The sequence below is a fragment of the Arachis hypogaea genome, chromosome 4, assembly GCF_003086295.3.
Source record: "Arachis hypogaea cultivar Tifrunner chromosome 4, arahy.Tifrunner.gnm2.J5K5, whole genome shotgun sequence".
Taxonomy (NCBI): Eukaryota; Viridiplantae; Streptophyta; class Magnoliopsida; order Fabales; family Fabaceae; genus Arachis; species Arachis hypogaea.
In genome coordinates, this window is record NC_092039.1 from 111,391,742 (window position 1) to 111,463,830 (window position 72,089).

The following is a 72,089-nucleotide window of genomic DNA, read 5'->3' on the forward strand; positions in this document are numbered from 1 at the left end:
ATAAACTGCATCATAAAGGAGTCATAAACTATTATACCGAGTAACTTTAATTTTGTAACAATAGTCATCTCAATAGAATGTTCTTGTATGCTCTTAGACCCATCAAATTTTATGGCTGTGAGCTGTGACATTAATATACTAGTGAGTGATTTATCAGCAAACGCAAGATATTATTGTACAAGAGTAGTCTTAATATTGCTTGCAGTATCAGGGGCGGAGCTTAGTTGAGACAAGGGGCCATGGCCCCTAAACTTTTGTTAAAAAAATTAGTAATATTTTTTAAAAAAATAAAAAATAGTTCAATTGGCTCAAATACTTTACTATGACTTAAAATACCAAAGTTCAATTTTCATCTCTTACTTTTATTGCACAATAGTTTTTAGTTTTAAACATTCAAACATGTTGGATTTGGATGGAACTGAATGTATTCGCATTTCGCAGCTCTTCTATTCAATAAGTAATATTCACTCTACTTTTAAGTTCAAATATAAAAAATTAGGTATTTTTTATTTATGTAATTTAATATTATTTTATATTTTACTGTTAGTTTAATTTAATTTTTTATATGATAAAAAATATTAGAATATTCAATAAGTATTGATATTATTGTATTTGTATAATTTGATAAAAAAATTCAATAAATATTATAAATTTTAATATTTGTCCTTCTAACTTTTTTTTTACATATTTTACAGGATATATATTCAAATTTTTATATAAAAAATTATGAAGAATCAAAGAAGTAATGTATTTTTTAAGATGAATGCTAATATTCAAAAAGGAGAACATATAACTTTTACAATATCAACACCTGTAGATAGTTCTTCTACTTTAATGAATCACAAAAAAAGTGAGATACAACCTTCAAAAGTTCAAAGAATTGCATCTGATGAGTTTTACCTTAATTTTTTGAAACGAAACCCTAGAAAATGGCTTCAAATTTGGTAATATCACCCAAATCAGAAATATGAGGTTAGACGAGCTTATTTTAAATGGGGGTTTATATGAAAAGCATCTTGACAATTATCTTCTATCTGACCCCCCCAAAATTTGTTTCAAGCTCCGCCACTGGCAGTAGTCATTCGCATAAATATAAGGCTTAATTTGTTCCATACTTCTCATCATTAGTGACTCTGGATTTCTTCTAAAAGTGACAAGTCAAGAACCAAACGACCTAAATAGAACTTCAATTGCTCACTCCATTCAGAGAAGTTTAAGCCATTAAACATAATAATAGATAAAGCTTGCGAATAAATTGAAATATCTATAATTTAATCATACAATGCTCATATTAATTTTAATTTTATCATCTACTCGGATTACAGAACAGACAATATATATATTTGACTCAAGAATAATAAATTTTTTTTTGTTAGTAATATAAAACATTTTTCTTTGGGTAAATCTAATTCTAAAATTAATTCAGACATTATTAATTATACTAGCATTTTACATTATAACTTGGTCACTTTGATGTACACAAGTAATAAATAATCAAAATAAACTTAATACTATAAGTAAAATATTTATAGATTTTCATAAAACTAGAGTACATTATCTACTCAAAATAAATTCATAGTTATCATCAATACTAAACATGAACTCAAGATTAAATTCATACATAAGTATAATTTATGGCCAAATAAAATTTTTTAAAAGAAAACATGTAGAACATATATGACCAGAAATATCTAATTTTGACGGCATGAAAATTTAAAATTCACTTAATTAAAATCCTACTATAAATAATTAATCAAAAAATACCATGGACATCATAATTAGATTAGAGAAAACTATATACTTTTAAAATACTTGACTCTGATAGTACGTGTAGACTTAGTTTAAGTGAAACATTAATTAGAATCTTAAAAGTTATAATTTTCATACCTAGATTGATTTTTTTTCTTTTTTCTTTTTTCGAACGTTCATTAGGATGATATTTTTATTTTGTATTTTTTAATACTTCCATCAAATATTAGCATTAACGATAAAATTAAATCATTAATAATTTATAAATAACTATAACTAGGCAACAATAGAAATTTAAATTACAATAAATTTCTAACAACTTGTTATCAAAAACTATTATTTATATACTCAAAATTACATGTTGATCTTATAAAAAATATTTATATTCGATTCAATTCGATTCACGTATATTACTAGAAATATTTATTACAAGATAAAACAAAATAAATTTTCTCTTTGTATAGTATTAATCACTCCATTATATTATTTTTCACGACAGCATTAACCTCTATATTAGATCTTACAAGATTTCTTTGTAATAAAAAGAACTTCAAAAAATAAAATTTCAAAAAAAATCCCAAAATATATATACGATACTTGCCAAAATAGTTAATAGATAATAAAATTTAAGAGTTGTTTATCAATTTTATTCATAATTAGATTATTCCACAAATATCTTACATCTTTTGAAAGAATTTTTGTCATTTTGTGGATAACTAACCCCTCGAGCTCAGAACAATGTCAGAAGTTTATTGATTTTCAAGGTTAAGTTAGACACCCCTTTTGATTATTTTTTTTTTCTTATGACCTACGTAATATAGTTTGGCCCAAATATTGCTTTTGAACACATCCAAGATATTCAACAAGCATACAATAATTTCTCGCGATTATATCTATAAAGTCCAAATAAACAAGAGATGGCAGATATATAGAGACCAACACATGCATTCAAATTTTGATAACATATATGTGTAACTCCATTATCTCTCAACCATCATAATGACCCATTGAAATTTTATTATACACCATCATATATATTATATATAAATTGGTTCCTATCTCGGAAGAAAGGTACTTTCAGATATCTCATTAACAGAGAAAGAACTTGAAGACTCGCCAGCAATTGTTTTTGTTGGATCCATTTTAGCATGCAAGAAAAATGCTGGTTCTCGTGGAGAAGGCAATTCAAGTGAGATATTACTAAGATATGACACAATTGTTGATATTGTAGGTCTTTCATCTGGATTTTCTTGAACACACAATAAACCAATCTGAATGCACCTTATAACTTCAGATTCAGAACAATTTTCTTTCATTTTTGGGTCCAATACGGATAACGGTGTTTGGTTGCAAAATTGTCTCCACACCTGTAACCAATTTATCAACTTAATAGGATTATTAAAGTAAAGAATATTTTTTGTGTTTTCTTTTTTAAAAATATTCTAATGTTTAATTTCATTCAATTTTGCCTCTAACGTTTTTGATTCATTTAATTTTGTTTCTAACATTTAGAATTTGTGTCAAGTTATTTTTGAATGTTTTTTATTTTGTCCCTAATATTTTAGATAGAATTAACTTCCAAAAGTAATTTTAGCATAAACAAAAAATATTGAGAACAAAATTGAATGATATTAAATATTAAATTTTTTTTTTAAAAAATTATAAAGGTTACAAACAAAAAACATATTTTTTATAGACTTGCATAAAGGGAACAAGGTTGTGTTACGTTGAAGAATTTATATATTAGATTATTTCACTTACTAAACTTAGAAGACCTTCTGCAATATTCATTGGAACCTACATTCTTTTTTCCTGTAATAATTTCGAGAATCATGACTCCAAAACTGAAAATATCTGACTTTTCAGAAAATTTTCCTTGCATTGCGTATTCAGGAGACATATAACCCCTATAAAATAAGAAAGAATGTATCATGCCCATGCCATGGTTAAACTTCCCATGTATAAGTTACATATAGGAAAGTACAGAAAGATGACTTACAGTGTTCCAACAACTCTAGATGCAGATCCTTGTTGTTGATCTATGATTCGAGCAAGACCAAAGTCTGAAATTTTAGAATTCATATTTTCATCTAGCAATATATTACTAGGTTTAAGATCACGATGAATAACTTTGAGACGAGAATATTCATGTAAGTAAAGAATTCCTTGAGCAATTCCATCTATAATATTGTAGCGTTCAGACCAACTTAACAACTTCTCAGAATGAGGATCTACAAAATTTTTAGTGAATATATATTAATACATATTAGACAACTAGATACTTCAAATATAGTTCAAAATATATAATGCAAATTAATCACAAAAATATGCGAAAGTTAAATAACTAAAGAGAAGTTTAAGAGGGGAAAAGCAACAAACCGAACAGAAAGTAATCCAAGCTCTTGTTTGGAACATATTCATAGATAAGTATCTTCTCTTGTCCTTCAAGACAGAATCCTAAAAATGCTACTAGATTTTTATGTTGAAGTTTGGCTATTAATAAAACCTCGTTTTTGAATTCAGTAGCACCTTGGGTAGAACTTTTTGAAAGTCTCTTTACAGCTATATGTCGTCCATCAGGAAGAACACCCTAAAATATATAAAAAAGAATATTAAAAGTAATTGAAAGAAATAGATTTTCTCTTTTTTATTTTCTCTCCTACCTTGTAAACTTGTCCAAATCCACCTTTGCCAATCTCATTCTCTTGTGAAAAGTGATTTGTTGCCGCTTCAATTATAGACAAATTGAATTGCAAGCCCCCTATAGTGTTACTTTCATGGCCAACTAGACAAAACAAATTATTAACATTTTAAATCCAATAACTTTGCAAATTTCTCTAAGCTTACAAATAAATTGTAAACTAACAATTATATTGAATTTTTCATTTTCCACAAGATACTTACAATTTTTTCTGAGGATGGTCTTATTGTAACTTTTTCTTGCTCTTTTCCGAAACAAATAGCAACAAAAAGAGAGGAGTAACACCAAAGCAACAACGGGGACAACAATAATCAAGATAACTGCTCGTGATCGACCAGTTTTCACTACAATACAAAAATTATTATTCATAAATATATAAATCATATTCATAAATGTTTTAAAGTTAATAAAAGAAAAAATAAATGAGGACATCAACATTTTTTTTGTCAATACACTATTTACACACATCCACTCACACATTTAGAGTTTTTAAATTACAGTCCAATCTTAATTGAGAATTGGACCCTAATAAAATATTCTAAGAGACAATTAAAGTGCGTTTGGTTTATATTTTTATTTTTTGTTTTTATTTTTAGTATTTTTTGTTTTTTTAATTTTGTGAAAGAAAAAATAAAAAAACAAAATTTTATTTTTTATTTTCATCTTTTATTTTTATTTTTTATTTTTTAAATTCAAAAAATAAAAAATATTAAAAATAAAAACAGAAAATAAAATTGTAAATCAAAAGCAACCTTAATTTGTCTTTTGAACTCTGCCTCGATTGTGAGGATATCAGCTTAAAGGCGAGTGCTCTTGTGTAGAAATAAAATATTTTCTATACGTATAGAAACACATGTCGTTATTAGAAGACCGTTGGATGCTATGCTGGAATATTAATAGAGACAAATTCTGCACTATTGGTCCTATAAAATTTGGGACTGGATCTACTCATTTTTTTTTTATAATTGACTGAGAGAATAAAATATGATTTTTTATTATTAATTTTGTAAGTAAAACTAAGAATATATATAAAAATAATAATAAAAAATTAAAAATCACACTTTATACTTTTAATTTTTTTTAAGGTAGATCCTATTTGAAAGATACTTTATGTTAAAAGTTGATGTCGTGGAGCCTCAATTCCCAATTGGACAAGGTCATCTATGATCCATCAAAGATTTACATAGTTTTCAAGGCCCAAGAAAGAAAAATCACTATTTACTACCGCATAGGACCCAGCTCACTTTAATAACTTCCTATTAAAAATTTAATTTAATATAATTTATTTAGTGTGTGTTTGAATTAAAGTTTATAAATAGGAGTTTATATAAAATTAATTTTATAAATTTGATTTGGATAAAAAATAAATTTATGTTAACGTAATTTATGTTTGGTAATTTTTATATTAAAATAAATTATAATAAAATAAATGTTATTTAGATTACATTACTCAAAATTATTTTTAGATAAAAATTATTAAAAAAGATATTAATTTAAATAATTTTTTTATATTATTTTATCATTTTAATTTAAATATTTGAATAAATTTTATTAATTAATTTTATAATAAAATTAATATTTATTTATTAAATTAAAAATAATATATAAAAATTGATAAAAATATATTTTATATTAAAAATAGAAAAATATATGAATAAACTAATAGTTTAATATGTTAATGTAAATAAATATTAAATTAAAAGATAAAACGTCAATAAAATACATAAAAAATATCTTATACATAGCCAAATAAAAATAAGTAAAAAATTAAATGAACAAAGTCAAATAAAAATAAAAAAGACTTCCTAAAAGATAAACATAAAGAATAGTATAATAAATGATAAAAAAAAGTCTATATGAACTAAGAATTAATAAAAACAATAATATACATAAGAAATGAGAACTCTAAAAAAATAATATAAAAAAATATAATAAAATAAAAAAATAAAAGGTTAAAAGAGAATAATACAAATTTTATAATATCAAATAAAAAAATATTTTATATATTTTTTAAATATTTTTAGTATTTTTTAATTTAATATTATTTTAGACTACAAATTTTTATTAATTACAATTTTATTGTTATTTATGGTTAATTTTTTATTTATTTTATCCTTTTTAATAGAATTATAATTCCTGTTATATAAAATCTCAATAATAAACATAGTATATAAAAATTATAAGTTAATATAGATGATTAATTGTATTTTTTTATAGAAAAAATAAAAGATAGAATTAATAAAAAAGAAATAAATTTTTTCGCTTAAATTTTCAAAGATAACAAACTAACATGAATGTGAACATAAAAATTATAATTTTAGTTTAACATAAATTAATTAATTTTTATTTTTCAATTTTTCAGTTAACTAATATCCAACCCAAATTAAATTGATCTTATTCTTAAAATCTCTCTTACTCACGCAACCTCTTAAAATTAATTATATGAATAGTAAATTAATATGTCATATTATTATTATTATTATTATTATTATTATTATTATTATTATTATTATTATTAATAATCATGTACTATTACAAGTAAAATATTAAAAAAATATAAAATTTAAAATTTAGAATTTTAAATTTTAAATTTAGAATTTGTTATTTATTTTTAATTATATTTTTTTAAATTTAAATGTACTGATTTTTAGAATTTAGGATTTTAATTTTATTATTTTTTATATTATGTTTTATTTTAAATTTAAATGTACTAATTTTGTGGAGACTAATTTTATACTTTAAACATAAAAAATAGAAATATAAGACTAATAAATTCATATTTTATAATAATTTTTGTATTGAAAAAAAAAGTGAAATTTATCAATTTAATTCGTACATATTCTTCATAAATGCATACTTTTGTGAATTTTTTTTAATTATGCTTAATTGTTAGAAACATGTTTTTTAGGTCTTTAAAGGATTGATATGTTTGTTTAAGTTGTTTAAGGTTTAGAAAGTAAAGATGGCTTGAAAAAATAGAAGAAAAGCATGTAAAAGTGAAGATTTCGAGAAAAAAAGAAGAAGGGAGCAATTATATATTATGCCCACATACTAGTGAAAAATTATGCACATGTGCGTGTGCACCTACATGTGTGCGCACACCCTGATCGCGTGCCTCATTTAAAATAGCACATGATTTGCAATTTGGGAACCATATTTGAAGCAATTTATGAAGGGACATAGAACATCATACACTCGTTTTTCTTTGTTTTTTTACGATTTTAGAATCTTGAATTTTCGAAAGAGAAGTTCTAACTTCTCTCTAAAATTCAAGGGTTTCTTGTACATTTCTCTCTTGCTTTTAGGTTTTAGTTTGTTTAATTGTAGTTCTTAATTTATGATTTCTTATTTTGCTGCTATAGTGTTTTAGAATTTCTTATTACTTCTTCTATTTTGTTATTTTATGTCCTTAAATCCTTGTTGAATTCTCATTTTCATTTAATAAATTTGATATTTTATGTTTTATTATTGAACTCCGCTAGGGAGACAATGAGAAATCTTGACAATGTGTACGGATTTTGAATTTGGCCCAATATAAGAAAAAAAAGAAATCCAACCAGTTATTTTAAAAAATTAACCATCCCAACTCTAATTTACCAGAGAAATTTATCCAAACACCCTCTTCCCCCTTCCCCTCCCCTCCCAAACCATCTGCTACCACACCCTCATCAATCATCCCATCTCTCCGGCGTTAGAAGCTTTCTCACCGGCCATCAAACAACCATCCACGTAAATATTAAAATAATCATCCGATTACCTAGTGAAATGACCATCCAACATTTGTTAATTATATATACTTAAACTGAATCAAACAAAATAATCATCCAATTAAGAATTAAAATAACCATCTACATACCCAGTGAATTGAACATCCAGCATCTAAATTCGTCCGTTAATGTATATACCTTGGCCAAAAACCTCCGCAACACCACGAAACAAAGCACTCGCCTTCTTGATATCTTCAATCCGATGCACCACATCCACCGGAGGCAATCCACCGAACCCCAAATCACCATACACGTGGCACCATCCCCACTCGCTGTATGTCACGGATGAAGACGCTAGGACGGTGAAACCCGTCGACTGTCGGGGGCTGCACGACCGCCGCGTTGGTGGCTGCGCAACGGATGCAATGTGCGCGAAGGGGGTGTCTTCATCGGATGTTCTCAGACAGCTGGACGGCATCGGGTTGCGTTTTGGGCGACGGACAGTGGTGATCTTCTCGGCGTCAATGCAAAAAGAGTGAAAGAGACTGCCGGAGCTGCTTAGGCGAATGACGCAAACTGCACGACGGTGCTGCTTAGGCGTTCGCAGTGCGCACGACAGCGTCAGCCGGAGCTATGGTTGACAGCGGCTGCTGTCGGTGGCGGCACGACATCGGTGAGACAGGAAGACACTGGGCGAGAAGGAAGTCACATCACATGGGGGAGAGGGAGACCGTTTTTGCAGTGTACGTAACTGTTGCAAATCCTTATTTACTTTAAATTTCAAATTGGAAATTATTAAAAATTAGTTAATTTAATTATCATTTGATGTTAATTTTAATTTTATCCCTATGGTACACGTTATACACTAAATTAATTGTCTTCCCATATTTTCTCTTTATTATTGCTTAATTGAGATGTTATTATTGTTTCTTGAATTGTGTAGTTGTAGATTTTACTAATTCTTACAATTTATGAAGTTTTATGTTTATGCACTCTAGGTATTTGATAAAACGCTTAACTTAGTTATAGAATAGATTTTATATTTTTGGCTTAAGTTGGAAACTTGGGTGAACTTGAGTCATTAATATTCAAGTTAAGTGATAATCCAGAGATATTAATTAATCTTATTTTCACTAAAGCTAATTTTTTACTAATTCAATTAATAAGTTAGTTAGGACTTGTGGATTAACATTAATTAAGTCTAATTGACTTTTCTTTGGGTTTGTTCTTTGTAATTAATTATTATGTTGTGGTTAGTGACAAAGATAGTAATCATATACCCTCAATTACTTTAATTATCCTTAGTCTTATCGCTTTGCTATTTAATCCTTGCTTGCTCTTTTAATTTCTTAATTATTATTTAAATTTTCATCAATTGCTATTAAATCTCCGATTTTTTTATAGCCAATAATAATACACTCGATTATAATTCCTAGGGAGAACGACCTAAAATTAAACTCCTAATTATTGATTTGAAATTGTAGCATCTTTTGCTAAATTTTGAAAAGTGTTAAATTTTAGTTTAGAACTACAACGAATCTTGAGTTTTAAACTTATGAATTTTCTAAACCATGGTTTAGTACTCGTCAAAGGCATTAAATCTAAAGATACGTTTATTGCGTAATTGCATTCATTTAATAGATCTTAGGTTGCGTTTGTTTCATAAGACTGAAACTAGAGAATTAGGATTGAGTATTGTGTTTAATGGTCAGAGACTAGAATTAAAATTTCAGTCCCGAGATACAAAATTTCAATCCATTCATTACTTTCAGAAAGTGAGACACAAGAAATTAAAATTTCTAGAGACAAAAATTAAAACTTTAATAATATTTTCTTTTTAAAAATATTTTCATTTAACTTTTCAAATTTTAAATATATCCTTCGATCTTTATATTTATCTTAAACTAAACATAATACTAAAATATAATCCAATCTTATACACTTTATATAAAATAGAATACAAAATTTCTGTCTTTTAATATTTGTCCCTCGATCTCAATCTCTCTTCTAAACATAACATGAATAATCATTAACTGAATAAAGACCAATCTCTAATAGTTACCTAGTCATATTATTTTGAAAACTACTCTATTTTTAATATTAAAAAATAATAGATGAATAAAGTATTTTTATAATAAAGTTTAATCATTTTTTGTTTTTTTAATTAATTTTTATCGTGTCAATAAATGATTAAACCAATTTAATTAAAATTAATTATTAAAATAATTTGATCATATAACATTATTGTTTAATATTTATTTATGAAGTACACAAATTTCGTTCTGTTATTATGTTCATATATATCTAATATGAAGGACTAACAATGGATAAAGTAGGATAAGATTTAGACTCTATTCTAACTTTATTTTATCTTACATGTGGATTGAGAATCTCTCAACTCTAATTCTACCCGCGTCTTAAAATTCTAAATCCTACCTTACTTCACCCTACCCTACCTTACTCGTAGAAATATCAAAATTTTCAAAGTAAATATAAAATTCAATCATTTTAAATTTTATACATATTAATAAAATAAAATATAAAAAATTAACACTCTAAATTACTAAATTAACTAACTAGATTAGTAATTGTTCATTTATTGTAAATTATTACATGAGAAATGTTGTGAATTCAACTCTCATCTTTTTCACTATATATTTAATTTTTATAAAAATATATATTAAAAACACGCTTAAATATCATTAAATAAAGATATATTTTTAATATTTTTAAACATGCTTAAATACCATTAAATACTAACTACGTGTCAAGTATTATTATTTACTTATATTTTTAAAATAAATTTAAAAATTTTATATAATATTATTAATTAACACAAAAAATATTTAACATATTTTGTCTACCTATACTTTTTTAATTAAAAAATATTTGTTTATTCTTTAACATTAATAAAATTAATATATTGTTATTTATAAAAAATTATATATATATACACACCAAATTTTCGTATCTAATAAAAATTTAAAATTAAAGTGGTTGTCTGTGTCATTTTGTATCATGTGATGTCAGTGCGTGCGAGTGCTTCCTGCGTGCAACTGTGAAGTAACAGAACTGTATTATAACATTATTGGGATGTAAAATACTCTATCCATACCTGTAGTTGTAGTTGACGGAGGCTGATCGTCCGTACCATTCCTATAGAATGGAAACAACTCAAACCTCAAAGTGCAGCTTGGATACAAAACTCTGCCACCTATGCTTCCCAAACAACACCACGGAATCGCCGTTTCAATCACATCGTGAATACAGTAATTACAATCCAAAGTAGCCAGATCTTTCGTGCACTGCCCCTGCACGAACAATCTTTGCACATCGTTCAACACAAACGACTCTGTGTAATATCTGTCACTCCGATCCCAGATTTCTCCCGCCACCTTCGTCAACGCACTCCACAGTTCGTACTTGTAGTAGCTTTTGTAATCGTCATAGTCGGTAACATTCATCATCTTGAATCTCGGATTAGTTCCCATTGTTCTGAAGAAAGAGTAGTTGGAGTAACGAAGCAAGCAATGGTTGTACCAGATTACAGCCTCCATGGACGTTGGACACTCGGAGGCGATTCGGTTTGTGGCGTTGACTATGCAGTCTGCGCAGAGAGAAGGGGGTAGGTCAGCGCGGCACAAGTAGAGGCCAAAGAAGTTGTTGCTAACATTGCTCATGTAGAACTCGTTGTCGTTCGAGTTTCTTGCCTTGGAAGACAAGTCAGAGAGGAGCGTCGTTAGGCGTTTCTGTAAGTTTGTGGGTTGATTATTTGAACATTGGTGAGACAAATAACCCGGATCTGGCGAATATTTCGACTCCATGATTGGATACTTTGTAGCAGGAGCAAGTGCTTTAGAGACGCCATGACGATAGAAAGGGTAAAATTCAAAGCGAACATTACAGCTGGGGAGCAATACTCTCCCTCCTCGTCTTCCTTTACAACATTCATGGATCTGCCCAACGGCGAATCCAAGACAAGATCTGCAATCTCCAACCGAGAGGTCTTGGGTGCATTGAGCAAGAGTAAAAATCGTCTCAAGTTTTGTTACCTTTTGTTCCTTTGTGGCATACTTGTTGAGAGAAACCGCGGCTTGATCTGCAGTTTCGTTCACTGTGTTGACAAGAAGAGGGACAAAGATGTCTTGATTAATGGAAACATTGAAGTTGTTGGACATGGGAGTGAAGGGCTCTGTTTTGGGAACAGAAAAGAAACGAGTGTTGGAATACCGAACCATGCATTGTTCGTACCAGATCATACCCCATAGGGATAAGGTGCACTCTGTAGAGAGAACATGGGTTGCGCTTTGAACGCAGTCTCCACAAACATCAAAGGGTACATCACCCCTGCACATGAAGAGTCCATACACTGCATTAGAAGTATCTTTGTTCTCTATGATGGTGTCGTTGTAGAAGATGGTGATGGTGGCTTTGGAAGATAGGGATGAGAAAAGTGTGATGAGGTTTACTTGGTAGGTGCTGTTAAAAGTGGTTCTATCTTCAGAACACTTTGGGCCTTGGTAATCAAGTTCTTTTGCTTTAGTAGTTGTTGGGAAACTCATGATAAAGCTAACAAGGGAAAAGATGAAGACAAGAAGCCTGAGGAAGTTGAAGTTCAAAGCCATGGTATGGTGGAGCTAATAACAAGTACGTACATACCAATTGCCAAATTTGTTTGTGTATTAATAATAATGAGGGAATGAATTAATGAACAACTGCATGTGGGTGCCGAATAATGTCATAAAATCATTCTTTTCACAAGTATAAACTCATAAATTTAAATTAATAAGAGAAGACATATGATAATTATACCTTATATATTCTCTTAAATATATTTTTTCTTTTAAATTTGTTTATTTTTTATATAATTTTTTTGTCTTATATTAATTTTTTTTAGAATTCAACAAAAATTAAATTCTAAAATTTTGTATAATTAAAATTTTAATACCATGTTATAAATTATATATATATTTTTTAATTTAAACAGATAAAAAATATATTTCTAATAAATAATAATGCAAGTCAATGGTGTAAAAATTGCAGGGTTAATTAGTCAAGGTTGTGAGTGTAAAACACTTTGCAAGACAAGAGAAATCTAGATAGAATATGAATGCTATGGGAATTTGGATGCTATATGAATAAGACTTTGCTAAGAAGAATTTTAGTTGCTTGAATCCCCTATTCCCCTTCCACATTATAATGCATTGAGAGCGACGCTCATACATAATTATGATATTTCTGATCTTGATATACCCATTTTAAATGTATATTAAAATTAATTATTAGTATAAAATATATATTAAAAATAAATTAAATAATATATATTTTAATATAATTATATAATAATTAATTTTAATGTACAAGTAACTTTTTTATTTTCGATATAATAAAATTTATATGTACAAGTAGTTAGTAATAGCTGTTTAACATTGACTAAAAATAGCAAAAATGTTTTATTATTTTTACGTTTTTTTAGGAATATGTTTTTTTTTTCTATTTATAAGAAATTAATTAGATCAGAGGCTGATTTTTTAATTAGTGGTTTTTTCCTAGACTAAAACTTAGTTTTTTTTTTCTTATGTCGTAGTGTACCGCCTATATTAAGCTAACTAAACCTAACATTGGGTAAACATAGAATAAAAGATTTCTTAATAAAAAAATACCTTAAAAATACGAAAATACTAAATATAAAAAATCATTAATTTTAAAAGTGATAGTCACTTTTAATTAATCAAAGAAAAAACTTGATTATAAATAATTATAAAAATAATTTATTTACCTAATATTTTTTAATATTTTAAAAATAATTAGACTGATCATCAAAGAATGATATGTGTACAAAATTGTTTGTTACTTATATATTTATGGTTTAATTATTTTATTAGTTCTATAATTTTGCAAAATTTTTAATTAGGTTCTTATAATTTTTTTTAATTGGATTTTTATACTAATTTTTTTTAATTGAGCTCCTATACTTTTTTTTATTTTTATTTGAGTCTCTGTATTAATTTTTTTTTTAGTTAGAACCTTATACAATTAAGCTAATTACTACCAAAAAAGATCTAATTAAAAAAAATTGATACTAAAACTCAATTAACAAAAAAATATAGAAATCTAATGGAAAATTTTACAAACTATAAAAACTAAAGTAATTAAATCTATATTTATTTTATTTTATCACATTGGATTAATTATAAATTCATTGCATTTTCACTCGCCTATTTCTGATCTGTCCTTTGATTTAACATGTGTGTATTATTTATAAATAAAAAATATTTAGAAAAAAATTAGACTAAATAAAATTATTTATTTTGTATTTTTAACTACTATTTATTTTATTTTATATTATTTAATTATCATTGAATATTTAAGTAATGCTTAATATAATAAATATATATTTATATATTATATATAATTACAAATATTAAAATAAAATAAAATAATTTTAAATTATTATCTTATTAACATAAACTGTTTACTAGTATTTAAATGGTGGTATACAACTATACAAGAGAAAGGAAGACAGGGGAGAGACTGAATCACGTCAATGGAGAAGTAATTAAAGTCATTGAGATATTTAAAATATAAAAATAAAAATAAAATTGCAACCAAAAACAGACAAACAAGTGTCATTATCTTATGTCTTGTCTTTGGAAAATGTAAAGCTCGATTAGTTTTGTCTTCGGGAAAAAAGGAAAATGGAAAGAAAATCAGAAGACTTGACTAACATCTATATTCTAGAGCATACTAATAAGATGATAAACTTCATGATAATTACCGTTAAATTTGTTGTTACCGACTAGGGCCGGAAAAAAGTCAAGCAATTTACTAGGGGTCTGTAGTGTGATTTGTATTTGGTTTGGCCTGATTTATTCTGTTATAAAATAGGTATAAATTCAGACTTTTTTAAAAGTCTTAATATATTAATAGACCAGATTTAAGCTTACTAATTAGTTTTATAGACTTGTCAGGCATGTTTGGACATGTTAAAATATAATTAAATATATAAATAATTATTTATTATTAATAAAATTATGAGATATTTTAAATTTATTATATTTTATTATAAATATTTTTGTATATTTTAAATATATTAAAAGTTTAAAATTTTTTATAAATATTAAATATATGACATATTACATATAACTATTTTTATTAAAAAATAATTTTTTAAATAATATTTTTATTTTGTAAAAAAAAATTATCAGGCCTTTTAATAGGCTTCAAGCCAGGCCAGGTTGAATAACAGGCCGACCTAATACTTTATAAAGAGTCTATAACAGATTGCAGGCCAGACTCAGACCAATCAACTGTATGACAGGCCAGACCTGTTAAGAGCAAAGCCTGGCCTGGTTTGGCCTGTTTCCACTCCTACGACAAGCCCCAAAATTATAACAAACAGTTTAAGCAAGCGTTCGAGTTCGAATTTCGTCTTATACATTAATAATTTATTAATTAACGATAAATTTTTAAATAAAATTCAGTATCATAACGAATTAGTTTTTAACTTGTCAAATTAAAAATACCATAAAAAATAAAAAATATAGCAAACAAAAGTTACAATAAGCAAGATCCAAAAGTCATTAATAAAGAGTATTCAAGAAATTAAGTTGGATTGATTTTGTGATTAACTCACTAATTTATTTAAGTAAGTGTCGAGAGTTTTAAATCTTGTTTTATGTATGCAGCTATTTAAATATACATCCTAAAAGAGGATTATAAGCCATCAAATGCTAATAAACAAAAGCATTACTATATCATTGTATAAAACCAGTAAAACGATTAAAATCAGAAGTAACAACCTTAACATTATAAAAGAAGGTCGATAAACCACTCTAAAGTAAGTATGTTCATAGCTACTAACAAAAAGATATTTATAGACTTAAATATCGGAGTCTCCTTACAAGTTGTTCTCTTGGCATGGTCATCAATAATATAAGGACTTGGATTTTCATCATCTCTTGAGCTCGAAATCATTGCACTTAGTCCGAACATTTAATGCCATCTCTAAAAACCCTAAAGTGTTAGATATTTGGTTGATCGTGATATTAATCTGCAATAAAAAATTCAACCGATAACACCCCATAAAGAAAAACAAGTTGGGAAAGATGGACATAAAACTATTATTATTCCTGATCACAATAAAAGAGAACATCATGATCATAGTCCCCTTGATTTTGGTCGTGGAGATAGCTAAACCGCAGAAGGTCGGCACTTTGCTGGCTTAAGAGAGAATTATGTCCACGCTATGCAAGAGATGCATCATTGTGTCTAGGAGATGAGACGCCAACTCACAGAATGTTCCCGACAATCAAGGTCACGAAGCTATGCCACTAAGGACTGCCATGATGGTCGGGAAAGAAGGACACCAAATCGAGGTCATCAACGACATTAAAGAGATGATCGTCGTCATTTACAGTCTCCCCGGAGAGACAAGAGGGTAGTACCCTGACCTAAGGATCAAGGTTGCAAGAATCAAACCAGTCAAGTGATTGGTTTAATGGTTCAATCGGAGTCGAACCCTAATTGAATTGTTTTAATTAAATATACAATAAAATTATTAAAATTCAATATACATATAGATATTATAGAAATTAAAACAGTGACTTAGTATAAACATTTGTATATTTTAGTATAAAAGAGACATGCAAATCATAATTAAATCAATTTTCTTTTTCATTCTCAAATTTTCTTTCCCTCTCTATGACTTCTTGCACAATAATAAATTGGTGTTGCATAATTCTTCTATCCAGGTTCATCTCAGAGCAATTTCTTTACCTCTAATCACATTCTTGGAAATAACATAGAGTTCTTACTTTTGGAGGCTAAAACCTAGAGCGAAGATCATATTCAAGAATCACAAAAAAAGAATTGAGAATAACAAACTTACATAAAAACTCAAACCACCAGCAACAAAGAATTCAGAATCACAAAATTTTTTTACAAAGACTTCTAATCAAGTATTCAACAATAAAGACTTAGAATCCAAAAATAGAAAACTCAGCATCCAAAGTCAGAAAATTCAAAAATAGAAAAACTAAACAAAGAACCCATACTCAAAACAAAGAATTCATACTCAGCATCCAAATTAAATTCATAATCACATCACCAACAATTTCCAACTCAGAACACACAATTAACAAAATTAATAATCACCGTTAAAATCAACCATTAACCCCAACTGAAAATCCCATCAACAAAATTAACTCAGTAAAAAAATTCAACAAAATCACTCAAATCAACCATCAACCATTATTTCAAAAAATTAACATCATAAACTGAAAAACTCACTGTGGCAACTCATATAATTAACAAAATAAAAAAATTAATTAAAAAGCTGAAGAACTCACTGCGGCAGAGAGAGTAGAGAAGACCTAGAGTCTACGACAGCAGAGACAGATGCTCGGCAGGACAGAGACGGCTGACAACATAAGCTTCAAACTGACCTTTCGATGACGATGACGATAGAAGCTTTAAACCAACCTTCCGACGACGACGACAACATAAGATTTGTGTGGCGAGGGTGGCAATTGCTAGTGGTCACTACCGATGCCGATAATGGAAGGGATGGTGGAGGCGCTCCTTCTGCTCGTTGAAGGAAATTATGGTTGGAAGAGAGAGGGAGGCATTTGTGACTTCGTTAGGCTCGTTTGGGAATTGGGACTGGGTTAGTGGGTTTTTTCTTTTTTTTCTGGTGTTAAAATAACGCCGTTTCTGAGGCGAATTGCAAAACTAGGCCTGAAAAAACTTGGTCGGTTAAGCCGATTTACCAGTTAACCACCAGTTCAACCAATTTTTTAACTAGTTTTTTGCAGGACAGTTCTGGGGTCAATTGAACCGGCCAGATGATCAGTTAATTCGGTCGAACCGGCCAATCCAGTTTTTAAACCTTGACTAAGGACAGACACAGGAAATTGGAAGGCGATTTTGAACTGAATCACGCTCAGCCTTGTCTAAAAGAAGAAGAACTCCGTTAAGGAAGGAAAGTCCTAAAAGGCATAAAGATACACGTGAACATGTTATTATGGAACAAATCCCATTTTCTTCCCATGTTCTTCAAGTTCTATTGCTGAAGAACTTCAATAAGCCAACCAACTTGAAGTTTGAGGGGGTCACTGATCCTCAGAAGCATATTGACGTTTTCGGAGCAAAAATGAACCTAGAAAAGGTAGGAGATGCCATACGATGCAAATCCTTCCCGGCGATATTATTAAGACCAGCTATGGCATGGCTTAATTTATTACCTTTAAGGTCGATCTCATATTTTGCCAATATGAATCCAAAACTTCTTGCTCATGTCACTACCAGAAGAACTCAGGCAAAGCACCCAATTTTCCTACTCAAAGTAGAACAAAGGGTTGGAGAAAGTATTAGAGATTATTGAAAAGTACACAATGATAAAATCACGATCTGTTTTTTTTTTTAATCAGAGTTAGCATTTTTGAGAGCTAATGTGAATTTATTTACATGGGTACCTTTTAATATGCTAGGTATAGATCATGCATTTATATCTCATCTACTTGCTATTGACCCTACAATTAAACTGGTCACACAAAGACGTCGGAATATGTCACCTGACCGAACTGTCAAAGTCAAAAAGCAAGTTTAGGAATTATTAGATGCAAGGTTTATAAGAGAATTAACTTATTCAATATGGTTATCAAATGTAATAATGAGAAATGGTAAATGTGTGTAGATTATACATATTTGAATAAAGTCTGTCCTAAGAATTATTTTCCATTACCAAACATTGATAACATGATTTGCTCAGCCTCAGGATATTGGATACTCAGCTTTTTGGATACTTATAGTGGTTATAATCAAATACATATGCATAAATCGGATGAAAATAAAACTGCTTCCATTAATCCAAAGGGTATATATGGTTAGCTAGGAGTCGGAACCGTTTGCCTAAAAGTTTTCGCATGCTCACGAGTTGCAACTATTTTTTTCCTCACCATTTCAAAGAACCTACAGGGACACACCACCACCATTGCATTATAGAAAAAACAAAATTTGAAAAATTATCTTTAGAACTTCCAAACAATGAGAATGAGACAAAAATTAACCTAAAGTAATATTATAAAAACAAGATCTACGTGGTAGCACTTTCATCTAAACAAGAACAAGTATAAAAGGAAAAAGAGACAGAAAAAGCATAAACCGTACATATGCATATGAAGGTGGAAGGATAAAACCTAGAAAAAGATTCTTTGCATGTATACGAAAGTATAAAAATTTACAGATGTCATAAAAAATACAGTAAAATATAAATAAACATGCACAAACGCAAAAGGAGAAAGGCAATACCAAAGGAATCTTAGGTGAAGAAAAATAGAAAGTAAAAAATGAAAGGAAGTTCTTTCTGAAGATAAAAAACGACAAAGGAAGGGAGAAAATTTTTAGAGTATATACCCATTTTGGTCTTAAAAAATTTTAGACTGGACACTTTAGTCTCTAACTAAAATTAATTATTCAATTGATCCCTAACAATTAATTTCATCAGTCACTTAGGTCCTTTACTCCGTTAATTCTAACGGAGGACAAAATAGTCCCTGACAACTCTAACAGGAGACAAAATAGTCCATGATCTTCTCTATTCAGAAACGACACTGTTCTCTCCTAATTTCCATCATATCTCGCATAACACTAACAGTCTAACACTGTAATTTCAAACTACACAATGCACACTCTAAAAATTTAATGTTCACAAGAAAAAAATCCTCAACTTGTTCTCAACCAATTCATACTTAGGAAATTAATGCCTATGTCTCTCAACTAGTTGTCGTCTTCGATAGATCCCATGAATTTAGACAGCAAGTCTGATTTGTTAAGACTCGTTGTCGTCGTTGCCATCTCCCTCCTCCTCTGCCCTAACATCTCCATGACCACATTGTCCACCACTCCGATCGCTTCTTTCAGCTTCTTCTCCGAACCAATATTCAGTAATCGCTTCAGTTTCCATATGAGCGGCAACGGCGACATTGCTCGTTGTAATAGCTTGGATGCGAGGTCGAAACTGTCTGCCAACTTGGACTCCGGAAAAGTAGGAATGAAGCACTCGGTGTCTATTTCAAATGAGAATTCATATATGATGTCGAAGGAGAATCTTCTCATGATGTCCTAATGTCCAACAATCTATATTGCTTGCCAGAGAGTGGAGAAAGGTGTGTCCTTGGAGTAGTTGTGAAACTTGGTCTTGAGGATGTCGTGGACGTTGTCGGGGTTGGAGGTGATGTTATCAAAGACGTGGAAGTAGATGCTTTTGGTGGGTGAAGTGCAGAAGAGGTGGATGTACCAGTTACAAAGATTTAGAAAGTGTGTGGTCCATGACATGTTGAGGTAGGTGCGACACATATGACAATTACATCATGGCTTAATCTTGGAGCTAAAGAGGAGGAAGGAAAAGATGAACAAGAAGACTGTGAAGGTGAAGAAGGAGAGTATGAACGTTAGGGTTATGCGAGATATGATAAAAATTAGGGAAGAACAGTGTCGTTTTCGAATAAAGGGGTCATGGATCATTTTGTCCCTTGTTAGAGTTGTCAGGGATCATTTTGTCTCATGTTAGAGTTTTCAGGGACCATTTTGTCTTCCGTTAGAGTTGACGGAGATAAGGACCTAAGTGACTGACATAATTAATTATTAGAGACCAATCAAAAAATTAATTTTAATTAGAAACTAAAATGTCTAGTTTAAAATTTTTTTAGGACCAAAATAAATATATACTCAAATTTTTATGAGAAAAAGTTGGAAAAAAAAGTTATTAAATAGAAGTGATGTAATTGAAATGAAACTTATTAAAGGCTTCATTCAAAACGGTTTGAGAACCGAGGGCCAAGTAACCCCGCTAAGAAAACTTAAAGGATTTCTAAAAAAATAGAAATATTTTGGCGCCTAAAAGAAAAGGCCAAAATATGACTGAGTTTGATTTTATAAAAAAAAATGAATAAAAGAGTGCCCCCTTTAAAATATGCACCACGTCATAGGCTATATTACCATAAGTAAAAAAGAAAAATTTAATCTCTGATGAAGTAATGATTAAAGATCACTTTTTCAATACCAAAAGAAATAAAAAAGAACACTCCTCTTTCTGAGCATCGTGAAACGCAGCAGCCAAGATCATTTCTTTTCTCTTTTCTCAAATAGAAAACAAAACGTAATTCCATTATCATTATAAGATAGCAAATAAGTCTTTTATTATTATCTCTCATTTTTTATTTTGTAAGTAATTTATTTTATTAATTTTTTAAATAATTTATTATTTTAAAATTTATTGATATGGATGATTTTATTCGTGCATGTTTCTTTAATTTTGTACGAATAATATTAGTGACACTAGTATCTTGACTTTAAAAAAAAAATTGGTATTTGTGCTTTCTATTTATAATTTTCAAATTGAAAACAATCGATGTCAGAGATATAATGGTGCTAGCAATATGAGAAGAAAATCAAATGGTTTATATGCTTTATTTCTCAATGATTGTTGACAAGCATATTATATCTATTTTACTCATAGATTGCAGTTAGCACTGGTGGCTGCTTCAAGGGAAGTACTTCAAGTTTATGAATTTTTCACACAATTAACTGCTATTGTCGATATTATTCGTGCATCTTGCAAATGACATGATCAATTACAAGAAGTTTAAAAAATTTAAATTGCAAAATTGATTGTCAATGATGAATTAGAAAGGTGCAAATTAAGTGGGCACTTTGCAAAGAATTAGAAATACAAGATGGAGTTCTCACTCTCATTCTATTTATAGTTTGATAAGAATGTTTGCAGCTATTTATACTGTTCTTAATAACATTGTTGATGATAGTACAATTTCTGCTCAAAGTGGTGCGACTTATGATGTCAACAAAGTGCTATCCTCGTTTGAATTTGTTTTTTCATTACATTTGATGAAGGAAATTATGAAAATTACTAATATTTTGTGCCAAGCATTACAACAAAAATTTCAAGTTATTTTAAATGCAATGCATTTTGTTTCCACATCAAAACTACCTCTTCAAAAATTTCAAGTTATTTTGAATGCAATGCATGTTGTTAAAAAGTTTTGTGACAGGCATGAAATTGACATCTATCCCTGATATAAGTACAGTATACACAATTGAAAAAGATCGATCTCGTCAACTAAAGATAACAGTTGAGCATCTTTATCAAGTAGATTTATTTTTGACAACAATTAACTCTTAAATACAAGAGTTAGATAGTAGATTCAATGAGAAAATTATGAAACTTTTTACTTTAAATACTGCTTTAGATTCTAAAGACAATTTTAAGTTGTTTAATATTCAGAATATATGTAAGTTAGTTGAAAAATTTTATCCTTCAAATTTTTCTAATAATCAAATTATTCTTTTAAATACTCAATTGCAATATTATTCATTTGATATACTGAATCATTTAAAAGATATTTGAACACTTTCTGAATTATGTCAAAGATTAAAAGAAACAGAAAAATAAAAAATTTATCATTTAGTTGATAAATTTATTTGTAATGTTTTGACTCTTTCAGTATCTACATCAACAACAAATGAGCTTTCTTGGCAATTAAAATTGTTAAAATAAAATTTTGGAATAAAATGGCAGACGAATTTCTTGCAGATAATTTAGTCATTTTTATTATTGAGAAAGAAATCGCAACTACTTTTAATACAGATTCAATAATAGATGACTTTAAATCAAGGAGAAAATGTCGAGCTTAATTGTCTATGTAAGTTGCAAATTTTAATTCAATTCAACTTTAGTAATATTATTATTAATTTTTTCATCGTATAAATTATAATTGAGATTTAAATTATTTACATTAAACATAATACATTTTTTAATAATTTTGCACGAAATGTTTAAAAAAGAATTGAATAATATTTAAAGATTTTAAATACAACCAACTATATTTATAACATTTGAGGTTAGTTTTGAGATATTTATGTTTAATTATTTTAATATATGATATGTTCGATTATCTTATAAGAAATAAGTTTTAAATCTTAATTGTCATTTTTAATTCAAATTATATATAGTTATTTTTAATTATTTTTTGTTTAAATAAAAACTAAAAAAAAATTAACACTAAATATTGTCTAACTTTGCTTCTGGATTTGATATATTAAACTCGGCTATTTTAATATGAGATGACGAAAACTCGAGTTAAGGATACTGTTACAGACAAAACCCAAATGCTATTGTGAGCAAAACCCAAAAATTACAAGGAAAAAGCTCCAAAAGTCATTAATAAAAAGTATTTGAGAACAAGACATTAGGAACAACGATATTTCAATATACATACCGGAAGAGGATTAAAAGCCATCAAATGCTAATAAACAAAAGTAGATCATCGCATTAAGTTGGTAAAACGACTACAATAAAAAATAGGACAATTTACTATAATAAATAATCCGGGATCCAATATTACCAGATTACATAAAATACAAGATGGATATCAAAATGTATTTTTTCTATAGTCTATGTAAATCGCGATAGAAATTTCGCGGTTTACGAATACACGTAATCCGCTATCGGGGTGTCGCGGTTTATGTGTAAATGATGAGTGTGCATAAACCGCGACAGGGGTCTAGCGGTTTATGCGTTAGTATAAATACGCTTTAGGGGTCTCGCAGATTACATTTGTGGTGGTTGTAAAGTTTTTTAGAGAGAGAATGAGAGGTTTTCTAGAGAGAGGAAAAGAGAGAAAAGTATGGGTTGGTTGAGTTGAGATCGGAGCCGGAACTATGGCAAAGGCACGCAGTCTTTACAGGCTCAACGGCGTTGCGCACGTTGCTGGCAGCATAAATGAAAAAGTTAGTTTCTAGAGACAGGATTGTACCCTATCTAGAGAGGACTGGTTTGTACCATCTGGCGAGGCTCAACGCTAGGTGGTTCTGGTTGGACGAGCCCTTAGTCAGCACTTTCATTGAGAGGTGGCATCCTGAGACGCATACCTTTCATATGCCCATTTAGAGAGTGCACTATCACGCTGCAGGTGGATAGGGTCCTGCCACAGTTGGGTGGTGTTCATCACGAGGCTGAGCCCGCCTCGAATATAGACTGGCTCCATGTCAAGGATGGGAGGGGTGGGGACAGATGGTTCCCAAGCTACTATCAAGTATGGTATCTTAGTTGGCAACACAGGGTTGATGCTGTCCTGAGTATCCCCCGGGTGCCTGATCCCAGACCGTCCGCAGACTTTCTGCGATGGTGGTACAGAGTGGCTCATAGGTTTCTGTCGCCGGATTCCTTGATTGCTGATCCTAGGGCCGAGCAGATCAGTCAGGATGTTGTTCAGAGAGGGTCGTCACAGGCGCCTTCTAGGGTTCTGATGCCGGACGTGCCTGATAACAGGCGTGTCGAGTGGCGGCGACGCGTTGGTACCCGGGCTACAAATCGGGAGTAGCGATGGCTGGATGACATGATTTAGGATGATAGATCTGGTGGCGACGGAATCGGACATGCCGATCATCGTGTCTGGCGTGGCCGTCCTCAGCATCGGGGTGGTACATCAGGGGTCACATCTGGTGGTCCTGGTGATAGACCCACTGAGCAGGCAGGGGCGAGGTCAGAAGAGGTTCCTCTTACACATGTTTCAAACTCTCAGATATACCATGAGATCCATGGACAGATGTATGATGACATGGCGGGTCCGACATTCACGATGGATATGGACCACGAGGTTGGCAATTCACAATTCTATTCTGACTTTGTAGATCTCATCCGGGATGACGACCCTCCGCATTTTCAGCAGCAGACCCCACAGGATCAGGTGCCGGAGACCCAGCCTCAGATGGACGTTGCGCAGTGGTACCGCCAGATATGGAGGATATGCAGCAGTACCAGCCGCAGATGTCTGACCCTCAGGGGTTCCAGCCCTAGTTTCATGTAGACTTGAATGAGCCTGCTAGCAGCCCGTATGACAGTTGGTTGGGCATGGGAGGGACGCCTCCATCTGCATATGGTGTGGGCATGCCCGTCGATCCTCCAGCACAGTAGCGCCAGAGGCCAGCCAGAGTGAGACGGGTCGCTCGGTGTGGTACATGGTCGCATCTCCTGAGCGCATTTGGAGGACATGACTCTCACGAGTAGGATGAGGACAGGCAGGAGCCGTAGCTATTTATTTTATGTTTTCATTGATGATACCTATGTATGTCAGATTTGTCGTGTACTTTTGTATTATATGTTTGTACTTAGTTTATTTCTAGGACTTATGTGTGTGTTATGTATGTTTTTGTTTACCATAGACTTACTTTATTTTATGTTTATATAAATTGGTCACTAACGCATAAACTGCTAGATCTCTGTCGCAGTTTATGCACACTTGTCATTCACACATAAACCGCGACACCCCTGTCGCGGATTATGCTTATTTCTCCTAGAACGTAATCCACGACATCCCTATAACGGATTACGTGTATTCGTAAATCGCGAGACCTCTGTCACAGTTTACATAAATTATAGAAAAAAAATATATTTTAATATTCATTTTTTATTTTATGTAATCTGATAATATTACATCCTAGATTATTTATGATAGTAAATTGACCTAAAAAATAACATCTTTAACATTATATTTTAACATTATATAAGAGGAGAAACAAACCACTCTAAGATAAATACGTTCATAGCTACTAACAAAAGGATACTTACTTTTGATTTAAATACTAGAGTGTCATTTCATTGTAGGTTGTCTTTCTGACTTAGTTACCAATAAAATAAGAATTTGGACCCCATCATCTATTGAGCTTGGTATCATTGCATTTAGTCCGGACATTTACCAATTGAATTTTAACTAAATGTTCAATGAAAAATAAATTTATTATTGAATTTATTGTCGAATAGATAAACAAAAATTTTGAAAGAAAAATTATTACCGTCGGATAGATTTTGAATAAAAAAAAGTCTTAAAAAAAATTGATTAGAGTAAGTAGCTACATAGTGACAATGGTTATCATAACTCATACGTAAATGTGTTGATAAGTTTAATTAAAGAAGTAACATGATTAAAAGGAGATAAAGTGTAAAATTATTTATTTAATTGTCTTATTGTCTTGTTTGTTTAAAGAAACTTTTATAGCAGAAAAAAAAATTTATATATATATTTTGGAATTCATTAACATTGTGATAAAGAAATAATATCATATATAATGTGACTATCCTTCTTGAAAAGTTAAGTAGGCATAACAAATGGGATTGGAAAGCTGCATCATACTTGTAGTGAAATACTGAAATTTGAATTAGACGTTGATCAGTAATTGATTAAAATAAAAATAATAAATGAAATCTAGTTTTGTTGGCAAACTTATATGAGTTCATTAAAAAAAAATTGATATTGTTGAACTTTGTTAGAGCTTGGTAACTTGACCTTAAACCTGAAACAGATTTGGGAACATATAAATCAATTTAGAATCGTATATAACAAAATGAAACTATACCAACATGATTAAAAAAGTCTAACTCTAAAAATATATCCCCTCTTGGCAACAATGACTATTATGCCAATGTTTAAAGATAATGCATAACGATAAGAAAAAGAATAAAGATAAAGCATAAAAATAAAGCATCAAGATATAAAGATCACTAACCAATTTAAATTAGTTGAGTATTCAATTTACTCGTCCACTTTAAATAAGTGTCGGAAATTTGAATCTTGCCTTATACGTACACATAACTAATTTGATAGTTTTAATTGAATTGTTTATTTTGAGAAATCACGTTTTAATTGAATTGTTTATTTTGAGAAATCACTAATTATTAGCAGTACTCTCATAACAAATTAAATGAGTATTCTCAATCCATGCATAGTTATAACTTTTAAAATTGCAACGTTTTTTAAGCCAAAGCTCCGCTTATTGATCTTGGTTTTTGTTCATCGTCATTATAAGTGAGTATGATGAGAAATTATCTCCTTTGAATTTGAAGAGAATCTTACATCATAGAATCAAAGTCATCATATATATTCTTACAAAATTGTTTTCAGTGATAATAATAATAATAAAGACAAAATTAAAATCATATTATGAATAATAATAATAATAATAATAATAATAATAATAAATTTATTACTTAATAAGTTTTTCATAGAAAAAAAATTATTTGAACAAAACTATAAAAGTATAGATTAAAATAAAAAATTGTTGGAATAAGATTAAGGGTCAACCTAACAAAAGCATAACACCCCTTTTATCATGTTCATCTAAGAGTAGAAATGATCCAAAATTAACTCTATCCAAATAGAAGAATTTCGGATTTTAAAGTCACGAGAAAAAAAATAAGGGAGGGGGGGGGGGTGTTCCACCCGGATATATAGTCAGTTAGTCACTACTCACTAGAAAGAAGCAAATTACTCATTAGCAAATTATTAATTAGTTGAAAATTATTAAATAATAATTTAGTTAAATATATTAAATTATATAATAATTTTTAATTAATAATTTCGTACGAAGATAATGTGAGCTTCTACTATAGCAAAGAGACAAATATTTAACCTAAATTCTAATAAACAACATTTTGACTTGACCATATTTTTGGTTGACCGAAAAAGTCTTAACCATGGGTTCCTTTCATACAGTCTAATCTGATCTAATTCTAGTTACCATTAAAGTTAAACTGCCGAAAATTTAGTGAATGATTAGCATTTTCAAATCTAAACCGATCTAAATTAAATCGCTTATTCAATTCAATTCAAATTGAGATCGATTAAAATCGCACTAATTCGGATTTGATTGGATCTTATTTTTTGCAAACTGCTGGATCGGATCAAATTTCGAATTTACTTTTCACAACCGATCCAATCCAATCCAAACCGCACAATGTGTTATAATATTATTATTTTATTATTATATTTACAATTATACTTATAACATATTCAATTTGTTATACTTTTTTATATTTTTCATGTATTATTATTATTTAATAGATGTTTTATGTTCAAAATGTGATTTATTTATTTATTTTAACTAATCTATAATTTTATTTCTATTGGTATGTTATCGTTGGTTTTTTAAGATATTGTTAAAACTTGCTATGTCATTGTTGGTTATTTGAAATTTGATGTTGAGACTTGTTATATATATTTAATTTTTTTAATTTATAAAACCACAAATCCAATCCAATCTAAACCGCTCGAAATTGGATCGGATTGGATCGGATCTTTTTTAAAAAACCATCCATTCCAAACCGCACCGCAAATAAACATAGTGTTCGAATCGGATGAATTTTTGACTCAAAACCGATTCAAACCGCACCGCAAACACCCCTAATTAGCATGTCAACTAATCACAAATGTTAATAACTTTAAGTCTTAAGAGTGTGATGGGAGTGGGAGGAAACTGTTAAAATTCTTTAGAATATAAAACATAAAATAATTAAATTGAATCAATTTTAATTAGGTATAATGTTCATGAGTGGTATTAGAAGTTTAGAATCACTTCATCTGCTTTTTACTAGTTAATACAACAACATGATTACCCAACTTGCGTATCTGTAATATTATTCCATTGTATAATCCATTTGATTAATCAATATTTCATAGTAACATAATTGGTATACTTTTTTTAAGAGTCAACTGGTGAAAAGGTTAACTAGAACAACCTAAGATGAGAGAGAGGGGGGTGGGGGAGGGACACTGATTGGGGTAGAACTAGGGACTTACATATAAATGATTCTAGGATTTGGAATTGAAAAGAGTATCAACGATTGAAAAACGATTATTTCTCTGTTTTTATCAGTAATCTGTCGTAAAATATTTTGAAGAAGGAATTATTTCATTTATTCCATTGGACAGGGCAAATCAATTATATCTATCTAGCCCAGAAGCTGAAGAATGGAAAGGTATACCTTTTGCGTTTGTACGATATACAACGAAAGGAGGGACGATAAAGGCTACAACAGAAAATGCATCATATGATTTTAAGGGGAAAGAGAATCTCTTTAGGTGAGGCTAAGTATAGAAGAGTCATGGAGGGGAAGAACACAGGCACTACAAGAAAAAAGCTTATGGCCACGCTTTTATGAGGAAAGCGATTGAATAGAGATTTGGCCACGTTTTTTTTTGCTACACTTCAAAAGCGTGGCAAAAAGGGTCAATGGCCACGCTTTTATGAGAGTGGCAATTGATGCAAGATTTGGCCACTTTTTTGTGTGCCAAGCTTTAAAAGCGTAGCCGTAGAGAGAAACTGGCACGCTTTTAAAGCGTGGCAATAAGGTTTTATTATTGTGGCGTTTATAAAGCATAGCCGTTTCCTACAAGCCTTTTGGCACGCTTCAAAAGCATGGCCAAAAGGTTCCAAAAAAAAATTTTAAAAAGCTCGTACACCCTTCTGAGTTATAATTCTTCATTCAAAGAAAGACTCGTAAGCCTTGCCCTAACTCCTCCTTCAAAAGCCCCCAACGCGACGACAACACTCCATTATGCCTTGTCGTAACCTTAACCTTTCTTCATTGTGCCTCGCCCTCACCGCGATGACGACACTCCGACGACACTCCTTGAAGAACGGCACTGCGCTTGCAATGCCTCCGCCGGCAATCCCTCTTCCGGCACCCCTAACCCTCATTTTGCGGTGACTCTCTCTGGCGGTGACTTCCTCTGCTCACTTGCCGTCGCAAACCCGCCGTCAATGCTCCCTCTACCGCCGCTCCCTTCCGTCGCTGCAAACCCCTAACCCCTTTCCATTTTTCGCTGCGCTATCGAGCCGGTAGGTAACAGCGTCTTCATCCCCTGCGCCATCGTGTCGAGCTCCTTTGCCGTCCATCGTCGAGCCCCGTTTAGCCATCGTCGTCTAGCGCCTCTCCCTTTCTGGTATCCACTGCGTCTTTCTCCATTCCTCCCTGCATTTTGCCACTCTCTGTCTGCATCATCAAGAATGGAGCCTCTGACTCAAGTTGGTTCTTGATTTTTTTGTCTGATTTTTCACTGCTTCTATTTGTTTTTCTATTCTATTTTTGAGTTAATTCTGGTATGTTCCTAAGTATTTTAGTTCTTGATTTAGTTATGATTTTAAATTTGTTCTTGATTCTTGGTTGGCATATTTTCTGCAGTTCTCTAGTATTCTCTTGGTTGCTATTCTTGATTCTTGATTTTTGTTATGATTTTTTAATGCTTCTATTTTTTCCTGTTCTGTACTTGAGTTGATTATGTTCTTTGATTTTTGGTTCTTAATTTTTCACTGCATTTATTATGATTCACCATAGCACGCTATTTGATGTTATTTCATATACGAGTGTTTCATTTATATCATAATTAGTAATACAACTCTAAATCTTTAAAGTTTGGCTAATTATAATCCATATAACATGCTACAAATCAATTTTATAAAATTCAGAAGAAAATTGAAAAGCTGCATGCATATTGAAAGTTGAAACCAAATTAATACTACTATTTTAACTCTTTCTTAGCAGTCAATATCAGAAATAGGCATTTGGTTTAAATATGCATGTAATATTACAAAGAATTTGATCCTTGTTACTTATCTAGCTTAAATATGTATTATTTTTACCTTCTTGACCAAACAGATTTTCATCTCTCTTAATGACTTTTAATTTATTACTGTAAAATTAATGAGCAAACCAGAGTGTTTTAAGGAACTAAGACAGCGATGAAAGAAAAAAATACTTGATATTTAATTCTTTGTCGATTGTCATTATCAATCTTATATTTGGTTTAATATTTCTTCAATGGCATAGAACTAATGTTATTTTTTGTGCCTTAAAGTACTAGTGACTATCATAGTACTAAATATGTTTGAGGGATTTAACCAATTTTAAGGGCTAGGTTCTTGTTCCAGTCTATGTTTCACTTATTTTTTATTTTTATTTTTATTTTTATTTCATGACTTCATAAAATAATAATAATAATAATAATAATATATTTCTTAACTTTGTATTTCTTCTCACTCATCTTCTTATGTAGTTAATGTCTTTGTTTTCCTATTTCTGTGTTTCCACTCACTCACTTCACTTTCACACACACTCTCCTCGCTGCTGCTTCTGTCGCCGCTCTTTAATTTTGCTCCATGAAATCATTGCAACACTAAGCTTGTTCTTCTTCATACAGTCACTCAAACCCTGTCTTGTGACCCTTTTCAGGTTTGATCCTCAATCTTTAGTTTATTTTGTTTTCAGTATCTCGGGTGTGTGTTAATTCACCAAAGTTTGTAACTTTCTCTGTGATTCTCTGAGCTGTTATGTTTTCTCTGAGTGGCATTTTCTGCAATTTACTTTAATTTTGGAACTAGAGTTTGTCAATTATTCCATGACACTGACTTGAAGTAATTAACTAGCCCTTTAAATTATTATTATTATTTTGAAAAAAAAAATCTTTTTTTGGGTGAGCTTGATTTATGTTGTTTGTGGTGTTTAGCTTGGAATTTTGATTGGTGTTTAAGGTTTTATAATGGGTTGGTGTGTGAGTGGACATGTTGCAGTTCATCCTGGTCTTTTATCTTTAATGTGAAGCCTTTTAGTTATTTTCTATAAAGTTTGGTAAGCTGTGTGAAACTAGCTTTTCTTTTTGTCTTTGCTGTTTTTGTTTATTGGAACTATTGTAGAATTTTTTTGCCTTTATTTTGTAGGGTTATTGTCCCGGTCTATGGCCAATAAGTCAATAACCCTATTGTAGAATTAAAAGTAGAAAGTGGAATTAAAATTCAACAAAATAATATTGGTTAGTCTTCCCTCATTCTCAATCAAATTGGTCATTAATTCATTATTTTGTACTTATAGAATTTCAGCATCTTGCCTATATTAGTCAGCCAAAATGTTGTATAGACATCTCCCCTATTATATATCAGCATTATAACTGCTATTTGTTATTTTCAAACTCAATGTTGTTTTCACTGCTCTGATCACTATTATTCCTTGAAGCAAAAGAGCAACCTTTGATCTTCTTATGACTTGCTCTATGATCCCCAAGAGCTTGGTTGTACACTCAAACTTTCCTCTCTTGTGATTATGAGAAAAACTACTCTTGTGATTTTCATTTTTGTAGAATTTAGTGATTGTCATTGTCATTATCTTGTTTTATGTACATGACAATTGTCAGTGGTTTCCTTTACAGAACTCAACATGCCAAAGGTATTAAAACAATTGTCTTTTGCATGCCGAATTGACAAAATAACACCAAAGGATTCGCATGTTTTAGGATTTGGTTGTACAATGTATTGAATTATATAACATCTTGGCATTTTTTTCATGCAATCAGTGTTAGTGTCAAGTGTGCTTGGAATTTATCATTTTTCTATTTATGATTTGAAGTGGTTTTGAATGTAATTTGCTTGAGGTAACCTCCATATTCAAGAGGTTTTCCTTATTGCATATTTACAAACGTACACGGTAATTTTTAGTAACAGACTTCCAGTCTCATGTATTTTCTTGCTTTTACGGTTTGATTTAAAATTTTGTTTTGCTTTATTGCTCCTTTGTGTTGAGTGGATATGAATAATTGTGTCTTCAAATTCTATTTCTCTTTGCTATTTTAGGTGAAAGATGATAAAAACTGTTTTTTGATCGAAATGCTAACTTAGTTGAATTAGTTACTGAAAATGACGACAGTGAGGAGGAACAAGTGAACGAACACAAGCAAATGAAAGCCAATTCTAAACAATTGAAGACATTGCAACAAGTATGATGCCTTTATATATACCTGAAACGATATATAGATATTATTTCCAGTTTATTTAATTCTTCTCAAATGTTTCATATTGCAGGAGCTTATGTTTTTGTTTGTTTTATTCTTGCTTTTGCTCTTTTTTCTCTCCACAGGTGTGCATAGATGTCAAGGATTTTGCTCGAAAATAGAGAAATATAGCATGTTCTAAATTTTTGGAATGTTGTTGCTTCAGGTTTGCGAGATTAGTGAAGAAAGTAAAAGAGAAAGCTAAAGCAGGACAATGAATAGAAGTTTTGTCATTTGTTGCTGGATAATTTTAAGGCATGGACTATGTCCCATAGTTTTATCGTGATTCTGCATAGAGCTTTGATTTTTTGTATGAATAGAATATATCATGAAAATTTTAAAATTATCAGGGGAAGCTTATGTCAATTTGATGTTATACGGAATTTTGTCTAGTCATGTTTCATTTAAAAGCAAGCTTATTCTAATGAAAACCGACAAGTTTAAGCTCTGATATCTCTCTCTTTCTCTCTCTCTCCCCTCTCTCTCCCCCCCCTCTCTCTCTCTCTCACGTTCTCTCTCACTCTCTTAAAGCGTAGCCATATAAACCTCTATTAGCACGCTTTAAAAGCATAGCCATAATGTACAATAGCATCAACAACCACGCTTTAAAAGTATAGTTGTATCTCACAGCTATTGGCACGCTTTAAAAGCGTAGCCATATCTTGCTATTGGCACGCTTTTAAAGCGTGGCAAAAAAAGTGTGGTGATAGGTCACCAAAAGCGTGACGATAGAGCAACTGGCACCCTTGCAGTTGTGACCCTTTCAAAAACATGCCGGTAGCTCAAAAAGCGTGGCAAAAGGCTATAGCTACGCTTTTTTGGACTTTTCGTCATGCTTTAAAAGCATAGCAAAAAGCTTGTTTTCTTGTAGTGAGGGATGTGTGAGGGAGATATTGTACAAACTGATGTGGAGAATAGGAAACCTTAGAAAGGCAAAGATCTTGCAAGAGTGGAAGAAAGAAGAAAGGTTACATCCGTCAAAGATCCGCATGGGAATGGTTGGACGAAGAAGGTCGAAGTCCCAGTAGTGAAAGATAATTTTGATTGGTTGTTGAGAAGTTTAGTAGAAGGAACAACGTCGGCCATCAACTTCAAATCGTTACAAAGAGCGATCAGTAAGAATCTCCCCCAGGTTGTTGAAGTTAGAGAGATTGGAGCGTACAAAGCTTTACTAGTTTTCGATAATATGAAGAATGTGGATGAAGCATTTACTTTCAAAATGAATAGTCTCTTACAATTCTTTCAAAATGTATAGAGATGGGAGGAATCAGAATATAGTGAGACTAGAAGAGTATGGTTAGAATGTTATGGAGTACCTTTACATGTGTGGTTAGGAGAGAAATTCAATAAAATAGAGAGTCTATGGGGGAAAGTAGTCAAGTGTGATGAGGTGACAAAGTCCACTTTATCGTTCAGTACTGGCCGAGTATTAATTGATACCTTTGTTTTTGATGTGATTCATGAATGAATTCATATCACAGTAGGCACTAGTGGTTTCGATGTCTTTGTAAAAGAGGTGGGATGTGAGTCATATGGAGATAAATGTTCGTTAAAAGATACAAGTAATAGGTCAACGTGTGAAAGCTCTAGCTCAGTTGCCGATAGAATTTTGTTGAAGGCAGCAACTTGGGATTCGGCGGCTGAGCTAATCACACCATGGAATATAGGCGACGTTGATGACAAGGGTAGAATGGTAACACAAGATATGTTTTTGAATGAGTGCAATCAAAATAATTTAATTCCAAATTGTGTGAAACGGAAAACTACTTCATTCAAAATGAATGGAATTTATAGGGAGCAGATTGTAGGGGATTTGATGAGGGGGGAAAGATTGACTTGGAAAGAACAGTTACTAAGGAGCTATTTGAGAAGGAAAGTGGGCCTAAACATGTGGAAAATAAGTCACAAGGTGGGAATTATATAGGCTACGGTTCAAACAATAAAGAGGATAACAAGCATTGCTATAAGGCCAAGTTTACTTTGGGCCATGAAGCTGGTGGGCCTATGCAAGAGTGGGGACTAGAGGGACTAGTGAGAGGAGATGAGCCATTGGGTGAGCAGCAACCACAACACGCCAGGCACGCAAGGCCGGGTCAGGAACCTTCTGGCGGGTCGGGTCAAAGTAGGTGGGCCCATGCTGAATCGGTGAAGGGCTGGGTGGATCAACACTTGCTCTCCCATGTTCAAAGGTTTACGGACAGGTTCATGCTGCAATTGGAGATTTTGTTGCACGTTCCCAAGTGCGGTGGAGTGGCGTGGCAGATCGAGAAGCCTGGAGAGCACCGAACGATGGCCAATCTCCGGAGGAGTTTCACGTTGAGAGCCTAACACGGCGGACTACGATGGAAAGGGGCTGAACGTAGGGAGAAACCGGAGGTGCAGGGTGGGAGTGAAGGCATTATTACTATGCAAGGAGATCAACGAATAAAAGACCATATAACGGAGATCAATATGTCAGGGGTAGAAGGTGAAGACGAAGCTGTGGGAAATAAAAATTTCAAACAACTGGTTATAGAGTATGCTGGATCAGAAACTGGAATGGAGGATACAACTCGAAGTCCTGATCGGAGGCTAACGAGAGAAGAATAGTTAAATGAAAATAAGAAAACATGGCAGTTGGCAGAGGAGTCTTGTGCGGTTTGGTATGATGAAGATTCACACATTATGGTGATTTTACAAAGTCAGAACGAATTTATTGCGGCAAAAAGAAGGATGGCTAAATAGAAGGAGAAAGCCAGGAGGAGCAGGCCCGAAAAATAAACCAAGGTGTGTAAAACTTTTTTAAAATGATTTATAGTTGTTGAAATGTTAGAGGTTTAAGAGGGGCTGGGAAGTTGAGTATGGTGAAAGAGTTGAAGAAAAAGTATAGATTGAATATGTTAGGACTTATTGAAACTAAGCGCGAGGTTGTGACTAAGTTTGGTGTAGCACGATTGTGGGGTTGTGACACTGTGGGTTGGGATTATGTAGAATCAGCAGGTGCCTTTGGAGTTTTATTATTAATGTGGGATAATTTGTTGTTTAAACGTTCGAATTGCTATAAAGGCAAAGGATGGCTGTGCGTTAATGGTTTGCTGACAAAAAATAACTTTTATTGTGCATTCTGTTTGGTGTATGGAGTGCATGGGCAGAATGAGAAACTGGTGATGTGGGAAGAGTTGAGCTATATTGTGGGCTTATGTCAGGTTCCATTTTGCTTTATGGGTGATTTTAATGAGATACTACGGTTAGAGGAAAAGAAAGGCGCTGCTAGTTTACCAGTATCTACAGAAGACTTTAAGGATTGGGTGCAAGATTTACGGCTAGTAGACTTACTGCTATCAGATCGAAAGTTCACATGGTTTTGAGGTCTATCTTGTAGTCGCATTGATAGGATCCTTGTCAGCTTAGAGTGGCTAGAGGAGTTCCCAGAAACTCGGTTGAAAGGGGGACTTAGAGGTTTGTCAGATCATTGCCCGTTGATCTTAGAAGATACAAGGGTAAGTGCGGGGCCTACACCTTTTTGAAGCTTGGATTCCTGGTTTACTCATGAAGGATTTTCGAGGATGGTAAAGGATGAATGGAGGAATTTAGGGGATGATCAGTTCACTAATAAGCTGAAGGCTTTGACGGTACCGCTGAGAAGATGACATAAGGATAACTTTGGGTACATGGACAATAGGATAAAAAAATTGGAGGAAAAAATCAAGAAGGTTGATGATATGGTTAGTGCTAGTAATTATACCGAACGGTGGAGGCTAGACGGAAGGCTCTTGTGACTTTCTGTGCGAAGTGGTATACCAGAAAGGAGATTCATTAGAAGTAGATGTCTCGATCTTAACATGCTAGAGACATGGACAAGAACACGAGGTCTTTGATAACTTGGCGTCGGCTAGAAGGAGGAACAACCGAATTGACTCCCTGTTAATTAATGGAAGGTTGGTGCGGAATTAGGCTAGAATAAAGACTGCAATCAAAGGGTTTTATAAGGAACTATATCAGCAGGAATATGCTCCTATGATTGGGTTTCGTGATGAGTTGGTAAAGCAAATTGATGAAGAAGAGGCAGCAGGGTTAGAGGTGATGCTATCGCCTGACGAAATACGACAGATAGTTTGGGACTGTGAGTCTAGTAAAGCGCCTGGTAGTGATGGATATAATATGAACTTCATAAAGAAATGTTGGGCGAGATTGGCCAGGAGTCTACTACAGTTGTGTTGGGGTTCTTCCAAAGTGCGAGGTTACCAATGGATACTAATATAACATGGGTGGCGCTAGCTCCAAAATTTGTGGGAGCCAAGGAAATAAAAGATCTACGATCGATTAGTATGGTTGGTTGTGTATATAAGGTGATATCGAAAGTGTTGGTGAGAAGAATTAGGGTAGTGATGCTAGGTTTAATAGGAGAGACTCAATCTGCATTTGTAAAGGGTCAAAAAATACATGATGGTGCTCTTATTGCTTGTGAGACGGTCCAATGGCTGAAGTTGTGCAAGAAGAATATGGCGCTTATCAAGTTAGACTTTCAGAAAGCATACGACATGGTGAGATGGAGCTTTGTGGATATTATGCTACAAAAGATGGGATTTGGTCTTAGATGGAGGACATGGGTAAAGGAATGCGTGACTACAGCGTCTTTGTTGGTGTTGATAAATAGGTCACCATCCAAGCCTTTTAGAATGGAGAGAGGTCTTAGACAAGGAGATTCTCTTTCACCCTTTCTGTTTGTTCTGGTTGTTGACGTCTGGTGCGCGAAATTGTGAACAATACTTTTCACAACTCTCATAATCCCCGGTAATGAACCCCAAAAACGTGGTGTTCAATACCATGGCATAAACACAACTTCGCACAACTAACCAGCAAGTGCACTGGGTCGTCCAAGTAATAAACCTTACGCGAGTAAGGGTCGATCCCACGGAGATTGTTGGTATGAAGCAAGCTATGGTCATCTTGTAAATCTTAGTCAGGCAAACTCAAATGGTTATAGTGATATACGAATAAGACATAAAGATAAAGATAGAGATACTTATGCAATTCATTGGTGGGAATTTCAGATAAGCGCATGAAGATGCCTTCCCTTCCGTCTCTCTGCTTTCCTACTGCCTTCATCCAATCCTTCTTACTCCTTTCCATGGCAAGCTTAAGCAAGGGTTTCACCGTTGTCAGTGGCTACCTCCCATCCTCTCAGTGGAAATGTTCAACGCACCCTGTCACGGCACGGCTATCCATCTGTCGGTTCTCGATCAGGCCGGAATAGAATCCAGTGATTCTTTTGCGTCTGTCACTAACGCCCCGTCCTCAGGAGTTTGAAGCACGTCACAGTCATTCAATCATTGAATCCTACTCAGAATACCACAGACAAGGTTAGACCTTCCGGATTCTCTTGAATGCCGCCATCAGTTCTAGCCTATACCACGAAGACTCTGATCTCACGGAATGGTTGGCTCGTTTGTCAGGCGAGCACTCGGTTGTCAGGCGATCAACCATGCATCGTGTATCAGGAATCCAAGAGATATTCACCCAATCTAAGGTAGAACGGAGGTGGTTGTCAGTCACACGTTCATAGGTGAGAATGATGATGAGTGTCACGGATCATCACATTCATCAAGTTGAAGAACAAGTGATATCTTAGAACAAGAACAAGCGGAATTGAATAGAAGAACAATAGTAATTGCATTAATACTCGAGGTACAGCAGAGCTCCACACCTTAATCTATGGTGTGTAGAAACTCCACCGTTGAAAATACATAAGAACAAGGTCTAGGCATGGCCGTGAGGCCAGCCTCCCAAAACGTGATCAAAAGATTCAAAGATCTAAAGATCTAAAGATTTAAAGATTTAAAGATGAAAATACAATAGTAAAAGGTCCTACTTATAGAAAACTAGTAGCCTAAGGTTTACAGAGATGAGTAAATGACATAAAAATCCACTTTCGGGCCCACTTGGTCTGTGCTTGGGCTGAGCAATGAAGCATTTTCGTGTAGAGACTTCTCTTGGAGTTAAACGCCAGCTTTTATGCCAGTTTGGGCGTTTAACTCCCACTTTGGTGCCAGTTCCGGCGTTTAACGCTGGGAATTCTGAAGGTGACTTTGAACGCCGGTTTGGGCCACCAAATCTTGGGCAAAGTACGGACTATCATATATTGCTGGAAAGCCCAGGATGTCTACTTTCCAACACCGTTGAGAGCGCGCCAATTGGGCTTCTGTAGCTCCAGAAAATCCACTTTGAGTGCAGGGAGGTCAGAATCCAACAGCATCTGCAGTCCTTTTCAGTCTCTGAATCAGATTTTTGCTCAGGTCCCTCAATTTCAGCCAGAAAATACCTGAAATCACAGAAAAACACACAAACTCATAGTAAAGTCCAGAAAAGTGAATTTTAACTAAAAACTAATAAAAATATACTAAAAACTAACTAGATCATACTAAAAACATACTAAAAATAATGCCAAAAAGCGTACAAATTATCCGCTCATCACACCACCAAACTTAAATTGTTGCTTGTCCTCAAGCAACTGAAAATCAAATAAGATAAAAAGAAGAGAATATGCAATGAATTCCAAAAACATCTATGAAGATCAGTATTAATTAGATGAGCGGGGCTTTTAGCTTTTTGCCTCTGAATAGTTTTGGCATCTCACTCTATCCTTTGAAATTCAGAATGATTGGCTTCTTTAGGAACTCAGAATCCAGATAGTGTCATTGATTCTCCTAGTTAAGTATGATGATTCTTGAACATAGCTACTTATTGAGTCTTGGCTGTGGCCCAAAGCACTCTGTCTTCCAGTATTACCACCGGATACATACATGCCACAGACACATAATTGGGTGAACCTTTTCAGATTGTGACTCAGCTTTGCTAGAGTCCCCAACTAGAGGTGTCCAGGGTTCTTAAGCACACTCTTATTGCCTTGGATCACAACTTTATTTCTCTTTTTTTTTTCTTTTTCTTTTTTCTTTCTTTTTTTTTCGAAATTTTTTTTTTTGAATCATTGCTTTTTCTTGCTTCAAGAATCATTTTTATGATTTTTCAGATCCTCAGTAACATGTCTCCTTTTTCATCATTCTTTCAAGAGCCAACATTCATGAACCACAAATTCAAGATACATATACACTGTTTAAGCATACATTCAGAGAACAAAAATATTGCCACCACATCAAAATAATTAAACTGTTATAAAATTCAAAATTCATGCAATTCTTCTCTTTTTTTTTTCAATTTAAGAACATTTTTCATTCAAGAAAGGTGATGGATTCATAGGACATTCATAACTTTAAGGCATAGACACCAAGACACTAATGATCACAAGACACAAACATAGATAACATAAGCATAAAATTCGAAAAATAGAAAAATAAAGAACAAGGAAATTAAAGAACGGGTCCACCTTAGTGATGGCGGCTTGTTCTTCTTCTTGAAGATCCTATGGAGTGCTTGAGCTCCTCAATGTCTCTTCCTTGTCTTTGTTGCTCCTCTCTCATGATTCTTTGATCTTCTCTAATTTCATGGAGGAAAGTGCATCCCTTGAGGAATCTCAGGGATCTCATGATGAGTGGGGTCTCTTGTGTGCTCCATCCTCTTCTTAGTGATGGGCTTGTCCTCATCAATGGGGATGTCTCCCTCTATGTCAACTCCAACCGAATAACAGAGGTGACAAATGAGATGAGGAAAGGCTAACCTTGCCAAGGTAGAGGACTTGTCCGCCACCTTATAGAGTTCTTAGGCTATAACCTCATGAACTTCTATTTCTTCTCCAATCATGATGCTATGGATCATGATAGCCCGGTCTATGGTAACTTCGGACCGGTTGCTAGTGGGAATGATTGAGCGTTGTATAAACTCTAACCATCCTCTAGCCACGGGTTTGAGGTCATGCCTTCTCAATTGAACCGGCTTTCCTCTTGAATCTCTCTTCCATTGGGCGCCCTCTTCACATATGATTGTGAGGACTTGGTCCAACCTTTGATCAAAGTTGACCCTTCTAGTGTAAGGGTGTTCATCTCCTTGCATCATGGGCAAGTTGAATGCCAACCTTACATTTTCCGGACTAAAATCCAAGTATTTCCCCCGAACCATAGTAAGCCAATTCTTTGGATCCGGGTTCACACTTTGATCATGGTTCTTGGTGATCCATGCATTAGCATAGAACTCTTAAACCATTAAGATTCCGACTTGTTGAATGGGGTTGGTAAGAACTTCCCAACCTCTTATTCGGATCTCATGTCGGATCTCCGGATATTCACCCTTTTTGAGTGAAAAAGGGACCTCGTGGATCACCTTCTTCAAGGCCACAACTTCATAGAAGTGGTCTTGATGCACCCTTGAGATGAATCTTTCCATCTCCCATGACTCAGAGGTAGAAGCTTTTGCCTTCCCTTTCCTCTTTCTAGAGGTTTCTCCGGCCTTGGATGCCATAAACGGTTATGGAAAAACAAAAAGCAATGCTTTTACCACACCAAACTTAAAAGGTTTGCTCGTCCTCGAGCAAAAGAAGAAAGAAGAGAGTAGAAGAAGAAGAAATGAGGGAGATGGGGATGGCTTTGTGTTCGGCCAAAAGGGAGAAGAAGTAGTGTTTAGGTTGTGTGAAAATGAAGGAGTGAAGAAGGGTTTATATAGGAGAGGGGGGAGGGTGATGTTCGGCCATGTATGGGTGGGTTTGGGTGGGAAAGTGGTTTGAATTTGAATGGTGAGGTAGGTGGGGTTTTATGAAGGATGGATGTGAGTGGTGAAGAGAAAGATGGGATTTGATAGGTGAAGGATTTTTGGGGAAGAGGTGTTGAGGTGATTGGTGAATGGGTGAAGAAGAGAGAGAGTGGTAGGGTAGGTGGGGATCCTGTGGGGTCCACAGATCCTGAGGTGTCAAGGAAAAGTCATCCCTGCACCAAATGGCATGCAAAAATGTGTTTTGAGCCAATTCTGGCGTTAAACGCCGGGCTGGTGCCCATTTCTGGCGTTTAACGCCAGCTTCTTGCCCTTTTCTGGCGTTTAACGCCAGTCTGGTGCCCCTTTCTGACGTTAAACGCCCAGAATGGTGCCAGACTGGGCGTTAAACGCCCAACAGCTAGCCTCACTGGCGTTTAAACACCAGCACGCTCTCCTCCAGGGTGTGCTATTTTTCTTCCTGTTTTTCATTCTGTTTTTGCTTTTTTCATTGATTTTGTGACTTCTCATGATCATCAACCTACAAAGAAGATAAAATAACAAAAGAAAATAGATAAAATATAACATTGGGTTGCCTCCCAACAAGCGCTTCTTTAATGTCAGTAGCTTGACAGAGGACTCTCATGGAGCCTCACAGATACTCAGAGCAATGTTGGAACCTCCCAACACCAAACTTAGAGTTTGAATGTGGGGGTTCAACACCAAACTTAGAGTTTGGTTGTGGCCTCCCAACATCAAACTTAGAGTTTGACTGTGGGGGCTCTGTTTGGCTCTGTTTTGAGAGGAGCTCTTCATGCTTCCTCTCCATGATGACAGAGGGATATCCTTGAGCCTTGAACACCAAGGATTCTTCTTTCACTTGAATGATCACCTCTCCTCTATCAACATCAATCACAGCCTTTGCTGTGGCTAGGAAGGGTCTGCCAAGGATGATGGATTCACCCATGCACTTCCCAGTCTCTAGGACTATGAAATCAGTAGGGATGTAATGGTCTTCAACTTTTACCAGAACATCTTCTACAAGTCCATAAGCTTGTTTTCTTGAATTGTCTGCCATCTCTAGTGAGATTTTTGCAGCTTGCACCTCAGAGATCCTTAGCTTCTCCTTTACAGAGAGAGGCATGAGGTTTACACTTGGCCCTAAGTCACACAAGGCCTTCTTGAAGGTCATGGTGCCTATGGTACAAGGTATTGAAAACTTCCCAGGATCCTGTCTCTTTTGAGGTAATTTCTGCCTAGACAAGTCATCCAGTTCTTTGGTGAGCAAAGGGGGTTCATCCTCCCAAGTCTCATTTCCAAATAACTTGTCATTTAGCTTCATGATTGCTCCAAGGTATTTAGCAACTTGCTCTTCAGTGATACACTCATCCTCTTCAGAGGAGAAATACTCATCAGAGCTCATGAATGGCAGAAGTAAGTCCAATGGAATCTCTATGGTCTCATTTTGAGCCTCAGATTCCCATGGTTCCTCATTGGGGAACTCATTGGAGGCCAGTGGATGCCCATTGAGGTCTTCCTCAGTGGCGTTCACTGCCTCTCCTTCCTCCCAAAATTCGGCCATGTTGATGGCCTTGCACTCTCCTTTTGGATTTTCTTCTGTATTGCTTGGAAGAGTGCTAGGAGGGAGTTCAGTAATTTTCTTGCTCAGCTGACCCACTTGTCCTTCCAAGTTTCTAATGGAGGACCTTGTTTCAGTCATGAAACTTTGAGTGGTTTTGATTAGATCAGAGACCATGGTTGCTAAGTCAGAGGTATTCTGCTTAGAACTCTCTGTCTGTTGCTGAGAAGATGATGGAAAAGGCTTGCTATTGCCAAACCTGTTTCTTCCACCATTACTATTGTTGAAACCTCGTTGAGGTCTCTGTTGATCCTTCCATGAGAGATTTGGATGATTTCTCCATGAAGGATTATAGGTGTTTCCATAGGGTTCTCCCATGTAATTCACCTCTTCCATTGAAGGGTTCTCAGGATCATAAGCTTCTTCCTCAGATGAAGCTTCCTTAGTACTGCTTGGTGCATTTTGCATTCCAGACAGACTTTGAGAAATCATATTGACTTGTTAAGTCAATATTTTGTTCTGAGCCAATATGGCATTCAGAGTGTCAATCTCAAGAACTCCTTTCTTCTGACTGGTCCCATTGTTCATAGGATTCCTTTCAGAAGTGTACATGAATTGGTTATTTGCAACCATTTCAATCAGTTCTTGAGCTTCTGTAGGCGTCTTCTTCAGATGAAGAGATCCTCCAGCAGAGCTATCCAAAGACATCTTGGACAGTTCAGAGAGACCATCATAGAAAATACCTATGATGCTCCATTCAGAAAGCATATCAGAAGGGCACTTTCTGATTAATTGTTTGTATCTTTCCCAAGCTTCATAGAGGGATTCTCCTTCCTTCTGTCTGAAGGTTTGGACTTCCACTCTAAGCTTACTCAATTTTTGAGGTGGAAAGAACTTTGCCAAGAAGGCATTGACTAGCTTTTCCCAAGAGTTCAGGCTTTCTTTAGGTTGTGAGTTCAACCATGTCCTAGCTCTGTCTCTTACAGCAAAAGGGAATAGCATAAGTCTGTAGACCTCAGGGTCAACCCCATTAGTCTTGACAGTGTCACAGATTTGCAAGAATTCAGCTAAGAACTGATGAGGATCTTCCAATGGAAGTCCATGGAACTTGCAATTCTGTTGCATTAGAGAAACTAATTGAGGCTTAAGCTCAAAGTTGTTTGCTCCAATGGCAGGGATAGAGATGCTTCTCCCATAGAAGTCGGGAGTAGGTGCAGTAAAGTCACCCAGCACCTTCCTTGCATTGTTGGCATTGTTGTTGTTTTCGGCTGCCATAGGGTCTTCTTCTTTGAAGATTTCTGTTAGGTTCTCTACAGAGATTTGTGCCTTAGCTTCTCTGAGTTTTCGTTTCAAGGTCCTTTCAGGTTCAGGGTCAGCCTCAACAAGAATGCTTTTGTCTTTGCTTCTGCTCATATGAAAGAGAAGAAACAAGGAAATAGGGAATCCTCTATGTCACAGTATAGAGATTCCTTGAAGTGTCAGAGGAAAAGAAAAATAGAAGACAGAAGTAGAAAATTCGAACTTATCAAAGAAGATGGAGTTCGAATTTTGCATTAAGGAATAGTGTTAGTCCAATAATAGAAGGATGTGAGAAAAAGGAAAGTAATTTTCGAAAATTAAGTAAAGGATTTTGAAAACATTCTTGAAAAACACTAATTGATTTTCGAAAATGAAAGTGGAAAAGAAATCAAGTGATTTTTGAAAAAGATTTTGAAATTAGAAATCAAAAAGATTTGATTGAAAACTATTTTGAAAAAGATGTGGTTAAGAAGATATGATTAGTTTTAAAAAGATGTGATTGAGAAGCTATGATTTGAAAAACATTTTAAAAAGATTTGATTTTAAAAATCAATGACTTGGCTATCAAGAGAAGATATGATTCAAACATTAAACCTTTCTCAACAGAAAAGGCAACATACTTGAAATGTTGAATCAAATTATTAATTGATGGCAAGTATTTTTGAAAATAGAAAGAAATTGATTTTGAAAAAGAATTGATTGAAAATTTGATTTGAAAAAGATTTGATTTTGAAAAGATTTTGAAAACTAAAAAAAAATTTGCATTAAAAACAAAATCTTCCCTCTTGTGCCATCCTGGCGTTAAACGCCCAGAATGGTGCACATTCTGGCGTTTAACGCCCAAAATGCTACCCTTTTGGGCGTTAAACGCCCAACCAGGTACCTTGGCTGGCGTTTAAACGCCAGTCTGTCCTTTTTCACTGGGCGTTTTGAACGCCCAGCTTTTTCTGTGCAATTCCTCTGCTGTATGTTCTGTGTAACACCCTACTATCCTAAATCTTATGCTTAAGTCATAAGATTGAGATAGTAAGATATTACGACCTCTAAAGATAGAATTATATATATATAATAATAGGAAGAGAGATACTTAACTAGGAGCCTTAAAAAAAAACGGGCAAAACAAAATCGCAAAATAAAAAGCACAACTCTCGGGAAATCGAATTACTTGCGGGTGAAGAAACCTAATAGGAATATGATAGAACAATAAACGAAGAGATAAAGGAAAGCCAAGGAACAGCATAACTAGCCTCTCACTCAGCCTGCGAAGCTAAGGCTGGCCGGAGGATACGTATATACATATAAACATACATAAGTGTCCCCAAAATATACCAAAATACCAAAGTAAACTCCTATCTCTCCCTCAACCTCTAAGAGGAGCAGCATACATAAATTACTTGGAGAGTAAGCTACACTTATATATACATATATACAAATAGAAACCAAAATACACCCAAGAACTACTTCGCTTTCCAGAATCCAGACGCCTAGCGAGGAGCCTCTCGACCTGCATCTGAAAAACAACAACACAATATGGAATGAGAACCGGAGGTTCTCAGCATGGTAAAAGTGCCACGCGCATAAGAAGTACGGTCCTGAGAATGCTATAGGCAATCCTAGAACTCCGTTATTCAATTATCCAACTTGAGCACAAAAATAGAAGCCATAAACAGGGGTAGGTATTCTAAATCTGCCTAACTTATTCAAGTTCAAACTTAACCTAACAACAACCACTGAACCGAAAAACACAATAGCCACCGAACCACTATCACAATAGCCACTGAACCACTATATCAATAGTCACTGAACCACTATCACAATAGCCACTGAACCACTATCACAATAGCCACTGAACCACTATATCAATAGTCACTGAACCACTATCACAATAGCCACTGAACCACTATCACAATAGCCACTGAACCACTATCACGATAGCCACTGAACCACTATCACGAAAGCCACCGAACCGAAATACGGTCATGTGGTTAATCCTTCATTTTCAATATTCAATCAACACCAAGCCATTTCTCCTTTCCTCCATCCCTCCATCGTCCACAATGCAACAAAAACAAGCAACCAAACAAGATCACGCACAAGTAATGAGCAGATAGTACAAATAGCAAGTATAGCAGGTAGCAGGCGATATAAATCAATTAGGCAAACCCAGAAAATGCATAGCAATCAAAGCAAACAAATGCATATGGTGCATGTCTGTCCTATGGCTGATGGGGCCCATCTGTCGGTTATCCAGCCAACCCGACAAGTCCGAAAACCTTAGACTGTCCCTCGTCGCGCATCCCCAAGAGTCTATGCATAGATTTCACATACATTCATCATATAATCACTCAATGGGGGTTGATCCATACCCGGGAATTTATACGTGCCCGGTCACCCTTACGACGTAGGGTTAACAGAGTATCGAGAATCAACCTGGAACACGTGGTGGCAAGCCACGGTTTTTACCCAGGGAAACTCGTATCTCAGATATCATCATTCATAAGCCATTTCATAGTCATAATCATTGTTTAATCATTCATCAAGCCATGGCATATTAACTCCTTTTGTTAACAACCTCCCTTTCACACCTTTCATCATCATTCCCTTATAATTCATCTTGATTACCCTTTCCAGGTCCTGACCAAACTATTTATCAAATTCTTCTCAAACTTCTTAATATCAAATAATCTTTAAATCAACCCAACTCTAACGTTAACCAATCACATCACACGAGGATTAAACTTTAACTTCTCGAACCCATGACCATCACTAAGACATCCTCGACACTCTATTTTCTTTTCTGTTTCTAATATAGCAAATGAACTCAGAATTGCACAAACTTTATATCCAGGCGTTCATATTGAAATAAGCTTTCTAACAAACTAAATATCATAATCTTCTGATTTTTCTAGCCTCGGGAATAAAAGAAAAACCGTGACTGCTCTGCAGTGCATAAAACCAGAAAAACAGCAGCAGCATATGATATTCAAAATTCAATATAAAATCCAAGTTAAATCCAATGACTTTGAAAAGTAATGTAGTTAAACTTTACTCATCCAGGAACAAGTGTGTCTTGGTTGCAACCCAATTGTTATTCAATTCTAAGAGTTACAAGCATTGGAAGTTGATACATAGCTTGCTGAAATCTGTTTCTTTTCAGCTCTGACCACCAATATTCAAAAACTCACAACTCCCAATCCTCAACTCTTAAAATTAAGAGGTTTTAGAGAAATAAGGAAAATTATTCAAATTTTATAACAAAATTGGTTTCGCTCCAAAACTCAACTCGTAGAAGTCGCAACAAGGTAAACAAGTTGCTGCCCTGTTTGACATTTTCTGCTGCAGGACAGATTTAACAACCTAACTTTAAAAAAATTGCCATAAATTGTATATTTAACAAAAAGGTCCCAAATTTTCCAGTTTAGTTCCTTATATTCCCAAGTTTAGCCCAGACTTGGTCTCATGCAATTCCGATCATTACATAATTAGTTACAGCACATGCAATACCACCACAACACAACTCTACATCCTTATCAACAAACACCAATCCTAATCCATCATAAATAAATATAAGAACACACTATTAATAACTTCCACACCTCATAATTCCAATATATATGTCCACCAACAAATCTATTCCAATAACATTACAAGGCTAATCATTAAATACAACAAACAATTCAACTTATCCTATGGTACCTCTAACCTAAGCTTTCACAATACCGTAAATATTAAACGTATGAAACTTAAACCATACCTTGGCCGATCACTTAATTCACCCAAGGCAGCTTCTTAACACAAAATTACAGCCTCTTCAAGCTCAAGTAAAACAGCCACAAACTAAGCTTTGATCACCAACAAGCCTCCAAATATTCCCAATGCATATATACCCACTTAATCTACACCTATTACATATACATATTCCAATTTCAGTTCTCCATTACTAAAACAAGATTTGGCTAGGGTTAGGGTATTCTTACCATACCCATATGCTCAATAGCTTGAGCCCACAAGTTCCGGAAGCTAACTTGAACCTAGAACACAAGAATTGAACAATTTTTGACTTAATTGTTCATAAATTTCCGAAATTAGGAGAAGCTGGCTGAGAAGGAAATAATGAGTTACCTACCCAATTGTTCCATGGGTTTCATAGAGCTCGTCACGGTGAACGCGTGGCCGCAAACGGTTCGTCAATCGGAGCTCCGGATCAAAAGTTACATGGATTTGAAATTAAAGTGAGGGTTAGGTTTTTGCTTGTGTTCTTCTTCCCCCTAAGAAAGTTTCCCAGCGTGAATAATGAAGAAGAAAGGAAATAAGAAGCTGTGCCTCTTTAATGGATTGGGTTTGGTTGGGCCTTGGGCCCATTTTGGGTCCGGTTCAACCAGTTCGGCCCATCCGGCCCAATCTTGGGCCAAACTTTTCGAAATTGGTATCAAAATTCTCGTTTCGACGAGCTCTATCCTATTTTGATATCAGTTTTGCGTATTTAATTTTCCTATTGAAAATTCGATTTATTGACTAATTATATACCGATTTTAGCGGGGTTTACATCCTACCCACCTAATTAGGAATTTTGTCCTCAAAATTCAGAGTGCGCTACCTGAATAGAGGTGTGGGTAGTCCTTCCGCATCTCTGTCTCAAGTTTCTAGGTGTATTCTTCAATACCAGCCCAACACCAAGCTACTTTCACTTAAGAAAACCTCTCTCCTGCGTAAACGTTTAATGCTAGTATCATCAATCCTAACCAGAGTTACTGGAAGCGTCAGACCTTCTCTTACTTGGACTGATTCTGGTTGTAGGACATAACTGGGTCGAAGGTGTATTTATGAAGCTGTAATATGTGAAACACATCATGCAGGTTCGAACATTGTGATAGTAAAACGATCCTATACGCCACTAGTCCGATGTGATGGGGATTTAGCTTTTTAGTTTTTGATTGATCATCCGATTCTAGTTCGTTGAAGTGATCTTCAGAAATAGGTATCCTCTTCCTTCCAACTTGAGAAGTCTTCTTCTTAGATCTGCCTAACTCTTTTGTCGGCTTTCATAGTGAGAATTCTAACTTAGATTTGTGTCACTCTTCCTCCGTTGTTTCGGCTGTCAAATTCAGGAACTAAGACGTTTGGTATTCCAGTTTTCGGTTAATTCAAATGTGTTTAACATACTGTGAAGTCTCACCTTCTCCTTGATGCATAGTCTCTTTGATATCCCCAAGAAGTGGTTTACTCCGATGGGCAAAATGGGCCTGGTCACTTGATCCACAGTTCCCTAACAGTATCACCTTTTGTCCTAGTCGTCGGCAACCTATTATGAAATCGATGGTTATTCTCTTTTACCTTTAATGCTGAATTTTCGACAGTTGTAGCATTCGCATGGCTTCTGGTGGTCCCTCTTTTCTTCCTCATGCGTCGAACATGTAATCACATGGATCGTCACTTTGTTCTTCACTTCTGGCGGCTCAAAATATCTTCTTAAATTCGCGATACGTCTTAGAACCCCAAGGTAACTTCAAAAATCCTCTCTTGTATTCTTCGGACAACAGTTTCTCACTCTAACTCCTAATCTCGACACATAACCCACTCATGGTGTCTTCTTGATTCAGCCGGCTTTGGTTCTCTTAGTAGCTCCTTATCACTGTTATTGCACTCCTTAAGTCCTTGACTCTACGATCTCTACTTCGACATTAAACATATAAATCCTTTCTTAGTTCCCTTTCGTTTGCCAGACTTCGACATCCTTGGTAGGTATTTATCGTCCCCTCACGCTTCCTGCATTTCGTCTTTGCTATGTTTTAAAATCGCAATAGATTTAGTTTGACTCCTTTAGCTATACCCTTAATATCCAAGCATTTTTCCCAAAAACTTCTTACTTAGGGCATCTGTTACCACTTTACGATGTTGTATTTACACGTATCCTAAACCCCTCTGGTAATGTATCGCACTAATTCCGAGTTGTTAAATAAGTTCGGGTATCCTGATTACTGGATTTGGGGTTAATCCTTCTCTTGGAGGTTGGAAGCTCTCTTCATATTCGGGTATCCATGTAACCGGTGTATGTTCTAGCGTATTAAACTAATCATAGGCTTTGTAGTCTGCAAGAATTAATGCTTCAAAACTCTTTTTGGCGGCGCATGCTTACCTGCTTCATTTTTCGTATCCAAAAGTCTTGCTCTTAAGGAATCAACATCTCAATAGTTGCAGCTATACTTTATACATGATACTAATATAGGCTCGAGTTAATTTTCAAAAGGACATTAAGCTCGAAAAATGAATGAGCAATACAAACGGTGTTCGTAAGGATTAAAAAGAAAATCTTGTACACGGTTAATCAGGATTATACCGAAATAAGGAAATGCACAAGGAGAAGAACCTAGGTGCATCTCAAGAAAAGAGTTCAAATTAAAGACCCTTAGTAGAGAGAACAGAGCGTATAGAGTCAAAGAAATTTCTGCTGATTCTGAAGAACATGGTTTGCGAACAAGGCAACTCTAGTCATAGCGAGGGTACAAGATTCAAGGATTACGCGTTTATACCAAGACAAGCTCAGACTCATCCTGGAAGAAACAATATTCATGTGCACAAGGAGTAAAGTTAGAAAGGTAGTCAAGCTATTTAGGAAAAGCTCCGGATCGAATGTCAATGTAGGTTTCAAAAGAAGGATTAGATCGAGTCGCGAAGATTCGTTAGCACACTCTCTCTGCATAAGGTTTCCTACCGTTCTCTTCTTTCTTCTCCAGCATAACCGATGCTTCCCACAAAGAAATAGTTTGTTAGGTGATTCCCTCTTCTAGTACTCCCTTCGACTCAACAACCAATAGTTTTCGACTAATCATCGACTTGGACCTCATGATTACTGAAACTCGTCACGCGTCACGAAGGAACATTACATATCAATGGTAGGCAAGGAAATTAAAAAATTCAACTGTTGGTTCATAATTACCTCGGGTTTGAAAATCGGGTTCGGTTGCATCCCGGCTTCCTCTGTACGAACAATTCCAAGACATATGCCCCGGCCTCCCGCACTTATAACATACACCTAATCCTGCCCTGCATGGTCTGTTTGGATGGTACCTCTTGCAACTTGAGCACCTTAAGTCACCCGGTTGAGCACTAGTTTGCCCTTCTGGATTTGGGTCCGAACGATTATCGTTCCTTCGGTCATTGTTCCCGCGCTGAGAATGTGAAGCGACAAAATGATTCTTCTTGAAATTTTGGCTCCTAGGTGTAATTTTTTCCTTTTTCTTTGTGAAGGGTTCCTGGCGACTATTCCTTGCTACCTCAGTTCTCCTTGAGCTTTCTCCCGTTGTTTGACCCGTGTTAACTTGCTCCGGATAACCCGCTGGCACCCATGTATTCGGAACATTATGTCCACCTTCATGTTCACCATCACCATCGTTGCCAGTTCCAGCTTGTGATTCCATCCCATCCATCACTCGGATGGTCGCAGCAGCAACAGCGCCAATGGCAGCAACAACACTCGTCATTGCGGTCACGATATCGGTTAAACTACCTACCGGTATAGTCACCTCATCAGCTCTCCGTCCTCGACCTTGCTTACGCTCACGACGGCGCCTACGAGATGCCATTTGGTTCCTGTTCACTCCAAACAAGTGATATCAAGGTGATCAGTCTCAATATCTCTAGTTTAGTATTTCACAGTCCCAAATGCATGCTCATGAGCATTCATGCCTCATATATCAGTTAGATACCCTAAATAGCATGTGTAGACACCCAAAGTATTCCCAGAGGCATAATCAGTCCGTCCCTCAGGCTCTATAGGAACGAACTGCTCTGATACCATAATGTAACACCCTACTATCCTAAATCTTATGCTTAAGTCATAAGATTGAGATAGTAAGATATTACGACCTCTAAAGATAGAATTATATATATATAATAATAGGAAGAGAGATACTTAACTAGGAGCCTTAAAAAAAAACGGGCAAAACAAAATCGCAAAATAAAAAGCACAACTCTCGGGAAATCGAATTACTTGCGGGTGAAGAAACCTAATAGGAATATGATAGAACAATAAACGAAGAGATAAAGGAAAGCCAAGGAACAGCATAACTAGCCTCTCACTCAGCCTGCGAAGCTAAGGCTGGCCGGAGGATACGTATATACATATAAACATACATAAGTGTCCCCAAAATATACCAAAATACCAAAGTAAACTCCTATCTCTCCCTCAACCTCTAAGAGGAGCAGCATACATAAATTACTTGGAGAGTAAGCTACACTTATATATACATATATACAAATAGAAACCAAAATACACCCAAGAACTACTTCGCTTTCCAGAATCCAGACGCCTAGCGAGGAGCCTCTCGACCTGCATCTGAAAAACAACAACACAATATGGAATGAGAACCGGAGGTTCTCAGCATGGTAAAAGTGCCACGCGCATAAGAAGTACGGTCCTGAGAATGCTATAGGCAATCCTAGAACTCCGTTATTCAATTATCCAACTTGAGCACAAAAATAGAAGCCATAAACAGGGGTAGGTATTCTAAATCTGCCTAACTTATTCAAGTTCAAACTTAACCTAACAACAACCACTGAACCGAAAAACACAATAGCCACCGAACCACTATCACAATAGCCACTGAACCACTATATCAATAGTCACTGAACCACTATCACAATAGCCACTGAACCACTATCACAATAGCCACTGAACCACTATATCAATAGTCACTGAACCACTATCACAATAGCCACTGAACCACTATCACAATAGCCACTGAACCACTATCACGATAGCCACTGAACCACTATCACGAAAGCCACCGAACCGAAATACGGTCATGTGGTTAATCCTTCATTTTCAATATTCAATCAACACCAAGCCATTTCTCCTTTCCTCCATCCCTCCATCGTCCACAATGCAACAAAAACAAGCAACCAAACAAGATCACGCACAAGTAATGAGCAGATAGTACAAATAGCAAGTATAGCAGGTAGCAGGCGATATAAATCAATTAGGCAAACCCAGAAAATGCATAGCAATCAAAGCAAACAAATGCATATGGTGCATGTCTGTCCTATGGCTGATGGGGCCCATCTGTCGGTTATCCAGCCAACCCGACAAGTCCGAAAACCTTAGACTGTCCCTCGTCGCGCATCCCCAAGAGTCTATGCATAGATTTCACATACATTCATCATATAATCACTCAATGGGGGTTGATCCATACCCGGGAATTTATACGTGCCCGGTCACCCTTACGACGTAGGGTTAACAGAGTATCGAGAATCAACCTGGAACACGTGGTGGCAAGCCACGGTTTTTACCCAGGGAAACTCGTATCTCAGATATCATCATTCATAAGCCATTTCATAGTCATAATCATTGTTTAATCATTCATCAAGCCATGGCATATTAACTCCTTTTGTTAACAACCTCCCTTTCACACCTTTCATCATCATTCCCTTATAATTCATCTTGATTACCCTTTCCAGGTCCTGACCAAACTATTTATCAAATTCTTCTCAAACTTCTTAATATCAAATAATCTTTAAATCAACCCAACTCTAACGTTAACCAATCACATCACACGAGGATTAAACTTTAACTTCTCGAACCCATGACCATCACTAAGACATCCTCGACACTCTATTTTCTTTTCTGTTTCTAATATAGCAAATGAACTCAGAATTGCACAAACTTTATATCCAGGCGTTCATATTGAAATAAGCTTTCTAACAAACTAAATATCATAATCTTCTGATTTTTCTAGCCTCGGGAATAAAAGAAAAACCGTGACTGCTCTGCAGTGCATAAAACCAGAAAAACAGCAGCAGCATATGATATTCAAAATTCAATATAAAATCCAAGTTAAATCCAATGACTTTGAAAAGTAATGTAGTTAAACTTTACTCATCCAGGAACAAGTGTGTCTTGGTTGCAACCCAATTGTTATTCAATTCTAAGAGTTACAAGCATTGGAAGTTGATACATAGCTTGCTGAAATCTGTTTCTTTTCAGCTCTGACCACCAATATTCAAAAACTCACAACTCCCAATCCTCAACTCTTAAAATTAAGAGGTTTTAGAGAAATAAGGAAAATTATTCAAATTTTATAACAAAATTGGTTTCGCTCCAAAACTCAACTCGTAGAAGTCGCAACAAGGTAAACAAGTTGCTGCCCTGTTTGACATTTTCTGCTGCAGGACAGATTTAACAACCTAACTTTAAAAAAATTGCCATAAATTGTATATTTAACAAAAAGGTCCCAAATTTTCCAGTTTAGTTCCTTATATTCCCAAGTTTAGCCCAGACTTGGTCTCATGCAATTCCGATCATTACATAATTAGTTACAGCACATGCAATACCACCACAACACAACTCTACATCCTTATCAACAAACACCAATCCTAATCCATCATAAATAAATATAAGAACACACTATTAATAACTTCCACACCTCATAATTCCAATATATATGTCCACCAACAAATCTATTCCAATAACATTACAAGGCTAATCATTAAATACAACAAACAATTCAACTTATCCTATGGTACCTCTAACCTAAGCTTTCACAATACCGTAAATATTAAACGTATGAAACTTAAACCATACCTTGGCCGATCACTTAATTCACCCAAGGCAGCTTCTTAACACAAAATTACAGCCTCTTCAAGCTCAAGTAAAACAGCCACAAACTAAGCTTTGATCACCAACAAGCCTCCAAATATTCCCAATGCATATATACCCACTTAATCTACACCTATTACATATACATATTCCAATTTCAGTTCTCCATTACTAAAACAAGATTTGGCTAGGGTTAGGGTATTCTTACCATACCCATATGCTCAATAGCTTGAGCCCACAAGTTCCGGAAGCTAACTTGAACCTAGAACACAAGAATTGAACAATTTTTGACTTAATTGTTCATAAATTTCCGAAATTAGGAGAAGCTGGCTGAGAAGGAAATAATGAGTTACCTACCCAATTGTTCCATGGGTTTCATAGAGCTCGTCACGGTGAACGCGTGGCCGCAAACGGTTCGTCAATCGGAGCTCCGGATCAAAAGTTACATGGATTTGAAATTAAAGTGAGGGTTAGGTTTTTGCTTGTGTTCTTCTTCCCCCTAAGAAAGTTTCCCAGCGTGAATAATGAAGAAGAAAGGAAATAAGAAGCTGTGCCTCTTTAATGGATTGGGTTTGGTTGGGCCTTGGGCCCATTTTGGGTCCGGTTCAACCAGTTCGGCCCATCCGGCCCAATCTTGGGCCAAACTTTTCGAAATTGGTATCAAAATTCTCGTTTCGACGAGCTCTATCCTATTTTGATATCAGTTTTGCGTATTTAATTTTCCTATTGAAAATTCGATTTATTGACTAATTATATACCGATTTTAGCGGGGTTTACATTCTGAATCTTTAATTCTCTGTATTATTGACTTGAAAAGACACACATTAAAATTTTTTGGATTTTTAATAATAAGGAATAATCAAAATGCAACTAAAATCAAATAACAATGCATGCAAGACACCAAACTTAGCAGTTTGTATACTACTGACACTAACAAAATGAGAATGTATATGAGACACACAAAACACTCAAGTCAATAGAATTCAAAGATCAGAGCACGAAAATCATCAAAAATTACTTGAAGATCCTTAAGACACATGCATGAATGCAACAAGAATATGCAATTGACACCAAACTTCAGATGAGACTTTAGACTCAAACAAGAAATATTTTTGGATTTTATGATTTTGTAATTTTTTTGGATTTTTCGAAAATTAAGTGGAAAAGAAAATAAAGGTATCAAAATTCTTAATGAGAATTCCAGGAATCAGTACAATGCTAGTCTAAGACTCCGGTCCAGGAATTAGACATGGCTTCACAGCCAGCCAAGCTTTCAAAGAAAGCTTCGGTCCAAAACACTAGACATGGCCAAAGGCCAGCCAAGCCTTAGCAGATCACTGCTCCAAAAGCAAGATTGATAAAAATCAACAAGCTCTTGTGATGATAAGTTGAAACCTTGGTCCAATGAAATTAGACATGGCTTCTCAGCCAGCCAGACTTCAACGAATCATCATGAAACTCTAGAATTCATCTTCAAGAATTCCGAAAAAAAATACCTAATCTAAGCAACAAGATGAACCGTCAGTTGTCGAAACTCAAACAATCCCCGGCAACGGCGCCAAAAACTTGGTGTTGTTGCCGGATCAGAAATTTGGCACTGATGTTACCGGACCAAAAGCTTGCCGAAAACTCGAACAATCCCTGGCAACGGCGCCAAAAACTTGGTGCGCGAAATTGTGAACAATACTTTTCACAACTCTCATAATCCCCGGTAATGAACCCCAAAAACGTGGTGTTCAATACCATGGCATAAACACAACTTCGCACAACTAACCAGCAAGTGCACTGGGTCGTCCAAGTAATAAACCTTACGCGAGTAAGGGTCGATCCCACGGAGATTGTTGGTATGAAGCAAGCTATGGTCATCTTGTAAATCTTAGTCAGGCAAACTCAAATGGTTATAGTGATATACGAATAAGACATAAAGATAAAGATAGAGATACTTATGCAATTCATTAGTGGGAATTTCAGATAAGCGCATGAAGATGCCTTCCCTTCCGTCTCTCTGCTTTCCTACTGCCTTCATCCAATCCTTCTTACTCCTTTCCATGGCAAGCTTAGGCAAGGGTTTCACCGTTGTCAGTGGCTACCTCCTATCCTCTCAGTGGAAATGTTCAACGCACCCTGTCACGGCACGGCTATCCATCTGTCGGTTCTCGATCAGGCCGGAATAGAATCCAGTGATTCTTTTGCGTCTGTCACTAACGCCCCGCCCTCAGGAGTTTGAAGCACGTCACAGTCATTCAATCATTGAATCCTACTCAGAATACCACAGACAAGGTTAGACCTTCCGGATTCTCTTGAATGCCGCCATCAGTTCTAGCCTATACCACGAAGACTCTGATCTCACAGAATGGCTGGCTCGTTTGTCAGGCGAGCACTCGGTTGTCAGGCGATCAACCATGCATCGTGTATCAGGAATCCAAGAGATATTCACCCAATCTAAGGTAGAACGGAGGTGGTTGTCAGTCACACGTTCATAGGTGAGAATGATGATGAGTGTCACGGATCATCACATTCATCAAGTTGAAGAACAAGTGATATCTTAGAACAAGAACAAGCGGAATTGAATAGAAGAACAATAGTAATTGCATTAATACTCGAGGTACAGCAGAGCTCCACACCTTAATCTATGGTGTGTAGAAACTCCACCGTTGAAAATACATAAGAACAAGGTCTAGGCATGGCCGTGAGGCCAGCCTCCCAAAACGTGATCAAAAGATTCAAAGATCTAAAGATCTAAAGATTTAAAGATTTAAAGATGAAAATACAATAGTAAAAGGTCCTACTTATAGAAAACTAGTAGCCTAAGGTTTACAGAGATGAGTAAATGACATAAAAATCCACTTCCGGGCCCACTTGGTGTGTGCTTGGGCTGAGCAATGAAGCATTTTCGTGTAGAGACTCCTCTTGGAGTTAAACGCCAGCTTTTATGCCAGTTTGGACGTTTAACTCCCACTTTGGTGCCAGTTTCGGCGTTTAACGCTGGGAATTCTGAAGGTGACTTTGAACGCCGGTTTGGGCCACCAAATCTTGGGCAAAGTATAGACTATCATATATTGCTGGAAAGCCCAGGATGTCTACTTTCCAACGCCGTTGAGAGCGCGTCAATTGGGCTTCTGTAGCTCCAGAAAATTCACTTTGAGTGCAAGGAGGTCAGAATCCAACAGCATCTGCAGTCCTTTTCAGTCTCTGAATCAGATTTTTGCTCAGGTCCCTCAATTTCAGCCAGAAAATACCTGAAATCACAGAAAAACACACAAACTCATAGTAAAGTCCAGAAAAGTGAATTTTAACTAAAAACTAATAAAAATATACTAAAAACTAACTAGATCATACTAAAAACATACTAAAAACAATGCCAAAAAGCGTACAAATTATCCGCTCATCAACGTCTTGCACAGGATGGTGGGTAAGGCAGTTAGGAATGGGTGCATCTCTCCATTACTGGTTGGAAGGGACAACATAGAGTTGTCGCATCTCTAGTTTGCAGATGAAACAAATTTATTTTGCCCATAGGAAAACAAGACATTCATGAATTATAAGAGGCTTCTGCATTGTTTTTAGTTGATGTCTGGCCTGAGTATTAACTTTGATAAGTCGAACTTGATTTCAATTAGCTATGAGCTGGAATGGGTGACGAATATGTGTGGCTTGTTGGGATGTGCGGAAGTTGCTTTACCTATCAGGTACTTAGGAATCCCTCTAGGCGCAAACCCTCAGTTGGTGAAGACCTGAAAATCGATGATAGATAAGGTGGAAGATAAGCTCAACTTATGGAAAGTGAAGTCTCTCAACAAAGCTGGCAAGCTAGTTCTCATAAAATCTGTTCTTAATAGCTTGCCGGTTTACTACCTTAGCTTGTATAAGATGCCAAAGTCAGTGGCAGAAAGACTAATTAGGTTACAGAGGAGGTTCTTGTGGAGTAAAGAAGATAGGAACAGCAGTATACCACTTGTGAAATGGGAGGTAGAGCAAGCTTCGAAAAAACTAGGGGGTTTTGGGGTGGGTGATGCATTGATAAAAAATATTATGTTCAAGTGGTGGTGGCGCTTTTCGAAGGAGGACTGCCCGCTGTGGAAGAAGGTTGTATGTGAAAAGTAACCAGTTGAACCCAAGTATAATGTTATCTAAATAGCCATTACCGACAAGAGGTGGCCCGTAAAAAGATATCTGCTAGCTTAATATTCAGGAGCAACAGGAGAGAGATAAGATTATCAGTGGTCTGTCTATGGATGTGGGAAATGGAAGACATATTCGGTTTTGGGAGGATGATTGGTTACAAAGTCGCTCTCTTAAAGTAAGTTTTTCAAGGCTCTTCTCTATTTCAAATAAAAAAGGATCTGTCATAGGGGACTGTGGGTTCTGGGATGGGCTAGAGTGGGTTTAGAAATTTCAGTGGAGGAGAGATTTATTCTAATGGGAGTTAGAGCTTCTCAATCAACTTCATGACCGATTAAGACTAGTTAGAGTTTCGTTTGATAGAGAGGATACAGTTATATAGAAATTTGATAAAATAGGTGTTTTTTCTACTAACTCATTTGTGCAAGTATTAGAGAAAGAGACTATCTCGGAGGACATCACGAGTTACAGCTTCACTAGTACCATATGGAGAGGATTGGTTCCTTCAAGAGTTGAACTATTTGCACGGTTTGTCTTAGTAGGTAGGGTTAATACTAAAGAGAGGTTGAGTAGGCTAGGGATTATTCACAATAGTAGTAATATTTGTGTTTTGTGCAAAAAAGTTGTAGAATTTGTACATCATTTATTTCTTGGATGTGAGTTTACGTGGCATGTGTGGTGCGCTTGGTTGATGTGTGCTGATAGAGTTTGAGTTATTTCGAGGACTGTCAAAGGGCTTTTTGAGAGTTGGACTGGAGTGCCTAGTCGTAAGAAGTGGCTAATAGGTTTCTTTGCAATTATTTGGAATATTATTTGGTTGGAATGGAATAATAGAGTGTTCCAGAACTCAGAGACAGGTGTTGATGGAATTATAAATAGGTCGTTTTTGAGCTAAAGAGAGTGGTGTGGTGATGATCCATTTAGTTGTTGATGACTATGTCAGAGATGACAACAGATTATACTTCTTTTATTGTGTTCACTGTCTTGTGTTTTTAGCTGTATTTTGTACTTTTTACCTGCTCCACTTTATTGTGTTGAGCTTTCTTTGTTAAAAAAATTCATTAATTTACAAATTTTTAGTTTGGATATACAACTAAATATCAAAATAAAAAAGAAAGAAGAATAGAAAAATATATTTGTAATTTTTTTTGTGGTGGAGGAAATTGGAAAATTCGACATTAGTAAAAAAATATAAAATTTTTGTTTTTCTTACTACAAAATATCTTAATTTTAAAAATAATTTTATAAATTAAGACAAACCATTTAAAAAAATTAATTGCTTTTAAAACTTACATTTCCTTTTAAATTAAAATTTCTTTATCCAGATATACTCTGATTTCATTTTATTTCACATTGATTGTCTATATAAATTCTTAAAAAGCTCATATATATAGACTTTTGATATATTAGTTATAAATATTTTATACACTCATCTAACTAATGAGGTATTATATAATTGTATATATGTATAAAAAATATTTTACATTGATAATATATTAACATTAAATTCATGAACTAATTTCATAAAATAAAAAATATAAACAAACAAGTTCTTCTTAAGTTGGACCTAACTTTCTAAGAATTGGTAATTTTAAAATATAAAAATTAGATGTCTCTTTTCATGTGAATTACCACCAACATGTGAATTAGATGTCTCTTTTGCATTAACTGTAAAATTATATCGGGAGAGAGCTTGACAACACAACATAGGGTGCTCATCATGGATTTTCGCATTGAGCAAAAGTTGAGGAAAAGACATCATACGAAGAACCCAAGGACGAGGTGGTGGCGGATGAAAGGTGAGGAACAAAGAAACTTCCTAAGACGGGTAGGAGAAGAGGCAAAGTGGGATGGGAATGGAAGCGCAGAAGAGATGTGGAGGGAGATGGCAGAAGTTATTAGAAGAACAGCAAAAGAAAATTTTGGTGAATCTAAAGGAATTGACCAAGAGACAAGGAGTCCTAGTGGTGGAATGCGAGTATACAAGAAAAGATAAAGATAAAAAGGGAATGCTTTAAAGAGTGGTCTTTATGCCGCAATACAGATAACTAAGAAAAATATAAGGAGGCTAAGAAAGAGACAAAAGTGGCTGTAAGTAAAGCAAGAACAAGAGCATATGAGGGTCTCTACTAGTCTTTGGGTACGAAAGAAGGAGAAAAAGGTATATATAGAATCGCAAAGAGCCGGGAAAGAATAACGAAAGATTTGGATCAGGTTAAGTGCATAAAGGATAAGGATGGAGAGGTGTTGGTTCAAGAGGAGAAGATTAATGAAAGGTGGAAGAGCTACTTCTACGAGTTATTTAATGAGGGACAGAAGACTCTTTTGAGCCTTGGTCGATTATGCACAAGGGAAGAAGATCAAAACTTTGACTACTATCGAAGGACTCGAGACTTCGAGGTAAAAGAGACTCTAAAGCAGATAAAAAATGGCAGGGCAGTAGGACCTGATAATATCCCGATTGAAGTTTGGAAGGGTCTTGGAGAAAAAGGCATCTACTGGTTAACCAAGCTTTTTAATGAGACTTTAAGGTCAAAGAAGATGCCTGATGAGTGGAGAAAGAGCACCTTGGTACCTATCTACAAGAGTAAGGGGGATATACAAAGTTGCAGAGATTATAGAGGGATTAAGCTTATGAGTCATACTATGAAGTTATGGGAAAGGGTGATAGAACGGAGGTTGAGAAAAGAGACACAAGTAACAGAGAACCAATTTGAATTTATGCAAGGCAGATCTACCATTGAAGCAATATACCTATTAAGAAGGATGATAGAGAGGTATCGTAGTAATAAAAGGGATCTACATATGGTGTTTATTGATTTGGAAAAAGCGTATGATAGGGTACCAAGGGAGGTCTTATGGAAAATTTTAGAAAAGAGGAGAGTAAGGATTGCATATATTCGGGCAATTAAAGACATGTATGATGGGGCCACAACTAGTGTGAAGACTCAAGGTGGTGTGACAGAGGAATTCTCTATTGGTGTAGGATTACACCAGGGATCATCCTTAAGTCCATACCTTTTCACATTAGTCTTGGAAGTACTCACAGAGTACATCCAAGAGCATGTGCCATGGTGCATGCTTTTTGCCGATGATATCGTCCTTATGGGAGAGTCAAGGGAAGACCTAAATAAGAAGTTGGAGTTATGGAGAGAAGCTTTAAAAGTGTATGGTCTGCGCATAAGCCGTAGCAAGACGGAATACATGGAATGTAAGTTCAGTCTGAGAAGGGAAAACCCCAATATAGAGGTGAAGATTGGAGAAAACATCCTACAAAAAGTTAAAAGTTTTAAGTATCTTGGATGTATCATACAGAATAATGGAGAGATTGAACAGGATGTAAATCATAGGATCCAAGCAGGTTGGTCAAAATGGCGGAGTGCATCTGGTTTTATATGCGACAAAAAAGTGCCTCTAAAACTTAAAGGTAAATTCTATCGTACCGCTATAAGACCGGCTATGCTGTATGGTACGGAGTGTTGGGCGGCTAAAGGGGAGCACGAACATAAGCTGAGTGTGGCAGAGATGAAGATGTTGAGATGGATGAGTGGTCATATGCGATTGGATAAAATAAGGAATGAAGATATAAGGGAGAGAGTTGGAGTAGCACCCATTGTGGAAAAGATAGTTGAATCGCGTCTCAGGTGGTTTGGACATGTGAAAAGAAGACTGATAGAACATCCAGTCAGGAGGGTAGATGAGATGGAAGATGGACAAAGGGCAAAAGGCAGAGGAAGACCTAAGAAGACCATCCATGAGGTGGTCAAATGAGATTTACATGTAAACGGTCTCTCGGTAGACATGATACATGATAGAGCACAATGGCATCGTTTAATTCATGTAGCCGACCCCACTTAATGGGACAAGGCTTTGTTGTTGTTGTTGTTGTTTGTTGTACACTTTATATTAGAACTTTGCAGTAAAGCTCATGCGCACTATGCACCATCCAATTGAAGACTGTACATTGTCTTTGTGATTGTAGTACATTCGGAATTCACTCGGCTATTTCAATTTTCTTCTCTGCAAGAATTTTACTCCTTGAGAATGGAAGATGATATTGCAAATTAAATATCGGAATTTATTTCGTAAATAGTCAAATTGAGTGAAAAGCGAAGATTTTTATTACATTTATAAGGTATATGTATATTTTGTATGATAAAAAAAATTTTATAATTTTTTTTACTAAAAAAAAGTAATATTCACTTTTCATTAAAGTTTCATTTTTCGCGTTTTTATTGAAAAGCATCACATCACTTATCTCGTTTACAATGTAAATGAAATAAATAAACACGTATCTTATTTACATTAGATAACAAAGCTGAAAAAGACGTAGTCGTATCACGTTTATACATGTGTTGTGTAACAGTCTTATCTCGTTTACAATGTAAACAAGATACATGTTTACTTATTTCGTTTACACTGTAAACGAGATAAGAGGAACAGAGGCCTATATATGTATCTCATCCATAGTGAATATTTTGACCCTTTGACTTCTCTTTTTTTGCTTTTTCTCCCACTTTTAACCCTTTTCTAATCATATTTCCGAGTTACTCAAAGAATATGGTGCACGCTGATAGCCACGATGGAGACATTAGCAGACTCAACGCGACTTGGCACATTGCAGGGATAAAGGAATTTGCGGTTGGTATTGATTTCCGTTTATGTTTATGTTAAAGCATAGATGTAATTCCCTAATTAAGGTAGTTTTACGTAGGTAGTATGCAGTACATGTCAGGATTGGTTTAAATGTTAGGATACGATGTTAGGTACAAGTTAAATTGGATGTTATTGATTTAGTTATTAATTAAGGTTATTAACTAAGGTTAGGATTTGTTTAAATGCTAGGATATGATGTTAGGTTTAAATGCTAGTATGCTAAATTATTATTAAGCATATCTTTGTTAATTTAGTTATTAATTTAGGGTATTAATAATTTGTAATAAACCTAATCATGAAGCAAAATGTTTATGTTTAAATTATTTTTTGTTAAGTTTTCTTAAGTAAACGTTTTCACTTAAGCTACCATATATAAGAGTTGTGAAATGAATTTTATTATTCACTATTTTACTTAATAATTTAATTTAAATTAATTAAATAGAAAGTATAGTCATTAGTTATCTTAGGAGACATTTTCATTTGCATTAAAATAGACGTTAAAGTTAATTATTTATCTAAGCATTTCTATTATTCAAGTAAACTTTTTTATGTAAATAAATTTGTAATTTAAGTGTTTGTACTTATTTGCTTGAATAGTTTACTTATAAGCTAAATCATTTCCTGATTCGGTATTCTTATTGTTTACCAGATGCCTTGCTTGCTTCTTCCGAGGAGAGTGGGTCACACACTCCCACCACCAGACGCATTGTCCCGTGCCTGAGAGAGGCCGGGTTCAGTGATGCATTGTCGCTCAGGGATTTTGTCTTCGACAACTCCCTAATTATGGCATTCGTTGAGCGTTGGCGCCTAAAGACCCACACCTTCCACATGCCGTGGGGTGAGTGCACGATCATCCTCCATGATGTCGCATACCACCTCGGGTTGCACGCTAATGGAGTGTCCATAGGTGGTTGCTTTTGTGACTTTCACATGTGGTATGGTACTAGGGCCTGGGAGTTAGTTGAGAGGCTACTCAGAGCCAAGCCTCTTCTAGTCTAGCAGTAGAAAACACAGAGGAAGGAGTCTTTCTCCCTGAAGCTGCATGGCTTTAGGATTGTGTCCGACAGATGCCCCCGGGTACTGATGACCCAGCCACCCTCCGATAGTATGCGAGGTGCTACATATTGTTGATGATCGGAGGTTACCTGATGATTGATAAGTCCAATAATCAGGTTCATCTTCGGTGGCTCCCACTACTAGACGACTTTGCGAGGTGCCGTAGTCGGTCAAAGGGATCTGAGGTGCTAGCATTGGACATATCACTCCTTATGCTCAGTGGCACACCGATCCACCATAGACATCACCGGGTGTACTCCTCTACTTGTTTCTTGGATATACCAAAGGTTCCCTAAGTGGTGTCCACCCGAGCGACAGATTCACATGTTCCATATGGCTGCGAGGTAACTATTTAAATTAGTTTTACTATTCTTCATTTTCACTTAACATTAGTAATATAGATTGACTGAATGGTGGTTAATGTTGCAACTGTCCACAGGTTGATTGGGATGACATAACAGAGTAGGGACCAGCCCGAGCAGAGGGTCCGCAGATGGCGTCGGGAGTTGGATCAATTACTTTGGGATGAGGTAAGCCATGTGTCATTTTATTTTGTTCGGTTGCGTAGATTAGTCAAATTTTTTATAGCATATGTTACTGACACCACTTTCAATGCGTCCATTGTAGTTTACGTGGATGCTGTACGACAATTCTGCTCTGCAGGATATTTGCCCCCTATGGCTTAAGAAGGAGGCAGAGTGGGGCCATGGATGTGTCCCCTTCGTATGCATCAACATAGTGGAGTTCTACTATCCAGACCGTGTAAAGCGTTAGTTCAATGACGAGTAGTCAGTGCCTGGGGACCCAGTGAACGTTGATAAGTTCCTGACTACCACTAGCCGAGGCGACGATGTGTAGTGGCCGACCAAGCTGTGTGATTGGTATGACCGGTGGTGTGCTCTATTTCAGGAGGGACACCGCATATCCATTCAGTCGTGCTTCGACTATCGGCCGATGCGGGAGTATTGGGACTGGTGGAGAGTGACATGCCGTGTTCAACACTTGTCAGGGCAGCACGTCCTAGATGACCCCAGGTTGGTGGATTTACTGGGAGACGTGTAGCCATCAGCAAGCTAGCTGAGGGATGTCCTAGACCTTCCTCGAGACGTCCCTAATCATCGTCGGCGGGCTAGGGAAGTTTCGTCAGACATGAGGAGGCCCACCAGACGAGAGAGGGGTGTTAGAGAGTGTGGAGGTGCTACAGAATGCCGCAGAGACGGGGTCAAGCAGTGTAGAGCGTGCTTGGCGTGGAGTCCGACGAGGAGGCAGAGTATCATCGACATGAGGAGCATGGTGATATCCCGTAGGACCATGGTGGCTCGCCTCCTCCTCCACCTCCTCCACCACATCCCCTATCCGGGTTAGGATCAGGGGCTGGTTGAGCTTATTGGGACGTTGCCCCTCCTGGTTGGCATGACATGGGTCCATCCAGCAGTCGCATGAGGAGTCGCTGATCGATGATATAGACATTGATGAGGCCTTTTAGCTTCACACCACCGACTAGCCCACCATACAGCGCATTGCGGACCAGTTCCGAACAGGTCGAGAATAGAGCATGGGTTAGCCATACCATCACCCTTCTGCCCCCTGCTTCCACCACTGTATGGGTCCCCTATATATCTCCTGGCTCTGGAACATACTCTGGTTCACATCTGGGACCTGGTGCTTAGTATGCGATACTGCCATCGATGGATTACGGCCAATTGATGACGGCGTCCCAACCGATGCCGCCACCACCTCTTTCTCCGCCTTATCACCCTTCGTACCCACCAGTGTTGTACTCTGACAGCTATGCTGCGCCGTACCTTCCAAGTCCATCGCATCCGGAGGCACAGCCACAGGCACCCGAGTATCACCCACATCCTCAGGCAGACTCATACCCGAGCAAACCTCAGAAACAGGCGTAGCCTCCACCATGTGGCACCAGCCATCGGCGACATTTTCAGAGTGATCACCGCCAATGACCTCAGATAGTTTCTGATGTATACTGTTACTTTTGTTATTACCATTGCTGTATTTTAATGCACTTTGATGTATTTATATAAGAGTAGTTACAATTTGATGTACTTTGATAAGGTGACATTTGATGTATTTTGGTTTCCTAGTTTGTTATGAATTCATCGCTTTGTGCGTGTTAATAAAAATGTCGTTATGGTTTATATCGCAATAGTTATAGTTCAATCAAAATTTGGAATGAGAAATGTTTAGAATTCATTGTACTTAATGATTCAAATTTGGAATACAAATTACTGCGAACGAAAATAGAACAAATAGAAACATTACACATTTCCCCCTAAACATGTGGACTATAATGAAAAAATTCTAAGCCAAACACATACAAAGTAATAACCGTCAACTAAGCCTCGTTCGTCTGCTGGTTTGGACAACCTCTTCGAGTTTGACCAGTTTGCCTGCATAATCAGCACCATTTCTCTTCGTGCTCGCCCTCGTCCATCTCATTCCGGAATCTTGTGGAAATCAGTCTGCCAATGGACTTCTTGCGCATGGCAGGGTTAGGTCGGAGGCGTGTCCCATACCACTTTGGCCAAAGTTTCTCATCTAGTATCGGTGGAAACTCCTCGACTAGTATACTATAAACACAGCCTGTTGTGTGTACACTGGATGGACGTATGGTCCTCATTCGATACTCGTGGCGGTGCATGCGACCAGAGCATGACGACATGAAAAATGGAGTGACTGGAAAAGGCCAGAGTTACATGTGCTTTCCGTCAGGTGAACACGGAATGACCACTCTTCAACCACAAACACAGAAGCCTATCTATCGCAGTGAGTGCGCGCATCTTCGAGATTCCCTCTCTATTCTTCTCAATAGCCACCATGAACTACTGCGTAAACTGATTACTCACCACTAGCTGTGCGTGTGCCTCCCGTCCCTTCCTCACGAACAACTGCTGCAGTGTCTCCCGTCCCTTCTTGTTTATGTGACTATTAAGATGAAGAACATGATTAGTTTTTACAATAGAAATTAGAATAGTTGTAACAATATTTTAATAATAATCAAGATGAATGTATAACTTTTATGTCAATTTACGCCGACATTTAACCTTTACATGAACAAATTAACATGGCACGCAAACAATTTTGCGATAAACTTAAAAAGTCTTCGTTAACCAAAAAATCAGTCTTACAACGTCAAATAACAAATGTCGAGATAAGTATTTTTTATTTTTAAGGATTTTGTAGTACAAGGAAAAATTTGTTAAGAACACATATTGGATATTTACAAAAAATAAGAGGATAAAAACTTTATTTTACCTCCTTAAAAGAAGAATAAAATAACAAATAAATTTCTAAAAATTTATACTTCAAATAAATTAGTTTTTGAAAAAAAATACCAATAAAATCCTCTACAATAACAAATATGAATATATTAATTTTAGATTAGTCCCTATAATCAGGATAGAAGATTATAATTTAAGAGTGAATACCCATTTTACGGCCCTGTTAATTTCTTTGAAGGACTACGAGGTCCTCAATAAAAAATAAAATCCATTTTGGCCTTTGATATTTAATTTCTTGAGACTGATTAGCTCCTCTATTAATAATGTCTTTTTAGAACTTACTTATGTAATACGTTAATCACTAATATATCTTTTATTTATTTTTTATAAGTAAAAATAATTTAAAAATCACTAATATTTTTTAATTTTACAAAGTAAATTTAGCCAATATATTTAAAAAAGATAACAAAAGAAAAAAAAACTAAATAGTCGTGATAATTACCTCTAGAAGATAATGAGATTTCTAACAAAAAGAATTTATAAGTCCTAGTTGACTCTTAACGGATAAATCAACAGTTTAACATATTATGTAGGGCTTATTCTATTAATACAAAAAGACTAATCAGTCTCAAAAAAATAAAGATCAAATACTAGAAAGAATATTTTTTTATTAAAGGTTCATTATCTTTCGAAATAATTGTCAGAGACTATTTAATAGGTTTTTTCCCTTAATTTATACATGACATGTCCTATGACTGCGTTTGTTTCTAAGAATAGAACTAGACAAGACAAGACGTTGAGAACAAAACATAAAGAATAGAGACACAAGATTTTGTGTTCTTATATTCTATTTGGTGATAAACTAGAACAAATTATAAAAATCTAATTTATTCTCATTTTTTCATTCGAAAAATTTGAGATAAAAAATATAATTATGAAAAATTAACAAGAATCATAAAAGAAAAAGGGTTAAGTATGATTTTGGTCTCTAGGGTATAGGTCGAAATTTTTTTTGTCCTGAATCTTTTTTTATATACAAAATCATTCCTAAGGTTTAACTTAGTTTTAAAATCGTCCTTATCGTAAGGACCAAAATCGTATCGAGGTGATGACGAAAGCGGAGGCAGAGGTGGACTTCATCTTCTTCTTCCCTTCTCCCTTCTTCTTCGGATTAATACTCAAATTCGTCCCTCAAAGATCACGCGATATTCATTTTCGTCCCTGAATGATTTTCTTAATCAAATCAGTCCCTGAAAGATAAACTGTTAGTCAAATTAGTCCTTCAGTCAATTGAATGATGACGTGTCACGTTAAGTGCCACGTGGCATGATGACGTGACACGCCACGTGGCAGAACAGTGACACGTGGCACGCCACGTGACAGGTCAGTGACACGTGGCATGTCACGTGTCACTTGACATAAAAAAGTTTTCTATTAGTCAAAATAGTCCTTGAAAGTCTAGACGTAAGTCATTTTCAACCCTTAAATTTTAAAAATTAGTCAAACTAGTCCTTTTATAATTTTTTTTCTTCATAAAATTATCTCTCTCCTTTAATTCTTCTCAAAATCTCTCTTATTCTTTTCTATTCTAAAACATTTTTCTTACATTACTACTTTTTGCTGGAATATATATATATTATATAATATATATAATTATATATATATAAATATATAATTATATATATATAATTATATATATATATACAAAAAGTAGTAATGTAAGAAAAATGTTTTAGAATATGATGGTTTTCAGTGGCTAAGAGAAGGGGGGTTGAATCTTAGCCCCTTTTTCGTACTCTGAACACTTGCTGGTCTTTGAAACAACTTCTGGAGACTATTTGATTTTTGTCTCGTCCCTAACCACGAGACTTTTATTTTTGTCTCGTCACTTAGCACGAGATATTTTTCAGTTTTATCTCCTGTGCAGTAGAAACAGAAATGAAGTAGAAGAGAGAGAATATTACACCCAGATATATCCTGATTCAGCTGCTAAGTGCAGTGCAGCCTACATCCAGTCTCCATCACAACAATGATGGAATTTCAGTATAATCTTCTTTGATTACAGACTATAAAGTGCTAACCCAACATACAATGGGATTCCCACAGAATACATTGAAGGAGAAGAAAAACTGTTAGCTTAGGATAACCCATGCAAAACCCAACATGCAATTACCTCTAGTCGTTCCTTGGTCATCAATCTTCATCAATCCGAGCGCTCCATCCTTGACTTGCTCTCCAAGATGAATTTCTGGCCCTTGATGCTTCATGATGATGATAGCTTCATCTGCTCCAATTTTCGCCTCTTCCATCACGTAGCCACCCTTGCTACTTCCTGTGGTGGTTGAGCAGAATCAGAGACAAGCCATCCCTCCAAGGATCTTCACCTTGCTGGCCGAATCTTCTTCAACCATTTTTGGTATGGAGAAGCCAAGATCTCATCACCATATCTTACCATAAGTGATAAGAATCTCAGCCACTACATTTTTTATGTTTTCTTTTTCGTGCCATCATAGTGATGGTCTTTAGGCGTGCTTCTTCTTTTCTATGGTAGCTTGCTGTAACTTCCATGGTTGCTGAGTGAAATGACCGAAAGAGAAGCAAGTAGAGAGAGAAGTGAGAGTAAGAAAGAAAAGCAATTAAATGTGTTTGAATAAATTAATTAAAATGATTTGCTTTTACTTCCCTTTGGTTGAGTAGCGTGTAGCATTGATGATCAACATCATGTCAATCACACTTTCTCTCTCATTGTTCCAAGGTCTGCAATAATTCCAATTAATAAAATTTGGATTCCACTAAAGAGTAAAAGTGATATCCGTTGGAGCATGCAGTAACATGATCAAAGGAATGGGTTTCATTTGTTAAAAGGATAAAGCAATATTGTGCCCCATCTCTCAATTTTGAGAAGAATTAAAGGAGAGAGATAATTTTATGAAGAAAAAAATTATATAAGGACTAGTTTGACTAATTTTTAAAATTTAAGGGATGAAAATGACTTACGTTTGAACTTTCAAGGACTATTTTGACTAATAGAAAACTTTTTTATGTCAAGTAACACGTGACATGCCACGTGTCACTAACCTGTCACGTGGCGTGCCACGTGTCACTGTTCTGCCACGTGGCGTGTCACGTCATCATGCCACATGGCACTTAACGTGACACGTCATCATTCAATTGACGGAAGGACTAATTTGACTAACAGTTTATCTTTCAGGGACTAATTTGATTAAGAAAATCATTCAGGGACGAAAATGAATATCGCGTGATCTTTGAGGGACGAATTTGAGCATTAACCCCTTCTTCTTCTTTCCTTTTTCTTTTGCAGAAACACTCTCTTTCTCTTTTTTTTTATTTTATAATTTTTTTGTTATGGATAATTTGGTCCACAATTTTAATATTTAAGTAAAAAGGACGATTTTAAAATTTGGTTTTAAATCTAATGAAAAAAATTACGACCTATACTTTAAAGACTAAAATTGTATTTAACCAAAAAAAATAAAAAATAATTTGTATCTTTTATTACTGTCTTTGTATCTTTTTTTATAAGATAGACACAAAATACACTAATTTTATCTTTTTAAATATATTAAACATAATTTTATATCTCTATATTTCTCTTTCAGTATCCCATATTTATAAACAAACGCAGCCTATATAATTTTTTTTTCCCTTCCTCCAACATGTAAATAGTGAAGGATTTATTTGTCAGTAAAAAGATATAATGCATCAGGAGCGTGGGCTAAAAGGGGGAAAGGCAGAAACGATCAAACGAAGAATGAAAAACTGTTCCTCGGGTTTACCACCATCGCGTGCTCCACTCCACCACTCTCAGCCAACAAGCACTAAACAAACCAAACGAAACAAATCAAAACAAACCCCTTCCCCCAGCACCACCGCCACACCAATCCCCCTACGACGTCGTTTCTTCTTCCCCAAATACTCATAAAAAACACACACTCACACAGCCAAACACGGTCTTCCTTGAATGGGCAATTGCGGCACCAGAGAAGAATCCGCAGTAGTTTCCAATGCTCAAGGTCCTTTCTCAGATCTACTCTTAATTCCTAACCCAATTCATTATCCCTCACATGCACACACTT

The 72,089-nt window shown here is 35.2% G+C and overlaps 2 protein-coding genes, 2 long non-coding RNA genes and 1 other non-coding gene across 5 annotated transcripts in view; 2 read left to right on the forward strand and 3 right to left on the reverse strand.

Annotated features, from left to right (window-relative positions):
* Positions 1–2,692: 2,692 nt before the first annotated feature.
* On the reverse strand, positions 2,693–12,847 carry LOC112797275 (cysteine-rich receptor-like protein kinase 19). The gene is given in 8 exon segments (XM_029297944.2): positions 2,693–3,116; positions 3,511–3,547; positions 3,549–3,656; positions 3,749–3,980; positions 4,129–4,339; positions 4,413–4,534; positions 4,654–4,794; positions 11,273–12,847. Coding segments are annotated over 8 exon segments (2,673 nt in total). The 5' UTR covers positions 12,783–12,847; the 3' UTR covers positions 2,693–2,804.
* Positions 12,848–43,785: 30,938 nt separating this feature from the next.
* Positions 43,786–43,893, forward strand: LOC112799165 (small nucleolar RNA R71). The gene has a single exon (XR_003200743.1). It is a non-coding gene; the product is annotated as a small nucleolar RNA R71 (small nucleolar RNA).
* A 1,645-nt stretch (positions 43,894–45,538) lies between these two features.
* LOC112797276 (uncharacterized) lies at positions 45,539–48,625 on the reverse strand. The gene is made up of 4 exons (XR_003199702.3): positions 48,449–48,625; positions 48,300–48,353; positions 48,077–48,224; positions 45,539–45,832 (listed from the first exon to the last, which is right to left on the reverse strand). It is a non-coding gene; the product is annotated as an uncharacterized lncRNA (long non-coding RNA).
* A 3,738-nt stretch (positions 48,626–52,363) lies between these two features.
* On the reverse strand, positions 52,364–55,450 carry LOC112797277 (uncharacterized). The gene is made up of 4 exons (XR_003199703.3): positions 55,274–55,450; positions 55,125–55,178; positions 54,902–55,049; positions 52,364–52,657 (listed from the first exon to the last, which is right to left on the reverse strand). It is a non-coding gene; the product is annotated as an uncharacterized lncRNA (long non-coding RNA).
* Positions 55,451–71,702: 16,252 nt separating this feature from the next.
* The window catches only part of LOC112797278 (probable serine/threonine-protein kinase PBL8), a 4,171-nt gene continuing 3,784 nt past the window's right edge, over positions 71,703–72,089 (forward strand). Inside the window, exon 1 of the mRNA XM_025840126.3 lies at positions 71,703–72,026. Coding sequence (XP_025695911.1) covers positions 71,975–72,026 — 52 coding nt within the window. The 5' untranslated portion in view covers positions 71,703–71,974. The remainder of the gene's footprint in view (positions 72,027–72,089) is intronic.